Below are 69826 nucleotides of genomic sequence, written 5' to 3'. Positions count from 1 at the left end.
AACGAGGAATTTCATCCGATTACAACGTTTTGTGGAGGCCTTGGCACCGTTTTTGTTTGTTGGACTTGGCCACTTGGAGCCAACAGAACACTAAAGACATGACGCACTGAATACAACCAGACATGTTCACACACGCCCGTTCACTGATAGCAGTTCTGACTCTTACAATCAAACCGATACAAGGTTCCTGGAGGTATAATCCCGTTCTGTTAAATGTGGCTAAACGATTGCATTATGATTGCTAAAAAGGTCAAAGGTACCCCACATGTGAGAGAGAGACCCAGACAGTCTGCTGGTGATTCACTCGACTGGGCTGAGTTTCTCAGGTGGGCCCATCGCTGCATCATCATCATTACTACTATGATCATAATCATCTGCTTCTTCCGTCCGTTTTTGGACACGATGAGCCACCAGGTTGCATTTTGGAGGGAAACGTACAAAAGCACAAAACAGGAACATAGTGCTGCTCAGAGTATCTGGTGACGGCAGATGGTGGAAGGAAAGGAAGATGACTTCCAACATATTCATCCTTTCGTGGACGCCCCGAGGGGCCCTCTACGAGGCCGGCCCCTCAGGCTCCCATGTGATCCCCGCCCTCATTGCTTTTCATTACAATTCCTCGTTTCCGCTCTGTTATCTCTTCCTCCTCCTCTTCCTCCGCTCTGGTATTTTTGCTATACTTTGCTCTGCCACTGTCAGGAGCAGCCGAGCCTCCAGGGTAAGGGTAAGCTAAGCTGCTTTCTGACTTGCCTTTCTGGTCAGGTAGAGGTTGCACAATGCAACCGTCAGCTGGTATCACAGCCATTGAGTTTTCTTTCCTTTAATGAATAATATTGACCTTACACACGTTTTGTTATAGATAAACGTCTTCCCTTTCTCTTCGTGGATATCCAGCGCAGGAAACCGTTTCCATTTACCGCTTGGAACAATTTGTGCCGACAGAATATGCCGCCCTGTCCTCTGCTGTGATGAAATTAATTATGGGGGAATATGAGAATTAAGCGTCGACAGGAGACCCAGATGTGTTACACAGTGTGACACTTGAGCTAATGACGGGTACGGTTTGCCCACGGAGGGCGTTTGTGCTGGCGGCATGTGAGTCATTCTAACGTCAGAGAAACGTTTGGGAGCTCGGCAGTGAAACTACAAGCCGCCTGAGAGCGTTTCCCTGAGGGCAGCCCCAACACCTGCTGACACATATTTTTGTCTCGATTCACAGGAAAGAGGCTGTGCTTCTGCGTCATTGTGGGGCTTTTCCTATTAAGCGTGGTTCACAGCAACCTAGCCAACCTAGCCACCAAATATACTATACTATAGCTATATACTATAGTGTTTTAAAAACATCCCCTTTTTTTGGTCATTCGGTTATTCCATTACATTTTCTGTCAATTCTATGATACATGAGGGTCTAAACTCTGGTTCTTCACATTGCCAGGATACACTGGGGTCACTGAATCCCAGTTCCCAGAGACAATACAGGGGACAATACCTCACACTTGATTTATTACCTCAGTACACATTGTAAACATGAGTTTATGGCCTTAAACTCTAGTTTAAAGTCTTCTTGAGTAAAGGATGGTCCCATTTAGAGTAAAATAGATCATAAAGCAGAGGTTGCTTTAGGGCTGGCTAACTGTGATTGACAGGTCGCTGCTGAATATACCGTTTCTAAGTCCCTCCTACGCAGTCAGGATATATAGTCACTTTGGTTCACTGGTTGCAAAAAGCCAAAATGGCGACTGCCAAGTCGCCGAACTCAAGGCTTCAAAGCGGCGGTCCACAAACCAATGGGTGACGTCCACTTCCTACATACAGTCTGTGGTATTTCATTGCACCAATCAGGATTCATCATCATTTGAAGTAGACAGTTAAACTCTCAATTAATAAATACCAAGGGATGTTTTCCTCTGAACTTTAATTTAGCATCAACATTTTCAGTTAGAGTGAGAAACTAAGTTCAGTGCTGCTTTCAATTTGTCTTCTCTGTGACAGCAGAGCAGGCACTTACTCACCCAGTGGGTGCTGAGAACAGAGCAGTAACAAATGTACCACGAAATAACTTCCGGTGACTTTGACGGATGTTTTGAGAGGCCAAGACAATTAGCGACACCGCTCAGGTCGCCGCATGTCTACTGACCCCCAGCAGCACCCTGTCGCCCCTTGATCACCAAAGCATCGTCATGCCACCAACCGCCAACTTCACCATGACAAGCAACATTTGTCCCCCAGCAGGCCGTGGCCCTGCTTTCCCTCTCCAGCAGCAGATGTTGTTGTCGAGACCCTTGAACAGGCCTGAAACCAAATCCACACAAAAAACGAAACGAAGGAAAAGGTCTTTTGTGGGGGGGTTCGTTGTCTCGGCACAGCTTCTCCAGCTTCGCCTGCATTTTGGCGAGTGCGTCCTCATTTAATAAGTCACGAGGAGGCAGCGTTTCGCCGTGCTTTCAGAACTGACAAAAATGAAATCGCAGTGGGACACCAGGACGAGTTGCTCCGGACCAGAATAGTGTTTCTGATGTGTCATGCGACAAAAATCTGTCTCTTTTTATGTGCAACTAATGGAACAGCATGAGGTAAAACAAAAAAAAATATATATATATTTCTCCGCACCTCTCCACGAAGATGGGGGGCCGCGTTGAACATACGCGAGCGGCAGCACACCAGGGGGCCACACAGCTGTCGGGACAGAGCGGCGCAGAGACAACAGGCTTTCAGCTCGGGGACATTATGAGCCCAGAGGCTTAATATAGAGCACTGATCCGATAATGGACTAAAGTTTATGATCATTAATACTCAGAGGTCTGGATACACGTGTCAATCTGTGCAGAGAGGTGGACGCTCCCCTTCAACACACACACACACACACACACACTAAATCCATTTAGTGAAGAGGAAAGTCCTGACAGCTGGCGAAAGCAAGTGTTTCATTTGCAGCATGTATGAAGAGGAAAAGGTGACTTTGCCATTCTGCCGCTTTTAAATGCTCTGCTCTGCTCAGTGTGTGTGTGTGTGTGTGTGTGTGGTGTAGTGTGTGTGTGTGTGTGTGTGTAGGAGGTGTGTGACATGACTGTAGCTCAAATTTAGTAGCACTGAGATGCCAAACTGAGATCGGCATATTCTGTGTCGGCGTGTTGAAATCCTCCGCACATCAATGGTGGGTATCAATAATACCAAAAATACAAATAAAACAATAGTAAGTGAACCTTGAGTGAAGATTATTTTTGTTAAAAAGTTGTAATAAACCACAGCGGCCATTACAAAGTCAACGACAACATCCAATCATCATCAACATCCCAGGAACAAACGACGCAGATGATTTCAGCGACATCAGCGACCGCCTCACCGACATAATGACATCGCCATCAACGGCAAGCGCAAGTGCTACATTACACCGACAAGACCGTCACCGGCGGCAACGAGGAACAGCGACGACCAATCACAGCCTCAGGACTCAACAGAAGAAAAAGGAGAGGACAGAGGACAGATGCCGACATGCTGTGAGTATTCATCTAGGACTCCAGTGTGGTCGATTTTGTCTTTGTGCACAGGCAACAGCACACACACACACACACACACACACACACACACACACAGTGGCACGCACGCTGTTAGAAGCGTGGGATATCGGCCCACTGATGAAGTTGGTTTTGTCACATTGCAAACAATCATCTTTTGTCCTATTTATAAAGACACTATTTATAAACAGGGATGGATGAATGGAAACTTTCAAATCGGCATCCTGTCCTCACTACGCTTTCCAACAAAAAAATTAAAAAATATAAAAATAGGAAAAGTTCAACACAAGGACACACAGCAGGGAGGTGTATGAAAGAGCTTCAGACATAAAGAGGGAGATATAGAGACATAAAGAGAGAGAGGATGGGTCTGCAGTCCCAGAAAACAGTGGAGAGAACAGTGCCAGCAGCAGGGAAGTGGAGCAGCAATTAAGGGCAGCGTGCCCTAGATGGCACAGTGACGTCCCACAATGCACCACCATCACAGCCGCCACTTTACTTTATGTCTCTATCCCACTCACATGCACACGTACACACACACACACACACACACGTACACACACACACTTGGTAAAAAAACTTCCACTGTGTCCCCTAACTCCATGACCTAATCATGGGATGAATCCCTCCTTCTGAGCAAGCTGTGGCCTACCTGAGACTCTCACACACACACACACACACACACACACACACACACACACACACACACACACAGCTGTTTGTATTGAATTATTGAATAGGGAGCGACAGACACACACACACAAACACACACACACACACACACACACACACACACAGACCACGGGAGGGTAATAAGACACCGATTAGAGCCGCAAGTACATGTCTGCAACCAGACACACACACACACACACACATACACACACACACACACACACACACACACACACACACACACACACACACCTGTGTTTGCATGGGTGATTTAGTGCAAGGAGACAAAATATGAATGGCCGGTGTCAGCTCCGTGACATCACATCCTGTCAGTACAGCTGCAGCTCAGAAACGCTGACACAGAAAAAACATTCAACACCGCAGTAATACGCTGACTGGCTTCAGGGTTCCCACGTGTGCCGCTGCACCTGAACACACCACTGTGGCCGGGGAATTGCTAACACGCTAATTTGCATTTCTGTTAGTTTCAAAAGAATACAACTTTAAAACATTTTCACAGCATGTGTTAACCTTAACCATACTTTATTACAGGCATCTAACCAAAACCACATTGACTACGGGACGAGGGAAAGTACAAACTCATTTCCAGGTTCAAGGGCTCCTGCAGCACGACAGAGGTGACAATGTTTTTTTGGCCGGTCATCCAATCACTGGACACAAACAAGTCATTTTTGATTGGCTGTTGCTTTCATCCCGACTGTGTTCGCTTCGTCACGCTGTCACAAACTCTCATCTGTTTCCAACTGAGTCACAGCCACCATCTCTCCTCTTCATCCTCTTCTCCTTCATCCTGCTTTCTCGTTCTAATCGCAAATCACTTCCCCATCTCAAACAAACACACACACACACACACTCACTCACACTTCCTCTTTTCTGCTGATGCATCAAGTTCAAAGATCCGTCAGCAGCTATGGTTAATGTGTGGCCGCGGCATGGCTGATTTGGATCATTAAGTCTTGTACCGGCCTGTGTGTGTGTGTGTGTGTGTGTGTGTGTGTGTGTGTGTGTGTGTGTGTGTGTGTGTGTGTGTGTGTCATATCCGGTCCAAATTACAGGTGATCTGGAGTGACAAACTCCGGCATGGGAGCCATCAACCCCCATTCAGCCATTACATAACACAATTGAACCTCCTTCTATTCGGGGGAAGTTTTCCTAATCCCTGCGCAGTTAATCCCAATCTGCATCAATCCCGCGTGTCCCCCTCCAGGCCACCGTCCAAAACAGATGCAGCTCATTCCCCCACAGCGGGCAGACAGACGCTTACAGGGTCGAGCTGTCAGGGATTTGGGAGAGGATGAGATGGAGGGGGGGCGCCGGCGACCTGCATTCAGTTGCTGTTTAACGAGAGGGAAGATGGAGCAAGGAAGAAGAGAATAAAGACAACACATTCACTAACATGGAGGTGGAGAGTACACATCTCCTTCATAACCCTGGTGAAAGAAAAAGAAAGGCTGTGAGTGAAACGACGAGAGCATTGCTGCTGCTGAAGCCTTTCTGTCATCAACAAGAACATCTCCTCCAGGACAGCATGTGCCAAAAAGATGAACCGCTGCATTTCTATGAACTCACTTTCAAGCACCACAGTCATCCTTACTCATTGTCCCAAGCGCCTAAATAAACACTACATACAGTAGAAGAGACTCATTTAAAACCACAGGAACACTAGAGGAACCCTAGTCACGTTATTAGGCAGCAAAAGAACCGCTAACCTGTCATAAAGTTGCTATACTGCACATATAACACCAACGGTCATGGAGTTTGTGGGCAAACTTAAGTCTTTTTATAGACATGTAAGAGGAAATTGTGGTGTTAATTTGAAAATACATATTGAGTCTGTGGGTGTGTGAAAACAAGTTAGGATAAATGGTCCACATAGTTAGCTAAAAGATAATAAAAATAGTTAGCTGAAAGTGATGGATAAATGGTTGTCAGTTAGCTTAAAGCAGCTAATGGCTAGAAGAGCTGACAGTTAGCTTAAAGTAACAGATGAACTGTTGAAATACAAAGCTAAGACGCTAAATGGTGACATTACGACGGTTAAAGCAAATTAATGGCTACAGTGGTTGAAGTATAGTGAGTATTTAGCACACTAGCTAAAAGTACGAGTTGGTGAGTTGTGTAAATGTGGCGGATAAGTAGTTTAAAAAGCTCAATTAACAGAAGACATAGTTCATTATTGCTCTGGAGAACCGATGCGAGGCTGCGACGTCGCTCAGGAATCTCACAGAAACACAAATACACAATTAATTAGTGATGAAAAAGAAGAAAAAGAATAATAATTTAAAAAAAGAATAATTTAACCCCTCCGCCGCGGATATGCAACAAGCCTACAGCAATACCACAGAAGAAGAAACGAGTGTCACAGTCGGGAGTGTGTCAGGTGAGAGCTGAGGTAGGTTTCGGGGTCGGCATGGTGATCTCAACGGTCACTATTATGGTCTGTCCGCTCACACACACCCGGGGAGAAGTTAAGTCAACTCACGTGCCGAGGACTTCTTTGAAATCAAAAGTCTTCTTGATGTCGTCGACCTGTGTTTTCCACGTCTCTCCTCTGCCGGAGACTCCGTTCTCCCGAGCCATCGCTGCTTCTAGCCGGCGCGAGTCCCACCGACACCGGGAGGAGGGATGCGAGCGGAGGGGGGGGAGTAAAAAATAAAGGAAAAGAAAATAGAAACGGAGGGAGGGTCTGAAATAAAAGGAGAATGAAGCCGAGCTGAGTGGAAGAGGTTTTTGGAGAGTCCCGGCGGTCTGTGCTCCTCTGCTGCAGCAGGACCATGTGAGTCCTCCTGCAGGTTCCCGTGTCCCTGCTGCCTCCTCCTCCCCTTCCTCCTCCCCCCTCCCCCTCTCCGGCCGCCTGGACAGCGGCTGTCAAGCTCACGAGGAGATAACAACGCGTCTCGTCAGGCTTTTCAGAATAAAAGCCTGCTTATTTACATAACGGAGGAGCGAAGCCATTCAGGTATTTATTGTTTTCTGATACATAATAATGATTTTGCTACTGTTATTCTTTATCATTGTTGTGTGTTAATAGTACTCATCACCATAATTACTTTGCACTTGTCGCTTTCACATAATTACTTCATTCCATGCACTTTATTTTAATTTTAACTTTAATTGTTATATTCTTTAGATCCAATTGTAAATATTCATGCTCCCTTTTTAAGCATATAAGACCGTATAATAAACCACTCCTGGCCAGATCCTCCGTAAATGTAATCACCCTAGCACCGCTTTTACTGTATATACTATATTTATTTACACACTTAATATACTTTTCACTTTTATTATTTAATTTTCTTGAATGTCTTATATGTAACTTGTTTGTTGCTGCCACAACCAAATGTCCCCTTGGGGATGAATAAAGTACATATCCTATCGTATAATAAAAAGGAAGAAAGAAAATTACCACACAATACATCACATTTAAAGCGTAGTAGAACCAGAACATATATCAGTTTGTTTGTGTATTTTATTCACTCAATCATTACAATACAATACAATATTATTCTATATAATATACAAAACAGAAAGACTGAAAAGGTATAGGTAGAAGCAAAAATGCTTATATATTCCTATCCTAAATAATAATTATCATTTAAATCAGATTTTTTTTTTTCATTCACACTTTTAACCCTAAAAAAATGTTTTATCAATAATATATCAGTTTGAGGATGGAGCTTTTCTCATGTAATCCAACAATTTATCAATTTCATCAATATCTAAAACGATTTCTGCTGGGCTTTTGTTTTGAAGTCACAATGTTCCAGTTTCCTGTACGGCGCTGGTTACGCAGCTCCAGCTTGACCGCGGACCTGCTGCAATTGTCTAAATGTTGTTAATTGCTGCACCGTCGGCACTTTTTCAAGCCTCCACCTTGACATTAACATGTTTTATACATTAAAAACTCCTCACCGCCTCTTGTTTATTCCCTTACTGTGAAATTGATAACTGTATAATTGCACTAATTTCGAGCTTTATTGTGGCAGCGCGGGTTGGTGACGCCAACAGGGAGCTCACGCATCCCGTCCGACAGAGAGAGAGGTGTGTGTATGTGTGTGTGTGTGTGCGTGTGCGTGTGTGTGTGTGTCCGGTCCGGTCCGGGCGCTAAATTCGCAATGCACCAACTTGCCGACAACAACCAGCGTGCGCCCGTCACCGTTTGGGATTTCCCCTCGAGGCGTCGGCGTGACCGCGCGGAGGGATCAGCGGTGACAACCGGCTGCTGCTGCTGCACGTGCACGTGCACCTGGGTTTAACCGAGCCGCATAACACCTGGATTACTACAGGGTCCGTTTGCAGAGTCGCACTGATCGCCGTCCCTCCCGGACTGACAGCTGCAGGCGCTGAGGTCAGCTCGGGCCGGGTTACACACACACACACACACACACACATACACACACACACACACACACACACACACACACACACACGGAAAGAGAGAGGGAGACAGAGAGAGGGGGAGGGAGAGGACAATATGTTGCAGCCTCAGTTGCTCATGAGTATTCTGTCTGCAAACTACTGCAGCTCTTCCTCAGCAGCAGCCAAGGAAAACTCCTCTCTCTCTCTCTCTCCTCTCTCTCTCTCTCTCTCTCCACCTTCCTCCCCCTCACCATTTACTCCATGTCAGCAGATGTGACCTCCCTCCCCTTGATGGAAAGATGATTGCCTTCAAAGGAAGAAGGAATGAGGAAGGCATCAGAGAGATGTTTTTGAAAAAGAAAAAGAGGATGAAGGTGGAGGCAGACGAAGGCCTGGTGCTCCCTGATGGCGGCTTAATGAATCACCGGCTGGACCATAATCTCACCGGCTGGACCAAAAGCACTAAAATGTGTCACATCCAACGACTCGTCCTCCACCTCTTTTTTAAGTACATGATATATATTGTCGATTTGGACACATCAGACGGGCACCAATGTCATCACATCAGTTCATCCAGATGCCGCTGAGGTCACAGCCCTGAACCCACAGGTCTCCGTCCCCCATTAGACGTGTTGACATGTCACAGGTGAGTATAACACGGGTGATGGATGCATGGGTCACGCCGGCTCAGTGTCACTCTGCTGTGGCTTACTGGGACACTTGAATAGCACAGAAGCCATCGCTAATGTCATTAGCAACACCTGTGCTTCTATACCTGTGTGTGTGTGTGTGTGTGTGTGTGTGTGGTTCCCAGAGGAGTAAATAATCTAAACTTGTTGAATTACCAGAAGAGACTATTTTATCCTTTTGGAAACCAGCCTATTTTTAGGCCTCTGCTTGAAAATTGCATACCCAAACTAAAAAAAGTGTATCTCTGCAACCACTAGGGTTATTTGAATAATTTGGGCGTTATAATAAAAGAGTATAATGTGAGTTGTGTGTTCAGATGTGTAAATATCAGTATGTTACTGGTTATGAGTAAATGAAGTGAATTATACAGTTTTTATAGCAATATCTGCCATAGAGCCCATATGGGCTCCACAGTTTTCAAGGTTAATACACTTGTTTGACAAAGAACGGACTCGTCCATCAGCCCTGTTATGAATAATGGATTGTGTTCCTCTTATAAACTTATATTACAGCGTTATAACGTAGAATGTGTCGCTATACACATAGCGGCTACGAAACTACAGCATTGTGTGTCCACCAGGCGAGTAGTATTCCATCAGCACTGTGCTCATTGATAGTTATCAACCTGTTGTTTGGTTCTGGCTAAGTGGAGTACAGTCTTTTAATAAATAGCTTCTTTTTCCTTTTTTTTCTTCTGCTGAAAATAGCTCACGTGTCCAAAAATGGCGCCGATGAGAGCCGTGAGACTGAAGCGACGCGCGGGACGGTGGCAGGCCGAGAAAAATAACAAAAAACGGAGAACTCAAAAGAGCGTTGTCACTATATATAAGGCCCCGCCCCCTTTCTATGCACAGGTGTTCATTTGTTTGTTTGAAGACACATTCAGGTGCCAGTTTATTAGGCGCAGTCTAACTGTCATTAATCCAGCGAGGGGAAGTGCATAAACTTGCTTGTACATTTTTTCTGGAAAACCAAATATGCTTAGCATGAATCTCTGGAGTTCGTCATTGTGTTTGATGTCTACAGAGACAGCCAGGTAAGCTCACAGAGTGTGGATGTGGTCAAGAAAAGAAATGCCGCTTGCAGACTGAGTGACACCTATGCATTGTGTGTGTGTGTGTGTGTGTGTGTGTGTGTGTGTGTTGATAGACCTGAACCCGCTCGGGGACCTGCATCACCACAGGAGCGGCTGCTTTGTTTACAGCACAATTTTTACGAAAAAAATATAGATGACTACGTGCAACAACCCACACCTCATGGGCCCCGTGCAGCGTTTCCCCGCCCACGGCCCTGCACCCGCGGAGCTGTAACGCTCATCACATCAGCTCTTTCCATCTCCCTGTAATTGCTCAATCAATCCAGCGAAGGAAAGGAAAAATAAACCTTAAAATGAACGGCTCTGCTCCGTGCACGCAGAGCTCATTTGGCTCCCGGCGTAATGAGAGCCGTTGCTTAAAAAAAAAAAAGAAAAAAGGCACAATCAATTTCTAATGTGCTAGTTTACAGCACCCACCAGACCTGACAGCCGAGCAACTACACGACAAGAAGTTTAATGGTGTTTTTTTTAGGAGCAACAGTCTACAGTGATGCATGATGGGAGGTGAAAACAGGGCTTGAAAAGAGAGCCCGGAGCCGCGCGGAGCAATGAGCGTGTCGTAACTACTCAGAGGGAAATTGGTGTGTAGGGGGAGGATTGAGTGGTAAAGATGGCTGGAGGGGGAGAAGAAACAAAAATGAAAGGTGACTCAGTGATGAACGGCTTCAGTGTTTAATAAAGTCTGTCGCAGCCTGATAAACGTATACGTACACGGGGAAATGTGCACACAGACTCTTTATTTTTTTAATCCGGGGATGTTATCTGGGCTGCAGTAAAGATACATGAACTATTTTACTAAGCATATTTTAAAGTATAAAAGCAGGCATTCTTTAGAGTGTGTGTGTGTGTGTGAAGACATCTGCTTACATTGTTTTCCCTCTAAAGAAACAAACAAACTATTTACCCCCCAACACAGGAATAAACCACTATCAGACACAGCAGAGGCCTCTCTTCCCCGCCTCCACAGACGCCGTCGGAGGCAGAGAAATGAACCCTCAGAGAGCACGAGCTGCTAATTCAACGCGGGGGAAATGCTGGAGGAACGTGAGGAGAAACCGGGGCCAGAGGGTGAAAGAGTCACTGCGTGAAGGGAACATCGTGTGAGGGCCGGTGAGGCGAGCGGCAGCTCATCGGGTTCCAGGTACGCGGTGTCACTGTGGAGCAGTCTCCTCCTCTTCCGCCTCAGAATCTTCCTGTTGGCTTTTCTTCTGTTCAGAGAGGAGACAGAACAGGAGAGGAGATAAGACTTCCAGGATATACCCAGTTTCCCAATTTCATAACGAATCCAGAGTGTAGTAGATTCACACAGGGGAATAATAATAATAATTTTAAAAAAGGAGACAGAATTTAAATCCTACAAGTCAAAGTTTTTTTTTTTATCTCACGTACCCCAGCAGTAAACCAAATTACCCCTAAGGGGTACTAGCACCATTATTTGAGAAACACTGGTTTAACACTGCAGCCAGAGGAGTCGCCCCCTGCTGGCCGTTAGGAAGAATGCACGTTTTACGACTTCCGCATCGGCTGCACATCGTCAGAGCCGCCTGGTTCTGGAACAACGTCTCACCAGTTTGAGGAAGTCGATGAGTTTGTAGGCGTCTTCTCCGCTGGAGAGGTCGACAAAGTCCCGCGGGATTCTGTAGCTCAGACAGGGGCTGGGCTGCACCGTCACCTCGCTGGTGGTGCAGCGAAACGCCGGGCCTTCCTGCACGCAATGGAGAAACCACACAGTTGCCACAAAACAGCCTTTCAGTATTGAATGACATCTTTTCTATCTCTTTATAGACCCCGTGTGTCGTGGCGGCTGACCTGCTGCTGAGCGATTTCCCCACCAGACGTCAGCTCCTCCCAGCTGAACAGCAGCGAGTCCGTCACCTCCCCGAACGGGTTCACATCTATCAGCCACACCCTCCCCTGCAACACACACACACACACACACAAAATGCATAAGTGTCACTCAGTCTGGAAGCGGCATTTTTTATTTATTTTTATTGACCATATCCAAACTCAGTGAGCTTACCTGGCTGTCTCTGTAGACATCAAACACAACTGTAAATCAGACAAAAGCAACAGAGTAAACAACTAAATATGCATTCATTTAACATTCACATGATATATGTACAGTATATATATATATATATATATATATATATATATATATATATATATATATATATATATATATATATATATATATATATATATATATATATATATATATATATCACAAGTTAAAATGTAATTCCAGGATGAAAAGTTTATGTGATCAATGTTCCCCTGCATTTTCCTCCTGTCCCAATATCCCATTTACAACAGTAAATATTTAATGAAAAAAAGCAATCTGTCTGTTCCCGAGGAGAGCTGAGGGAGGCGTGACGCAAGTAAGAAATCAAAGAAAATGACGTCAATGCTCACAGTCTTCGTCCAGGAGCTTGTACTGGATGTGCTGGCTGAAGAACTCCTGTATGGCGTGCAGGATGTGCTCCTCCTGCTTCAGGAGGTGCTGGTAATACTGAGTGTAGTCTCTCTGGGAGATGGCTGGGAACAGACACACAAACGTCACTTCATCGCCATTATGATGAGGAGGCACGTCTCCCTCCTCAGCCAACTCAGTCTCATGGCACGAAACACAATGACGACGATCTCTTTAGTTAAAAAGGAAGAACTCAGACATTTTAAGTAGTAAAAGCACTGCATTTAAAATGGTCCTCAAGCTAAAGCACTCGTTACACATTTATATTCTAAATGGTGGTGAATTAACATGTAAGCATCACTAGAATGTAGCAGCTGGTGGTGCTGATTTCAATTGATTACTGGGTAGTTTAACGGCATCTATAATCATCAGATTCTATGGGTGGAGGCGGTTATTACCGATCAGTTTGTTTTCTTTGACGAAGCAGCGAAACTCTCCGCCAGGAATCAACTCGCTCCACTTTCTCAGGACCAGCTGGGCACAGAGGACAATTGGACTATTTTAAAATCGGGGGGAAAGAAAGTACGTACTACATTTTTTTCAGAGCAAAAATAACTCTGGTATTAAACACAAAGCTAGTGAAAGTAGTATTTAATTAAGAAATACCTCGTATTTTAGGACTGGATCTGGAGAGTCCTGGTCACTACATAGATGGAATCTGCACAAGGAAATGAATGACGGTTGCGACTGTTAAACAGACAAATGAAAATAAATAAAAAACAACCATGCATGTTCTGCAGCATCACAGGCCTTTACGAGAGAAGTTGAGAAAAATGACTCCCAACAAACAAGCATATATCACATTGCTTTTTCTAATCACACACACACACACACACACACACACACACACACACACACACACACACACACACACACACACACACACACACCCCTTCCCTCGAGGCTGTGTGCTGCAGTAAATCACTGGCTGCACTAAATGTTTGTCATGCAGAGCTGAGAGACGTGAGGTATAAATCTGCATCACAACAATTTCTGCAGCTGCCACTTGTGTTTTGCTGCAGACTGAAATCAGTCAAACAACCAAACCTGGATGTTTTTTTGGGGCGGGGGGTGACATCTAAATGTTAAATACGTGTGCGACGATGCTGCTGGATGGCGAGGCTTACGGCTGGGTGAGGTCGTGGGTGATGAAGTCTGAACTTTTGAAGAGCAGAAATATATCACTGAGGCTGTCACACTGCAGGGAACTGTTCAGAGCGATCCAGTTAGCATCCTGAAAGGGACACAATCATTATTCTTCAAAAATACCCAACAAATTATTTCATTATGCTAATGTAATAATAAAAACAGGTCATGTTGATACACTTTTCCAGTTAATTCACTTCTGCTCAATTAATAACAGTTTTTCATTTCAGGAATACTTCACCTACAAAATTACCATTTGTATTTGAATTACTCAACCATGAAGCCTCCAAGGTTTGAACCGGGAGCAAAAAAAACTAAAAACTGAAAGATCTTGATGAATGAAAGTAAATGAGGTAGCAAATCTTTATCAAATCTGTTTACCAACATAGTTTTGCGGATGTTAAATGTGTTAACGTCCTAATGAATTGACTTTAAACGGGAGGCACATTTACCAACAGCAGAGCAATGTGTGTGAGAGGTTGTAAACAGATGTGTTGATATAGTTTTGCTGCTCCATTTACTCTGTTCGCCATGGAGGTTTTCATCAAGAACTCAAGGCAACACAGGGGCGAGTCCCTGATATATGGTGAAGGTCACTTTGTGGGTGAAGTGTTCCTTTAAAGCAGTATTTTACCCGTGGAGCACTCCAGTTGAGTTTGGGAAAGACGCGCCCACCCAGGGCGTTTATGGCCTCCACCACCTTAGAAGTGAATTCTGGGAACTCAGGAGCCTATCACACAAAGCCACATCATCACATGGCAGTCATAATAATTGCATTATCAAATGGTATGCATGGGGGGAAAAGGGAGGGGAAACACTTCAAGCTCATATAGATGCAGATTTCAGACGCTAAATGTTTTATCAGGTGGGCAAGAAGCTCGATGGGTTTGTTGGGCCTTATGAAAACGGACATATTTGATGAGAAGCATTGACTGTACTCACTGTGACAGTGGATGTTGTCTCATCATCTGACCACTAGAAGGAAGCAGAGAACAAGAAACAGGGTAAGTCGCAGGGTAAATGTTGACATTAAACTACAGTTCGGTTTAACCGCATGTTGGAGCTACAAGTAATGTAATGAGACAGGTGATAATGGGTATATTACGATGACATTTCCCCCTGATGAAAGCCTCTAAAAACCGATTAAAAAACAGATTACAAAACTACACAACAATCATTACCTACACTTAACATATCATATTATATACAAATATACGATTTATATACATTATATACATTTATTGCATTTTTGCACTCTTCTATTGTTTGTTGTTGTTGTTATTTTTATTATATTTGCATTTACACCTTAATATGCACATCCATACTTGCACTCTTGCACCTCTACTGTTTAAGGTTAATTTAATTCAATTTAATTTAATTCCTAAATTAATACTCTGTTATTCTTTCTTTCATACAGCTATTTTATTGTTGTTGTTATTTTTATCTTTATTCTATCAGTATTATTATTGCATATATCTTTCATCCCTGTTGTTTTTGTATCTTATCTTATTTTCTGTGTAAATGGCTGCTACGACACTAAATTTCCCCTTGGGGATTAATAAAGTAAATATTCATTCATTCATGTGTGGATGCATTTATTCACCAATGTTTCAGTATTAATTAACTCTGGTTTCAGCGCCCTGTGATGGTTTCAGACTTTGGCATTTTAAGGAATTTACCGGTCACAAATAACTAGTTTACGCTAAAGACTCTGCATATTTATAAGTATGCAGATATCTCTCTATTTGTCTGTTGTTGTTTTTTGTATATTCTTAAGATTGTGAATAAGTGAAACAAAGACTAGTTTCCTTTCCAGGAAATGTGGCACAATAAGAGAGCTTACGAGCGGGCAAACAATCACAAAGTCTCAGTTTTTCGTACCTGAACGTCTTCCTCTGCGTCAGAGTCGCTGTTGTAAGTGTGTGTCTGCTGTGTGTTATGGTCACTGAAGGGAAGAGAAACAATAGACGGGTATTGGTCAATTTGGCCGCTGCATCGGGGACAAAACAGATCCGAGGATCAAAAAGCACATTTCAGATCTAGGACACATGTGTTGTGAAAGGAAGTGCTGTGACCATAAGAACAGGGTCAGTCTGTAGCAGCACTTGTCCACTGCAGAAACACTTGAACACTTGAACAGTGTGTGTGTGTGTGTGTGTGTGTGTGTGTGTGTGTGTGTGTGTGTGTGTGTGTGTGTGTGTGTCACAGCGGCCTCATACCTCCCAGAGACTACCAGTGTGCCATCGTCCAGTAAGTACTCTATTACATTCTGAGGCAGTGGAAGAATCAGACTGGAAGAAAGAAGAAACATAACATCACAGATGAGTACTTGGAAAAAATACAATAAATAACAGACAACAGACAAACGGAGGTGAGAGGAAGGAGGAGCAAGGAAGAAGGAAACATCATTCAAACACTATTCTGTAGCGATACATGTGAAGATAGTAAGAAATAAAGATGGAAGCTAGCTGTGTTCTGCTCCTGTTTGGAAGCTAACGCTAGCTGTTAGCTGTTCGTTTTACAGCATCAACGATGGAAATATTTCTTGTAATTTCTGTACAAACATCTGGTATCTACCTTTTAATCGTGTGTTGCTTGAATATCGGATACCAAACCGAAAACTGACAGTTGACAACTTGCTCCTTCTTCATGCTGCAATATCCTGTCATGGAAAAGAGTCCATCGGTAAATATCTTCCGACCTCGGGATGTTTTGGAAAATGTCGGGGCCGCGTCCTCATTTAACGCCTTTATATTTTGAGGCAATACTGAACTCTAAATGCACTGTTACGAACGAATGTTAAAAGTAACCAAATTTTTGTTGTATCTGTATCTTATATATATTAGAAATACAATTGACAAATAGTCAACGCTGTGTTGCTCGAATTATGCAATACATGTTTGTTTACAGACGGGGAAGACTTTTTCCGGTGCACACGTAAAAACCGCCGACTTGCAACATAGATCGTTTATTAAAGTAAGAAGGTCAATAATGGCTCTTTTCATTCTCACAGTTCATACAGCTATATTATTTATAAAATGTGACATAATTAATATCGACCACATAATAAATAAGCACATTTAATATTTGGATACTGGTGAATTTGTTGTCTACTTGCTGTCAGCTAACCGGATTTATAAATTAATTGTAAATCATTACACCATCTTGCATTACTCCCAACCCGTTGCGTTCATTCGCATACTATTGGATCTCTAATTTAAACATATATATATAGTGACTCAATGTTATCTGGTATTTAATGAAAACATGAACTATTACATATAACCTAGTCGTTCACCATAATGAAGGATACAACTGGACGTTTGCGGTACCCGGAAGTGGTGGCAGAGTGACTCCTCTTTACTTCTTTCCCATCTCTACTTCTACTACTGCTGCAGCGGTGGGATTTCACGTGAGTTTAGTTTAGCTTTGTTCACTTTAAATGATTGTCCAACGTTTAAATTGCACGAGCTCCGAGCCCCGGTAGCAACCGCCCAATGTAAAGCAGCTAGCAAGCGTTAAATAAAGAAACAAGCGAAGATAGAAAAACGCTAAAAAGAAAATAAATGAACACGTAGCTAATGCGGGGAGTTGAACCCGGGGTTGATTGGCTCGTATCAGATCACGTTAATTGAGCAACTCATGACCAGAGTCGTCGGACATTAGCTAGCTAGCTCGTCCTTTCAGCCGTGACATGGTGGTTAGAGATCTGTGTTGTGTTTTCCAGGTTGACTTAAAGCAAACTGCCTCCACTCTTCGACTGAAGCTTCCTGGCTCCACTTTCCTCCTCGTGTTTCAGTCGTCCAGATCGTGAAGATGAGCAACTCCGAGGAGCCCAAAGCGACCATTGCTCCTCACGTCGTGAAGGAAGAGGCAAGTCAACGTCCCGTCTGGAGCCTTTGAAATGCTCCCCGTGGTCATTTATTCACCTGATTGAACACATAGTATTTGCTAAAGTTAATGCCAATGAATAAAAAGGTTAAATCTCCATTTTTCTTCTTCAAATACAGACCAGACACTTCTATAAGTGGACCTACTTTTCCACCCCAAAGATAGTTCTGATTATTCATTGTGATCTGTGTATCCTCAATGATGAGTTCATCACAACACAAGACTAAAGTTGCTGTGTACATCTTCTCAAATTCACACACAAATTACACATTTACACGAAGAAAACCAAGCTGCCCTTTTAGATTAACACGTAAAGTGAATGTATGTGGTTTGTTTTCTTTGCTTACATATTTGCAGAAACTACCCATTCATTGTATAACACGCGTGCTTCTCTGTAAGATCAGCAGAGTAGCTGCTCCCACTGTACCTTGTTCCTTTTCGTTCAGATCCGCCTTGCCTCGGTGTGTTGACTGTGTGTGTGTGTGTGTGTGTGTGTGTGTGTGTGTGTGTGTGTGTGTGTTGCAGCTCTTGGCAGCAGGGAAATGGGTGAAGCTGGAGAAGACCACATACGTGGACCGTTCTGGAAGCACCAGGTACTGTTCTGTCATTTGACTTCCACGATACACACACACACACGCACACACACACACGCACGTACCCCCACTTACAGTCCACCCCCTTTGGTTTTCATCTGCCAGAGTCTGGGAGACGGTGAAAAGAACAACGAGGCATACCAACACTGAAGCAGATGGTGAGCGTCCCTGTGTGTGTTTGTGTTTATTGTAACGTGAACCAAGGTCCTGCTCCGGAGAGGAGAGCGAGTAAAATCTGAGTCTTCTGATAGCAGAAGTATCTAAGTGTTCTGGGGTTTTCTAAATAAGATGTCCCCTGGTCGATCCTCTGAAGAGAAAGGAGCTTGTTAAGTCCGGCCTGCTAAATTCTGGTAGGTTTCCATCGAGAGAGCTAGTATAATCTAAATCTTCTGATGGCAGAAGTGTCATCCAATCTCTAAAGCTGGGAGCCTTTTCCCAGCCCTTAGGAGCTGTGGAAAATCTGAATCTTCTCCTCCTGTGTTGCAGCTCATATACTTCACAAACAAAATTTACTCCTCTCAGCTTCACGTGTCATACCTACATAATTCATCCTGTCTCTAAAGTCGACTACAGGAGGTTTGTTGCCTTTATAAATTAATTTACACGGGATAGATTATACAATATCCATAATACAGGAAGGATTATACAACATATAGCAACATATAGCATCTATGCAGGTTATATTTAAGTCTACTTTTAGACTTTCATATTTTTCTCCGATCATTATATATATATTTCCTGTTTCACCTGTTCAATCGAGTTCGCATTGAGTCTCCCGGGCCGTAACGCTCTTCTCCTGCAGCTGTTGGGATTATCGCCCTGCTGAAGCGGACGCTCCACAAGGACTGCGTGGTGATGGTGAAGCAGTTTCGTCCTCCCATGGGATGCCACACTCTGGAGTTTCCTGCAGGTCGGAACTGATTTAGAAGAATCCCTCAAATGTAGACATCCAACGTTTCATATTCCTCAGTCTCCGAGACGTCTCGTTGTTTTGGGAGAGGCTGTTATATGTTTAGTTTTTTTTACTATTTTAAACTTTTTTTGTGGCTGTGCTCAGGTTTGATTGACGAGGGGGAAAGTGCGGAGGCGGCTGCATTGAGGGAGCTAAAGGAAGAAACCGGCTACAAAGGCGAAGTAGTGGGCGTCACTCCAGGTATCCTCACACTGAGCTTGTGGCTGCACAGGCTGCCTCTCTCGGCTGCATCTTATCTCCTGTGCTCTTTTTTTATTTTATTTATTTATGGCCCAAACAATGCAAGTAGTAACATTATTGTCTTGATCTCAGTGACCTGCCTGGACCCCGGTATGTCTAACTGCACCACCCAGATGGTCATGGTCAACATCAACGGAGACGAGGGGGAGAATATCAACCCAACGCAACAGCTGGGTGAGAAGCCCGTTCTCTTGTCTCATCACACGTTTACTCTTTACGTTTACTCGCCGTTATTACTTTCTCCTGGGTATGAAGGAAATAAGAGAACTGACCCAACACCTCACGTGCAAAAGTAGATTGCCTGTAAAATGAAAGGAAACCTGTTTTAATAATTTAGTTCTCTTTTGCTCTTCCTTACAGCGGATGGAGGTGAGTTATTTTCCTTTTTATTATATCAGAAATTATATTTTTTCTCTCACACAGCAAACCAAGCCTGTATCCTCTCCTTGCAGAATTTGTTGAAGTCATTCTCCTACCGCTCAATGAATTCCAGGTGAAAATAGATGGTGAGGCTTCAGGTTGTTTTTTCCCCCCAGAGTGGTGACGTCATTACGAGAGCGAGGCATTCTATTGGGACAAACACAAACACTCTGACTTATACTTTCTTTCTTTTTCTTCTTTTTTTTTAATTCGGCAGATCTGCTGAAGAAAGAAAAGACCATGGTGGACACCAAAGTGTACATGTTCGCTATGGGGATGGTGCAGGCCTTCTTTAAGCCGAGGGAGCTCCCCGTCCTGAAGCAGTGAAGGGAAGCGTTCAGGATGAGAGAAGAAACGCTCCTTTCGGTTACATAGGGCTCACTACACAGGACTGGAAAATATGTATTGGAAAAGGAAAAAGGCCTTCGGAATTGTAATAAGAAATTTTGGATGGTTTTAGATGCCATGTAACCTCGCGTTTTAACATCCGTTTCTATGATGTGTGATGGCCGTCCATAGAGCAAAATGAAAGATGGAAGATGCCATTACAGCTGTGTGTGTTAAACATACCGGCCACGAAAATGTAATTATGAAATGGAAGTCTGGAAGAAGCCTTGGATATGGGAAGTGAACCTATGAAGAGCTGTGTTTACGGGTTGCACGGAGGTACGACCAAACACACTGAAACATGCTGTGGGGCCAATTGTTTAATCGCTTGCACACTTAACACGGAATGCATTCCAGCCTTTAGTCTCGAACGACTAATAACTTCCAGTATTTTTTTTATACATGTAACTTGTCATGTATAAAAGCAAAAGTCCAAAAGCATCCTGGGAACTGAAGAAACACTCACTTTAGAGGAAGTAGTCGATCCGTTAGTTACAAAATAACCCAAGTGTTGTGCTAATAGTTACATGTAGTATTTTTTGATGCACTAACAAAATGAGAGGGGGGGTAAATGTACAACAGATGCTGTCGCAATAAGGGCAGTAACTGATTAATAGTAAATAATTCATACTGTGCCTCCAACCTGCAATTAACAGGACATTGATGCTGTACTCGCCTTCGCGCCTGGAGATTACTGACCAATGAATAAATGTGATACTACCTTTGCCTTTCCCAATGGTCGTTTGTGTCTCACACTGACTTCAGCACCAACTGAGGAAGTGATCGACGGGAAAGTACTTCCTATGTGTGCCTGAGCTTTGTAGTAAGGATGACTTGGCCTATAAATAGTTTTATAAGTGTTAATGCTCTATTGAGAATTGTGATTCCCCCACAAGAAGGAGGCCTGTATGTATGTTTTGATGACTGCACCTGTCTTTCATTTTTTAAATAATGAACACATTTATAGACACATTATTATTACATGTGGGGGAAATATCTGCTGATGACATCATTCCATTCATATATCTCTATACACAGAGTTCCTCAGGGAAGAGGGCGTCATTCAGCACAGAACTGGCAGAGCAGGTACAATAAAAAAGGCTTTAATTAGCAACGGACAGTCCTTTGTGGTTTAGCCTTCTCTTAGAAAAGTTATTATACAGTATTAAAAAGTATTTAATGTGCTGAATGGGTCATAAAGGTGTGTTTTATCTGCACAGGACCAATCCAGTCTCTGTATCAGGGCTATATTTTTCTCATACAATCAAACCAGGTGCTATTTGAAAATCACAATATATGTGTATATATCCTATTTTTTCAAATAGAACAATAGAGTAAAGGGCACATTCTTTTTTACAGTCGCCCCTATTTTAGAAGGATCAATGGCCAACATTAGTGATCTTGTTTCCAATGTTATTCACACAGACATCGTCAATCATTGTACACGATAGGTTTAAAAAAACAGACAACTAAGCGGAGAGACTGTACAGTACAAAGCTAATGTTGAGTCAGTTTTCAAAGTGTATTATGTCTCCGTCAAAGTGCACAGGAAAGGTGTTTTCACATTTTATTGCAATGTGCCGGGTGCGAGCTTGACCGCGGTACTGACAACGTGGACGCCTGGCCCCCTGGTTCTTCAGTGTACACACAATAATGTGGAAGGGGAGGAGGCTTTTGGTCATCTCACCGTATGGCTCTCCTGCGTCCTGACAGATGCCTCTGACATGGTTGGTGGTGGCTAGGATGAAGGTATTGGTCTCCTTACACTGATTACTGTTGGTTTGAGCGATATTTTTCTTATGTATCTCCGCGTCACATCTGTCTCTACTCATCCGCCCGATGATATGCTGCCTTATAAACGTTATGTAACGGCTGTTTGACTCCTGAGAGCACAGCAGCAAAAAGCAGCAGCAGACCAGCAAATGGGATCCTCATGATTCCCTGGTGTAGAAAATATGGGGGAAATGTCCCCCATATGTTAAGATACAGCAGCACAGGTGATTATAGTGCAATATCAAAGCTATCATTATTATTTATATGTTCCATATGCAAATACATTTCACAAGACAATTGGTGAAGTTGCATCACCACTTTTATCAAACTATTAAGAGCTGAAAACAATGAAAGCTATTGACCTCTTCAGTCCTATAATGCATTTATTTCAAATCAAAAAAATTAGAGCATTTAAACAAATATTTATTGTATTTCACAAGCTCTGTTTAAATCCATTGAGACATTGTGAAATATAAAAATGCTGAAATACTAGTAAAAATAAGCCATCATGAATTTAGTCTTTATGTACTGCTCAACATAGCAATCCATGAAGCTAGCATACAATACAGCCACTGGGTAAAAACCCTGACCAAAAAGCAAAAAGACCAAAAACAAACCTTTTAAGTTGGGTGAAATGTTTGAAAGTCCTTTGTTCTTCCTGACTTCAGCGGTTTTACCTTGCACCAGAAAAAAAACAAAGAAATTAATATTCCATATATGAAAAAAAAAAGTTTTTAGTCGACAAGTTTGTCTGTGCTCTGTGTCATACAAACTATATTTACCTGTATCAGGGACACAGTGAGCAGGGACTGTGAAACCTGTGTAAACTGCAGAATAATTTATAGAATTTGTTTTGAACTTTGATGTCTTGGCACAACGACACAGTGGGAGGGGAAATCACATTTAAGCTTAATTTGTAAATAGGCCAAAGAGGAATGATGTCAAGCGCTTTGAGTGGTCGGAAGACTAAAAAAGCGATATTCAAGTACAGGTCCATTTACCATATTTATAATGATATAATAGACAATAATCAAAGATGGCCACTATGTTGAACATAATACTCGTTCTGTCTGCAAACATTAATGCTGCATGCTTGCTGCTCTGCACTGCTTTAAGGAAACTTGACTCCCACCACCTCCCCAGTTTCATCTATTGACGCTTCAAGTGAATTTTGTATGTTTCTATTAAAATATCTTCTTCTCTATCAAATGCTGTGTATCTGGCAGTGAAATTACTTTTCGTTTTTATTTTGGGCTAAATACGCTAAGTAATACTATAGTGCAGATGTGCAGTTTAATTCCCATGGGCCATCAAAAATATACATTTTGAAAAGAAAATGTCAGTTAATTAAAGAATCAATTAAATTACTTGTGCTTTACTTAACTTTTGACTTTCTGCGTTTTATTTAGTATTTTGCTTCTCTATAGTTGCATGTGTATTGCATATATGTGCTAATTGTATCTCCATGTTGACATTGGTAGTTACTCTCTGGCCTTCCAAGGTGGGAATCCGTAATGTTAACACACTATTAACACACATAGTCTCCCCTCTCTCGCTTTACTCTGCTGCCATCTTCTGGTACAGGGTCATTCAAACTCGTCACAATGTTTGTTGAATTGTTCAATTTCTGATTTATGGACTGCAACCATTCATGTAATCTCAATATCATGAGACATCTATGCTCAAACAATGTTTTTTTTAGTTGAGGCATCTTTTCAGCCCCTTGTGCCCCACATCACATTTGTGCTGGTGAATTATTTAATGGAGGATACAGGCAATCTGAGTCAATTTGTGTATAGCATGTCATGTTTACAACATTGCCTGTTGAGATGATGCAATAGTTTGCTTGTATCAGTGATGTAAGGGTTTGTGTTTTAGAAGATTTAGATTTCCTTTCAGTGTCACTAAGTTGCATGCTGTTTACGCCGTGGAGGCGGACAAATTCAGACTTATGCAAGTTTCACTAATGTTTAATAGTTTGGATGGAACGCGACAAACAAGTCTCTTCCCCCCTGTTGACTCTGGCAGTTCCTTTCTGGACTTTGATGTATTTCATCATTTCATATTGCTGCCAAGATATCATCATAGTTCAGTTTCAGTTGTGGGGAAGACTTGAACCCAGTGGACCGTAAACATTCTTCTAATGATCAGGAAAGAAATAATACAGAACTTTAGCATATGTAACAGTTCAGGGTTTGGTCTAATACACTTTCTGATCAAACCACCAGCTGATATTTCTGGCTGTTTTGATGGTACCTGTACATTTCATACATTCTAACACTCACCTGGTCGGAAGAAGGAGCTTGCCATTCTCGACAGGTAATAAAATACACCTCTGCAGAGTAATGGCTCCACATTGTGACACTGTTTATAGAGATTTATGAATGAAATGAGGCTATCAGCAGATATTTCCACACTTTTAATAACTTATAGCCTAAAATTGCTCGGTTACCGGGTCTAATCAAACATTGATCACTCAAAAATAATCATAAACGATATACTTTATATTATTTATCATCACTGATGAGCCACACACATAAGTTAATATCGTTTTTTATCCATACTCAGTAGGAATCATTCAAATGTCTGGTATTTTCTGTAAATTTCGCTTTACGCTGTGCGTGCGCGCTCCCGCGAGGTGGACGCAGCTTTCGGCGTGCGTGCGCAACTCCGCATACGTCTACCAATAGCGTGGCTTCGTGAACAACATAAACAGTGGAGACCCACTGGCTAAATTATTGCTAGCTTAGGCTGCTAACTTCGAAGCTTTTTCACAAGTCAAGTGACGACAGAACGAGAGAGTTTCTGAACAGTAGCGTTAGCTTAGCATGCTAGCGCTACGCTCGTTGTTTACTTGGTTTATTACGCGTTAGCTCTGCGTCTTGTCTGCAAAGCGGCAGCTTGAAACAAGTTTTAATTTGGAAAGTCTGAATCCGTAATGGTCCCGTAGTTCTTTTTTTACTAAGAGACGGATGCTCTGGACACGAAGATGGAGATGGCTGTGAAGGGTAAGTTCTTAAGTTAGTGAGCTAGCTCACTAAACAAACCACTATGCATTTGACCACTTTCTGTCATATATATTAGTGTGTTTAGTGAAGTCAGTCCGACATTGGCACTTGGATCGAATACAAGTACCACTAGCTAGCTAGCTAAACTTAGACTGTAGACTAACTTTTTAGGGTGCAAAAGTATTTGGTACCACATATGAAAACATGACTCTAATATTCACACCTAACTGATAGGGTTGTAGTGGATTTTACAAAAAAAAGTTCAGAAGGGAGAGCCAATGCTAATGTGCAGTACATAACTGGTCTGTTTGGCTATCCTCAGCACTTAAAAGATTGAGCAGTGACCAATAACTGTCAGATAGGAAGACTGAAGAATGGCTTTCATTGCTCAAGGACAATCCTAACCCAGTGGGTTGTGTCGTGCTGACGTGACTGAGTGTTGTTTGCTGTTGTCGTCTCCTAGGAAAGGCCAAGAGGAGGCACCTGAACGCAGGGGAGTGTGACGACCTGGGGCAAAGTGCAGAGGGCACTAGTGCCCTCACCCAACCCAACACCGTCAACCACCGGCCGGTCACTCGCAGCGCCATCCGGGGGCTTAACCCCAGGACGCCCACCAAGCGACGGAAGTGTGGTAATAACGTCTGCTCCAAAAGTTGACAAAAGTGTAGTCAAAGTAACTTTGAAAATAGAAGGAGAATTAAAAAATGTTTTCCCCTTACGGTTGAAAGTCACAAAGTTGCCACACACTAAATCTGTGTTCTTTTTCTTTCACACCGTCAGCATCTGCCTCAGGAAGTCCCGCCGGGCAACAGAAGGGCGTCGACAAGTTCTTCTCTGTGACAGGAGTCCTCAGTTCCAGTCCGAACAAATCCTCCAAGCCCGGCTCGTCCACACGAACAAATGGACTCAGCGGAAAGCTTTTTTCTGATGAAGAGCCGGGGGTTATGAAAGAAGAAGAGGAGGAGGACGACGACGACGACGTCAGCCTGTTACCTGCCACATTGGCAGCAAACCCTGAAGACGAGGAGGAGGTTGACGATGGAAGCCTTTCAGCTGCAGAGTTGGCGGCGAAGGAGGGCGACAACGCTGTGGATCATCTGGAGGGAATCACAGCAGAGATGTTTGGAGATGATGATGCATTCGACCGATGTGACGGTGACCTTCACAACATGGAAGACGAAGTGGAGGCCCTGCCTGACTCCCACTATGGGCTCCTGGGTAGCAGGAAGGTCTTGCTTGACCCCCAGGGCTGCATGGATGATCTACCAGAGGAGATCCTGAGGCAAATACTGTGCCTCGTCCGTGCCCAGGACCTCTACCGCAGCGTCAGCCGCGTCTGCCATCAGTGGAGGAACATCGTCCAGGACACAAAGGTGAAACAAAGCACAGACTTATATTAAGTTACATATTAACAGCAAGTGAGGGTGGGGGTTATGCTGACGTTAAGTAACAAAAGCAGGGTAAGTGTGTCGTTGCTGGAGACTTGCCTTTATAAGCAAGTTCCTATGTTTAAATAGAATAGTGTATCAGTCTCTTGTGGTTGGACATTGCCGTAATCGTGTTTTTTAAAGCTAACAAAATGAACATTATTGTTTTGGATGTTGTGTGTTTGTGTTTCATCGTGCAGTTCGTTCCCTTTAAGAAAAAATACTTCCGCTACATGATGAGGGAGAAGGAAACGGTGCGGGAGATCTGCGGCACGCTGAGGGACAGCGGCATCACAGACCCAGCAGCATCACAGCACAGCATACGATACCTTGTTATGTAAGTCTGCGCTTCCTTTACGTTTATGTAGCCGCACATGCATCATTCTTTGTAGACTGAATGACTCATTCTAGAATTACATTGAACGCATGTCTGATTTGGCTCAACCCCTTTGTTGAGTTAGTTTGTTTTCAGCTTGTTAACTAGCACTAAAATCTACTTGAGTAAGATGTGACCTAAAGTCTGTCTGCTGCTGCAGCCGCACAACTTAATCAGCCAAAAATGTATTGGGCCACCGATATCTATCCAGCGGTGCATCACTGGCTTGGATTTTGACTGAGGAGACAAATGTTGTATATTTATATGCCCTCACTTGCATATAAATACCAAACGGACATTAAAACCACCAAAGTGAGATCTCTAACTGAGCCAACCATTTATAGCAATACAGTTTTGGGATCAAAAGTAACGTCCTGACAACTTCAGTCATTATTTTTTTGGCATTTTAACCTAATTTCTGATCTTGGCGTCATTGCGGCTCAGAGATTCATTGATACAACTAAATATGATTGTATGAAATGAGCAATAATGAAGTGCGGGAAGGTCGGTGATATGTTAAAAAATCTTTGTGTGGTAGACTCGAAGAAAAAGTTCTGGATTCAGTAAGTTATAATAAAACAGATTTAATAGAAAGTTGATGACACGGTGTACACAAGGGTGCACAAAAACACAGCGTCCACAGACCACCGGATATCTAACGGCAGTTAACTGTCTAGCCCAGGGGTCGGCAACCCGCGGCTCCGGAGCCGCATGCGGCTCTTTAGCCCGTCTGTTGCAGCTCCCTGAGGCTTTGACAAAAAAAAAAAAATAGAAAACTTTTTTTTTTTTGCCCAGTGGAAAAACTTTCAAAGGGAATTCCTCTTATCTTGGAGTTTTAGGTGATATTGGGTCAGTGAAAATAAAAATAAATGTTTAAATATTTCTTTCACTAAAATGTGCGTCACGTTGCTGTCAAGCCTTCGCTCCTGCAGCTGCTACTCGTGACTCAGAGCCCCGCCCTCACGCGCAGATGAGTGCAGAAGAGCGATTCCTCAACTGCTGCAGCAAACTGAGTAAAGTAGATCTACTTTCAGGAAGTGGATCACGTCTCCAAACTCCACTACTGCTGCGGGTTCTGTGTCAGCTCATGAGTAGGGTTGGGTACCGGTTACAACACGTCCGGTACCTACCGGACCGAAAAGCAACGCAGATTTCGGTGCTTCCTTCCGGTGCCTGAGCCGATTTAAATACTTTTTTTTTTTTTTTACACTACTCTGTAAAGTTGCATGGTATATAGATACTAAAAAGGTAGCGCGGTGCCCGCACGCTAATAACGATTATTAAAATAGCGCGGATCAGAGCGCACTCGCTGCTCTGCTCTCTGTCTGCCTGCACGCAGAGTGGGGCTCGAGGGGGCGGGGCTTCCAGCGCGCGCGCGCACACACACACACACACACACACACACCGCGCACACACACCGCGCACACACACCGCGCGCGCACACACACACACAGAGATCGCTGCAGACACGAGCACGAGCTTTTGAACGTCCGTCCTCGGCTTGATGGAACAAATCTCTCCAGTTGATATTAATGGTGACGTGTAGTCCAGGAAAGCAGCAGTTTTAGGATCCAACAGTGTCTGAGTTCTGTTGCACACGGTCCCATCAGGCCACCTGATGCTTGTGTCTGTTCTTTTTTTAAATATATATTTTTATAGTTTGAAGTTAAAAGGTTTGAAGCTGTAGTTTGAAGTGTGTTTTGTAAGTACTTATTTATTTATATCTATAGTATACTTTAAACAGTTAATAATATTGTTCAATTTGAAGAAAAAAAATTGCCTTGGCAATAAAAAAGTATCGGTTTAGGCACCGGTATCGTTTTAAAAGTATCGGTTTAGCACCGGTATCGGAAAAAACCCAAACGATACCCATCCCTATACATGAGACAGTGAGGCGTCCGTTAGTAAAAACGGATCCGTCCTCCGTTTGCGGTGCTCTAGTGAGGAGGACGCTCAGTGTAAACGTAGCAAAAGATATGCGTTTAAAATGTAAAACTCAGTGAAGAGGACAGGTATCGAACCTGCTACCTTGCAGTTACAGGGCAAACACTCTACCACATGAGCCACAAATATAGATAGACCTGAAGGTCTGCATAGTTGTGTTTTTAATTAACCTTAATGTAGCCGAAAGGTTGCTGACCCCTGGTCTAGCCTTCAAATTATGCACACCGATCGGTGTAAAACATTTTATATTATAGATCAATATAATGGGCGTTGTTGCCTCTCATTGGCTTAACATTACAGCGTGCAATTGGTTTTAAGTTTACCAGAGGTGGAGGCAGCATTGGGGTTGGTTCAGAGGTGGTATCTCAGCACGCTTTGCTTCCTGGTACTTGACGTCATCTCTCCACCCCTCTGTGTTACTGAGCACAAGTTCCCTCCCCTGGAGAAGTAGTTTTACTGTGTTGAGGGGTATCTGGCACGGCACCCATTTAGAGCAGATCTGTGAGCTCATCTTCATTTCACATTCCTGGCCTACCTACAACATCTCCTATGTGAACACACTAACTAAACTAACTGTGACTTTCCCCATAACACAAATACACAATTTCATAAGGTTCACTCCCCCTTATTGTTTATATTCTTTCTTAAGTATCATATTTTACACATAGACATTCCTTATTTACAGTGTAAGGCCTAGTAAATTATTATAAATCTACACCGGCGTGCATAGAGTTTTAAACTGTCTTTTGTTTTGGTCAGTTTAATGTCCCAGCATACGGTCGGAGAGCGGGTGAGGCCGGAGGACGTTCTGGAGCGTGTAAAGAAACATCACCTTTTTCCTCAAGCCGAAGCCTCCATCAGATTACGTATTCCTGACATTCAGAAGTTTTACAACCTTGGCATTGAGGTATGACTCACAAATACACAAAGGTCCTCTGGTTAATCGCTTGTAGAAAATGATGTTCACGTCATTTGTTGTCCGATCTCCAGGGACCAAACCCGTACGCGGCCATGGCGGTCATACTGATCCTGAGTGAGGGCGTCGGCGACGTGCAGGCCTTGGTGTCTGTGCTCACCGGCTGCCTGTCGGACTCCGCCATCACAGAGTACCTCAGCCACATGGCCACCATGTTGCTCGCCGTGAAGAGGAGCAACATCAAGATTAGTAGCCGGTGAGAGCTGCAGGTGTTGGCGGCTTTTTAATTCTCCACATGTTCCTCGTCCGCTTCCTCGTGACTCTTTTCTTTTTTTCTTGTCTCTGCAGGTTGCATTACAACATCTACTACATACTTCACTTGATGGAGAATGGACCCTTTTCTGTCAACTCCGCTCAGAACCAGTAAGGACCAAAATGCATTAGTGTCACTGATGTGCATTAGAAATATGCCAACAGGAAGTGGACTGAAGTGCTGGAGATCGGAGTTTTACCCTTTTTAACGGTCACCATTTGTGTGTGTGTGTTTTTCTTTTAGGCAGCCTCAGATTCAGCTCACAGGTGAACAGCAGCAGATCCTCAGCCACGACATCCAGGAGAACCATGTGGTCAAGATCGTGGCTTTTGCAGGTACAGGGACTGTCCACTTTCTATAAAATAGTTTTACTTGGTCAAGAATACACAAAAATTAAATCATTAAATAAGTAATGTGGCGTTAAAACAACCAATTGGATCAGATTCCGTTTTTTGCCGTGTGAGGTGTGAATCAGAGGCCAGTGCTGAACGGTCCGTGTTGTCCGCCGCAGGTACGGGGAAGACGACCACGTTGGTGAAGTACGCCGAGCAGCGGCCACACCTCCGCTTCCTGTATGTGGCCTTCAACAAGTCAGTGGCCAATGAGGCGCAGCGCCGCTTCCCCAGCAACGTGGCCTGCAAGACCGTCCACTCGTTGGCCTTCGCCGACGTTGGGAGGAGGTGAGGCGTCTCCCCTCGGATGCTCAGTCTGTTCATGAATGCAGACGGTTACGTTTGAGCCTTCCATGCATTTTGTATGCCAATTCTGTAATAATATTTCTGATAGTTTCGACTTTTTGTCATTTAGCATTTAGTTATAACTAGATGATTTAAACATGATGCTGACAAACTTCTCTCATTACACATTTGAGGAAAAAGTAAAGTGTTCAGAATGCTGATGAGTCATCAGTTAAGTGTTAAAAACAGAGCTTAAGTCAACTTGATTTGAACCTGCGGTGTCCAGACGAGGCCTTGGACTGCATTCTGTCCATGTTGACGTTTGTTTGAGTAGAATAACCGTGACTTTTTTGCCTTCTTTTTTTTTTTGTCTGTAGTAACTTTTGTTTTGTGCGTTTCCATTTTAAATCACAGGTACCAGTTTCGTCGGAAGCTGACGGATAACTTGAAGCCCTTCGCCATCAGCTCTGTTCTGCCGCAGGGCCGCGGCGGCTACTCCAAGGCCAAAGTGGTCGCCTCCACTCTCAACGCCTTCATGGCTTCAGCGGACCCGGCCATCACTATCGAACACGTTCCCCGCTTCCGCAAGCAAAAGAACAGAGAGATTGAGATTTTACTAGAGCCTGATAGGGAGGTATGAAGCAACAAAAGACCACTCTAGTGTGAACGAGTAATGAGCAAGAGCGGCAGCACTGCAAAGGTCACATTGAAACTCTTTTTCTTTTATTGTGTAATCCTAGCTTTCTGCACTCGAAGCGCAGACGATCTGGAGCAAAATGAAGGAACTCAATGAAACCAAAATCGACGCCTACCACATGACCCACGATGGTACGCCGACTGCAAATGAGTTAAATGGGTTTCAGCGCTTCTGTTCCAATATTTTCAGGGAGGGAAATCTGCACAGGTGGTTAACGGAACTCTTCATCCTCAGGTTACCTGAAGCTATGGCAGCTCCAAGTCCCCAAGCCCTGCTTGTCCTACAAATACGACGTCCTTTTCATTGACGAGGCCCAGGACTGCACTCCAGGTAACGACGCCGTATCCGTTTACACAGTCCAAGGGAAAGGACAAGTCGTATTTGTGACTATTGTGCTCCACTTTGTGATGGTGATGGCATCTTCCTTCTTTCTCTCTCTCGCTCTCGCTCTCCCTCAGTCATCATGGATGTGCTTCTATCGCAAAGGTGTGGGAAAATCCTGGTCGGAGATCCTCATCAGCAGATCTACACCTTCAGAGGAGCCGTCAACGCACTCGACATCATTGACCACACACACATCTTCTACCTGACGCAGGTGCACAAGCACGCACACACATGGAGGCAGGTGTCTCGCACTACGGCTCCACAGGGCGGAGCCACTCAGGGAATCATTTGAACAATACATGCCTTAACTGATACTGCTGCTGCGACATATGCCAGAAATAACAATAATGTAACAATGATGAGGGTTAGAACATTAGCTTCTCATCATCATGGTGGCTAATGGTAGCAACAATAAAAAAACATATACTCTCTTCAGTAATAGTTGCATAAAATGGCATAAAGCTTATATAAAAAGTGGTCCTGATAACCTAATAAGGTCTTGTAACATAAACAGGGAGGATTGTGACTTCATTCTCTACTCAGGACGCCAGTACTCCACTGTATCTTTACATAGCAAATAGTTGTTTATTAATATTCTGAATGTTGTTTATAAAAATGTTGTAACTCTCAGGAGTTCAGTGTGAATCAGAAAAATGAACCCGCTCCTCACGGATGTGTCCGTTCAGAGCTTCCGGTTCGGTGCGGAGATCGCCTACGTGGGTGCCACCATCCTCGAAGTGTGCAAGGGAGTGGAGAAGATTCTCGTGGGAGGGAAGCAAAGAGGTAACCGCTGCACACTTTAAAACAAGGCGTCGGCTTAGAAATGCGCCCGCTTCTTCAAAGGTTTATGTGACATGAAAGTGGTCTGTTTTCACAGTTTTTTTTTGTTTTGTTTTTTGTTGGTGTTTCTCGTGTGTGTGCTACATGTCCATTGCACAGGCGGCGTGTGTGACGAGACTGCAGACTACGTCAGAGCGGCTATGAAGCTGGGCCTCAGTCTTCTCCCGGGGAAGACGGCCATATTGTCGAGGTGCAATATCAGTGTGTTCAGCGAAGCCGTCCGGCTCACCGACTCCAACCCGCAGTGCCGGATCCACTTCGTAGGAGTGAGTACATACTGACCGACACAATGAAGTAATAGCGAGCACATTTTATATCAGGGAGACGCGTGGGATGTCCCATCAGGCACTCACGGGGCCGCCTTTTCCTTCAGGGTGTGAAGGGGATCGGCCTGAACCGGATCCTGGACATCTGGCAGCTGATGGAAGGGTCACAATGTGAGCTTCACACACGTTTACTAGAAGTGATCTCTGTTTCTGAATAGTAACACTTTTTTATTTTATATACTGACCCTTTTGAGATAAATGATGAATTTGCTCTTCCTTCAGTCATCCGGGATCCTTTGATTCGATGCTTCGCCAAGAAAAAGCCCAGTGGCTTCTGGGCCTTGAAGAAGTACGTCGATCAGACCGAGGACTTGGAGCTGGAAGCCAAACTCAACATCGTTGAGAAATACAGAAAGCGAATCCCAGAGCTGGCGAAGCGCCTGGAAAGGTGCTTTGTAGAGGACTTCCACAACGCAGGTACAAACCGGTTGTAATCGATTACTTCATCATAAACAACTTATTGGTCTCAAGAGCATGAACTCTTAAACGCCACACAAGCAACAAACGTCCAAAATGCAACGTGAAATCATGAAATAAATCAAATGAATACATTGTTGCTGTGCAAGTATACCATGAAGATATGTTTAATATACCTTTTTGTGTCTTCGCCCCAAGCCCATTGCTTCTTTATGAAGCTGTAGATTATTAAAAACGGATCTCACGCATATATCGCTCTATGGCACAGAGGATTAAGACGCATCCGGCTGTGGTTAAACACACAATACTAGTTAGTAAGATCAATTAATTTGTTGTTCTTGGTCTTTTCATTGGAATTAAGAAGTAAGAAAAATGTATAATCTGGCCAGCCTTTTCTCTTTCTGCTCCTAAATAGCAGTTTGGAGTTGTTTTATAGTTAATAATATTGTTTTGAGTAAACTCATTCACACATTTTCTTCCCCCTCTGGCATTTTTATCGCTTCACTGGCACATTAAAAGATGTATATTTTCTTGTAAAACGATATATTTCTCATGTATTTCTTTCTACCGTGACGATGCACTCTTTAACCTCGGTAACAACATGTGTTTTGTTCCAGACTTCATAGTGGGAACTGTGCACAAGGCCAAAGGTCTGGAGTTCGACACTGTGATGGTCACCGATGACTTTGCCAAGATTCCCTCCCCAAAGGCCAACGTACCCTTCATGTTCTCGTTCAGTACGTTCCTTTTGGCAACGCTTTTCTTTCTACATAGACTTTACGCTGTAGGTTCTTTGGTCGACACTCTTTCCCTAGAGGAAGTGTGTCTGATATCTCTTAGTTAGTTAGTTAATTCTGTTGGAGGGCCATTATATGAACCAATGTGAACTTATTGCAGATTTCAAATCACTCTAAAAGTGGTTAACATTTGAAAACTCTGAATATTCCTCTTCCCTGCTCAGGTGATATTCCAGACGATGAGTGGAACCTGCTGTATGTGGCGGTGACTCGTGCCAAGAGGTCTCTGATCATCACCGAGTCCATCCGCCGCATCCTCACAGTGGCTGGGGTAAGAGACCTAATCACACACACACACACACACACACACACACACACACACACACACACACACACACACACACACTGTTTGCACATGGCCACTGCATGTTCAAATCACAGCCACTGTTAATTCTTATTTTGTTAGAATGCTGTGACAAGTCAAACTAAATCACAAGATATTTATTCCGTTTTTATTTCCGTTTCTTGTCATCACCCCGTTTTTCCTCTTGTGAAATAAAGAGTGCCATCATTCTGCGTCAGCATCTTAATACTTGTTAAAGGGAAGGAGGGCGTTCCTGTGGTTTTGTCAACGCTCCTCCTCTCACACTGGACTGTGATTTTGATCAACTTCTTCCTAAGCATTTTCAGCTGCAGTTTCACTTCCTTAAGTTTTAATCTGGCTACAGACCGCACTACATTTAAAATATAAGTGGCTATTGCTGGCGCCTGAACAGTGTAGAGAGAGAGGGAGGAAACAAAAAAAACACTTTTCGGTATGGAAGTACTGCATAAAATGGTAAAAGGACTGTACTTGTAAGGCTCTTTTCTAGTCTTCCAACCACTCTTTCACACTACTTGTCGTCATTCACACACTGATGGGAGGGGCTACCATGGAAGGACTCTAACATTCACACACCGTAGGAACAGCCTGCGAGGTGCAAATCGGGGTCAAGCATCATGCAAAAGGGGACATCGTACATGGACTAGCGGAGCCGTAGATCAAACCACCGATCTTTCTTTTGATTGAAGGACAACCCTGCTCACCACTGAGCCACAATCGGCCATTAAAAGATACCAGATGCAATCCCCTCCTCAAGCTGCTTATCCTCAGACTGGTTGTTTTTTAACGGTTGAGAGAACTGGTCTCCCAAAGTTTTGCTCAAATGTGATGATGATGATGATGATGATAACTTCCTGTCGTCTCCAGGAATACTTCCTGAAGGCGGAGATGCCCAGCACCTTGGTGGGCGATCCGCTCCCGTGCTGCATCTCCGACTGCCCCAACTGCACCACGCCCGGCTCGGCGTTCATCATGTGCAAACGTCAGCTGAAATGTGTAAGACTCAACTCCTCGCTAAGTTATAACTAGTCAGCAGTCAAATGCGTACAGATGTATACATGGAGCCATTTTCCTGATCTGAGTCATTGCTTGCAATGTTTTTAATTTTTTAATTCTCCCTCTTGTCCTCGTCCAGTCCGACAGTGTGTCTCCCGGCGGGCCCTTGTGCGAGAGGTGCGTGTGGACGCGCATCGGGGGGGCCGCCTTCCTCATGACCGACGACGTGCTCTCGATGGCTGAAATGCCGCGAATACTCGCCCCGCAGGACCACCGCATGCTCCTGGCGCTTTTCTAGCACCGCTCGTCTTTGAGGACTTCAAAGAAAAGAAAAGAAAAGCCTTTTGTGCATTGATGGGGGAAAATGGACTTTCAACAGCTGTGTGTGTGTGTGTGTGTGTGTGTGTGTGTGTGTGTGTGTGTGTGCGTGCGTGCGTGTGCGTGTGTGCGCGCGTTTCAGTTGAAATGCCTTTTTTAATGACTCCCAGAGGCCATCAGTAGGACTGAGGTTTCATTGGAGAGCACTGTTGGATTGTGTGTTGAATGTTTTGAGTAAAAAAAAAAGATTGTTCTTGACATTATTTGTAAAAAAAAAAAGTGTATAATGATTTTTTTTATGTAAATAACAAGATACAACTTGGATAGGTACAACACATTACTGTTGATGGAGGGGGAGTACAAGTATGCTGTATTCTGTCCAAAGACCTTCCTTCTGAACAGCTGCTTCCCATTAGCCTGAGCTCCGTGGGAACAAACCGTGTGGCCAAATACTTTAAAGACTTTCAGCTCATGTAATGGAAACGAGTAATTTGTTCGTCCTGAAGTGTTTACCGCTGGCAACCACATTATTTAAAAAAAATTGTTTTTATCAGGACTAGAATATTTACACTGGAGTACGTGACCAGCTGTGACTTTCAGTCTGCAGGAGAATGTGGCCTGGCAAGTTTATTAAAAACAATGTGGATTAAGTAATGCTCCGCTTTATTTTTGGAACTGAAAGAGACAAATAACTTCTGAACACCATCTGAAGAGGAGGGAAGAAATTACGTTGCGCTTGTCCGTCTAAATAGTTCTGACTTGTAAGTGGATTTTATTATCGGCAGCTGTAGGAGTCCCTTCGTCCTTAATTTCATACACTTGACAAATGTTTTTTTTTTAAATCAAAATATAGAATAGATATTGCTGAGCAATGAAACAAATTCAGTGAAAGACCAGAGGGTTAGAAAACCCGGTAAGTTGATTCACGCTGCCTTTAAAAGCTATTGACCCCATGGGGCATTCAATCTGGGAGGTTTCAGCAGATGTTGTGTTCGTGGTGGTCTTTCAAGCAGCTGATCGTAATAAAACTATGAGAAAAAACATTTGCCTGCCTATTTGAAGTTCATAGGCAGGTACGCAGAATAACAACGATGTTAAAACCTGGTTGAATTTGACCACAAACATTCGGTGTCTCTCTCCGTAAATGATACATAGTTCAATAATGCAGTCATACATTGATAGATGGGCATCTGAGGGATATCTATTCTGTATGCAGGTAGATGTAAAAGCTGTGAGACGATATTCAAAACGAACACAAAGGGACTTATTTAGATTTGAAGTGGAGGAAGTGTGTGCAGGCGGTAACTTCCTTCTGCGTTATTCTTCATCATGGTACTAGTAGCCACCGTCTCAATTCTGTGGGCGCAAACAACTTGGTTCAGCAGGGTGGCTGCATTTAGGCTATTTCCCAACTATTCAGAGAAAACTTCTGTCTGTGGATAACCTGGTTATCCGAGACGATACAAGACACCATTGTACTGAAATGGTTGCAAAAGCTTTAGAACTGGATACCTTTTATATAAACAAATTAAGTAATAATAATAAATAATGTAGTATTCTGTCGAATGTATGTTGACATACATTTGACAGAATACTACATTTTCACATCCCAATTATATTGGCCAAAAGAATTAATGTTAACTCAATCTTTGTGTACATCTAGAAAAAAAAAATTAAGAATATACCATAAAGCTATCAGTCAAATGTAAATCTTAAACTTTGTTAATTGTGCAGTAATTTTAGAGATGCTGGATTATTTACACAATATTTTCCTGTGTGTTATTAACAAATTCATATTTAATACATAACAAAAATCACAGTTGTCATTAATACCTGTATATTTCTGACACTCCTGGAGTTTATGATGTGGGAGAAGTGACCCTTCTAATAGACAGGGCTGGACGCAGGTCAGTGTCCTCGGCTCAGTACCAACAGCTAACATGTACGCAGCTAAACAAACAACTAGACAAACAATTAGGCCTCTGGTTCAACAATGTCACAATGAGCTCAGTAAAAGAGATATAAGAGATGACATGATGAAGCCCTTGTGCTCTGCTACTACCTGAAGCTAAGCACACTAGCCACACTAAGCTATGTGTGCTAGTTAGCCTAGCTTAGCCTACAACTTGCCATGCTAGCCTTTAGCTCTTTAGGAGGCTACCTAGCTAGTCTGCTAACCTGAAGACTTACTAAAAAAAGTGCTTGCATACATTTATTTTATTTTTTAACATTTAGTTAGCTTTTTGTTACAATTATGTTAGTAATGGCGAAACACAGCCTGGTCAACTTGAATCATATTTAAAAAATGTCAGTCTTTTCATTTCCCGTTTGCTCGTGGAAACACGCATTAACTCTTGAAGACTCCATCTTATTGATTTCCAAAGATACAACTCAAGTAGACTATTGCCATATGAGGCAATAGTCTTCTGTGTTACTGTGTTACTGTGTTTCTGTGTGTTAATAGTTTTCTGTGTACTGTTAAAGGATAAGGTTGGAGTTACGCCATGTTCTTTAGTGTCAATCATCCCAATAAAAAGAACAAAACCAACAATTAGTCCTTCTCTCAAAGCCTGTGGCACTTCTTAGCACCAGAAGTGGCTCAGAAGAAGACTAAATAGTTCCTTATAACAGCTGGGCACAACTTTTTCTATTCGGTAGTAGTATATTTTAGTTACAGACTATTTTGAGTAGCAGATTAGGTCCGCTAACGGTTACATACAGCTGCAGGAATGTTCACTATGATGTAGGAACCCAGGGTATAGGTGCGGCCGAGTTTTTAAATCGCTTGTATTGCAAAACGCAATGTGAGCTTCATGAGGCTTTGCCTAAACAGACCATACCGGTGGAGGGATTCATTCATTGTTGGGTTCAGTATTTTCATTGGAGTTGCTGACAATAAGAACATACATTGTTTTTGTGCTATTATGCTCTCTGGCGATACTTAAAGAATATCAAATGGGTTCTTCGCCGCATGGGGACGATCCCACGAGCTCCGGTAAGGCTCCATCGCTGCACTCTGACGGCGGCGGGTCAAATCCCACGACGCCTGTTCAGTCCTTGGGTGGAAAATGATTCATGGGCAACCTTTCTTCTGGCATGTGCTGTGGGATGTTGCTTTTTGACCTCCTACAGCACAAAGAGAGCAGTGAGGAGATCACAATCAGTGAAACGATACGCAGGCACATTGGTCTGCTGTGTGATCTCTGATGGGCAAACATGCAAACTACAAATAAAATAAATGTTTGCCACAACAGAGAGGGAACGTAATGTTAACATGCTCTGCCCGCCGCTCACCTTTTATAACAAAAGAAGCTGATTCCGATCAAAGCACAGACGATCGCCACCGATGCACAGCCGATCACCGCTGCTGATAAGAGAGAAATACTCAACATGAAATGTTTCCCCTGTACAAGCGTACGCACGTTGCCAGCCTGCCTTTTGGCACAAACGGGTACAAAAACAGAGTGGAAGCTTACTGCTGGCGGCGGATAAGGTCGCTGTGGTCGGGTGCGGAGCTTCGGTCTCCGTCACATCTGCTTCCTTTCCTGCTGTGAAAGAAAAGACGAGTATGATATCAGTTAGATATGTAGTTATTCCTGAGGTGGTTTGCCGTGGCAGAGTAAGGCACATATTCCCCAATGTAATCCAGGTCGTCTTCTTTTAAAAAACAATATTCGGAAACAACTGTGTCCATTTATGTGCGGTTTTGATTTATTTTTTTACAGATTTGTGTAAGTTTGAAAAAAAAAGAATAAATAAACACCAGGCAGAGCGAGCGATAGTCGAACCAGCAGTATAAATACAAGTTCAAGAAACAGATGGATTAATCATGCATTGAACAAATATTCACACGAGTGCCAGTCTTCCTGATTTCCAGATGTGACATCTGGCCAGTAAATATTTTTAGGAAATGTCCCCTGTTTGTATTTAAATTTGATCAATTTAAATACAACTATATTATAGGTCCTCCACTGAAGGTCACTATTTATCTAATTATTCCTGCATTCATTTTAAACTCATTTCAGAGGTTTATTTAGAATATCCCACATAGCATGTATAGGCATTGTAATTATAGGGAGATAATCGTTAAAGTGTGTATGAATTTTCTCTTTCTTATAAGTTTTACTGACACAGGCCCTGGCCACTACAATAATCTAACACATTCTCAGTTACAAGCAGCATACACTGCTCTGAGCATTGCATTCATGACTGGAGTAATTTACCCTGTGAGCGGCCTGACGGGGCCTGCAGGCCAGGCGAGGTGGGCCCCGCCCCGTCTGGCTTTGCAGAAACTGAGGCCGAGGTGCTTAAACTCTTGGTCATCTGTGGGCTGAAGGGAGCTGCTGCTACCGATAAGAAAAGACATTTACTTCCTGTCATAAACCGAAGAGCATGGCTGCTAACACTACTCACTCTTCCTGCTTCCACTATCACTCCTATTTGTTAAGCTCCTGTTGAAGAAGACAGGCGATGATACTGTGAATTGGGGACTCTGGGTGTCTTGCATGCATGGACAGTTAACAAGTGAGTGTGTGTTACAGACGTACCCTGATGTAATACACCACTTAATTCATAACAAAAGATGAAAGAGGCATGCAAGGTTTTGTGTTAGTTTCTTACACTGTTTCATAACATTCATATTTCACTGCTATGACAACCACAACTCTGCTACCGCTGCATATCCACAATCATTAGGACTACTATAATGCTACTGTTGGTAGAAGTACTACTTCCACCTATTTTGCTGCTACTGGGATAGGAAGTGCCAAAAAAATGAAAATTCCCCTTGCGGAATTAATAGAGTAACTATCTATCTATCCATCTATCTATCTGTATGTAACAATAAACCATTTTCAGGATGGACATCTCGACTTGTGAAACATGGAAGTAATTAATGAATAAATATAATGACTAAGTTACATTTAGGTTTTCTGGGTTTCTGTGTGATACATGTATCCTTCTGCCCAGGTTCTACATAATTGTATGCAATGTTTGTCAGAATCAAATAACCAGTCAGGTCTATGATAGAGATGTCGATTGAGCGCTTTAACACAGAACTAAATAAATGTTATGACAGACTGACACTTTATTAACTTGCAAAATTACTTTAAAATTGACAAACACATATGTGGAAGTCATGCCACAATTCAAACAAGAGTTTTAAAAGTGTCTCTGGATGGTGACCTCCTTTCCTTCTGAAATAAAGTCCCATGGGGTTCACCAGGAAGGGAGGTGCTTCGTCTCTACAGCAACATATCCTCCTTCCATTTCTCGGACTGATTGTTAGTTTTCCCCGTGCGGCCACGTGAATACAGCATTACTCCTACTGGGAGTGGTACGATAACCAGTAAGGCTGCTGCTTGTAGTCATTACTACTAACACGGCCACGACAACCACAACCAACATATCATTAGTATATTAGTGTCATTGCACTTTTTTTTCATGCATATGCAGAACTCACTGACTGTGGTGGCAATGGTGAAGTCATGGGGAATATCAGTGTGACCCTCTGCAAGATCAGACCATTATTAATCATACATATGAAACAAATACTTCTCTCTGGATCATTTTAAAACGTTACTGTGTACATGTATTCAAGAGTTTTTGTGTGTTAGAGCTGACACTTACTTGTTACTGTGCTCTCTGGTGGTTGTGTTGTGGGTGTGTTTGGCTCAGCTGAAACACAACAAACAAGAAGTTGAGCAGTTAGTTCATCATGTGATATCTTGAGTGTAAATAACTTTAAAAAAAACACAACAGCCCTCATTTGAAACCCAGGTTTTTTGTAGTTTCCTGATGCTTTTCCTGATACCTCAGACTGTATAACGATGATGTATTGCTCTTTGTCTGGAATGCCCCGCCTTTGCTTCCCACCTTCCTAAACATATTTAATAATTGTAGTCAGATCTTGTGAAATAAAATGTATTCACTTGGCAGAACATTCAACAATCTTCCAGAACCATCAAGTACACTTCTCTCCGGCTCATATTCAAAGTATTTCAGAGTTCAGAGTTAGAGTTGACACTTACGTGTTACTGTGCTGCTTGGTGGTGGTTGTGTGGTTCTGTTTGGGTCCGCTGCAACACAACGAATAAGAAGTTGAGACGTTTGTTCGTCATCTGAAGTCATATCATCTTGAGTATGAATAAGCTACAAAAAAAGCTCCAACATAGTTTGAAACGCAGGCTTTTGGTAGTTTCCAAACTGATGTTATGAGTCACTCAGACTGCATGTACTTGGTTGAACATTCAACACTCTTCAAGTTATTTATTTATGATCCATAGAACAAACTTCAATCCCGACACGTTGCATAAAATGACATCTACACCGTCACCAAACTGAATCTTGTGCGCTCAGAATGCGGCGGGCATATTTTTTCATGTGGTCTGGGCCCAGGAGGTGATGATCTCTAGAAGTGAGTTTCACAACCGATTTTAACCTATCAGGAAGAAGATGGAGGGAAGGTTATATCAGAGGTGGTGGGGTGCAAAACTGCTGCCTGCTTTAGAATGATCATATTTTGGTTAATGTGTACTTAAAATAAAGGCTGCTATTTGTTTGATATTTAGTATTTCATTATTCTAGTGTTTGCTTATTTAGGTTAGATTTTTGTTATATATTTGGATAGCTTTTTCTTTTGATAGTTTTTAGTTCAGTCTAAGTATTTGTAGTTGTTGTCTAGGTTTACTTAGTCTTTTGGTTGTTAATTTGTTTGTTAATTGGGTAACGCTGTGGGCACCTGGGGTTTACATGTAGGAAGCAGGTACAGGACCAGCATGCACCTGGGTATGCCTATGTTTTTTTACCAGCACAGGAGAGGCAGCATGGGGAGATCCTTTGTTTGTTTGCTTGTTTTGTTTAGTTCCAAGGGCTGTATCGAATAACTTGGACATTTGAGTACAACATCCCCATTGGAATGCTGTGCAGGTTTTATGTTTTGCACTTTTTGCATTTCTTGTTTGTGTGCAGCCATTTATTTGTTTAGGCCTGCTGGATACTTTGCATACTTCATTTTCAGCTCCGCTTCAACAGTTGGCTGTTTGACATGTTGGAACACCACATGGAGAAAAACAGAGATTTTATCTGATTAATACGACGAGAAAAACAAACTAAAATGCAGCTTTGCGACGGCACGACCCACCCAACTGTTTCACCATAAACAACTGTGTACAGTATAGTTGAACAATAAAAAAAAATGTTCTCGGACATTTAAGGAGAAATCTAATAAGCAAAGACATTGCGAAGTAAACACTACTTTGCATATCCCTATGATCAAATCAGTGTCATTTCGAAATTGCTGTTATAGGGTAATGTTGCAATCCTCATGCAGTCATTACACACACACACACACACACACACACACACACACACACACACACACACACACACACACACACACACACACACACACACATTTCAATCCCTCAGGTGCAGACATGTACGGGTTTAGGTGAAAGGTGTTTGTGTGATGTTATTTTTCACACTCAGGTATTTGGAGCTGGTTCCCCGGGGGAAAGAGAAGGGGATGTCGTCCTGTGATGCTGAGGGTGCAGGTGATCTGGCATTCATCCCATCGCTCCTTTCTCATTTCTATTCTGGTGGATATTATTTACATTTTTAGGCTTGAATTACAACAGCTGCTTGTTATAACATCCAGATTGTTGAGAGACCGTGGTAGAGTATGAAAGTAAAACAGTATAACTATTACAACATGTGACCTTTTTTCTTTTTAGTATAACCATTGAACATATACACTGTTTTAATTCAATTGTAGTTTGTGATTAGACCATATAAAATGCATAGGACGCAAACAGTTGCTATGTTTTATAATCTTTTATATGTTATGGGTATTGTAAAAAGATCTCCTGTGTAATAGGATACAGCAGCCAGTGTTACCATATTAGGCAGGTTGACCTTAGAGACAGGATCTAGGATGGACCCGGGAAGAAAAAGAGGAGGGGTAAAAAGTGTGTCTGTGAGGTCCAAGACATGCACAGAGCAGATGGAAAACATATTTCTCTCCAGATCTCTATGTCTGAAGAGGGATTTCACAAGATCTGAGAAAAACTGGACTTAATAAGTATCTTTACCAAAAGAGGAGAACAATCAGATTAAGGTCTGGGACAGCTTTTGAGACTGGACTTAATTAAACAAGCTCCTTTTAGTTTTAGGATTAAAACCTGACATGGGGACAGTTAATTTAGAAAGCCCCGGAACACTTCGAACACTTCTGCTCACAGACGTGTGTTTCAACCAGCTCTGAATCTGGATAAGAATTAACCAATTTATTAGTTGCATGTGACACTGAAACAGTTTCATTTAGTTGAAATTGTTGTTCGTGAGATAAACTTTAATAACACTTGAATGGCCTTACCATCCGTAAGTGACTGAAACCAAATAAAGTATCCTGGTTCTTTAAAACAATGTAAACCCTCTTCCCCTGTCCATCCACCGTGGGATACAGGAGTGACGACTGAATCTACCAAATTCTTAAGGTAAGTATCTTTGGGTGAAGACTTTTGCAGTGTTTGTCATAAATGATGAGATGGTTAAAATAGGTAGAGAGAAGGTATAGACGATATACGTACTCGCTTGATAGAGGTTGAGAGGAGTTACAGCCTACTGTAGGGGAACTAGAGCGCAAGCTGTAAAACAGCCTCGGAAAAAAAAACTATAACTTGTTAAAAAAATCCTAACGATTTATCACGGGGCGAGATAAAAGACCGAAAACATATTACATGTTCAAATCAGATTACCATGGACTGATCACTAGAAAAGGCCAAGCTTCCTCCCACTGGATCGTGGATGATGTGAACAACAAATACAATCTTACGTATACACTTCAGGCTGATGCTGGGAGGGGACCACGCTGGAACGTTGTTAGTTTGCTTGCATTTGATGAAATTCGAAGTTCCCGCCTTCCTCAAGTTGGGTTCTTTACACGTGTAGCGAAAAGTCTCGCTAATCTGGAAGCAGTTCTTTGCTGGCGGTTGAGTGTCATTCCTTTTGGGAATTTCTGGACATACACAACTTTTGTCTGGAAGAAGAAGAAAAAACATCATATGGCAAAATTACAATATAGGACTAGCAACAAGAGAACAATAAAATAGTACATTATTATTATCAGTTAGTTTCAGATAACGTAAAAAAAGGCCTCTGCAGAACTACAAAAAAAGTGTCTGTGAAATATGTCAATTGTGAATACACAACATCCTTTGATTATGAAGTTATTTTGTAAGGCGATTCTGCGTCATTGCGGTTATTAACCTTTAACATCATAATCAGTTTTATAGTCCATGTATCACTACTTGGTAACACATTAACACAGGTCAAACTCTGTTTACCAGCATTCAAAAGGATCCACCCGTTTCCTACAGGTAAATGTTGTTTGTTTAATAAAAGGAAAAGAAAAACAACAACTTTTTTTTGTTGCATTTCTAAGTTTAGGTTCCATGATGCAGAACTGAATCTGAAAATGAAGCATCTGTTCATTCACTTTAGCTGAAAGAGACCTTGTCCTTAATCCCCTTGACCTCTGACCTGTCTCCCCAGGTACATCATTGGCCGTCATTCCTTCATATGTGTGACTTTCTTCACGCGCGTCGGTCCAATTGGTTTTCACATCTTGTGTTTGTTTTGTTCAGCGCTCGTATTGCGCATGGTTGCTTTATCTAATCACAGTTGCGCTCACTGATTACACAAACCCTCCTAGACCGTAGTCACTGAAAGTGGAAGTTAAAATAATAATAACAACGATGATGATGACAAAAGTGCAGTTCTGTACATAATTAAAAGTGTGATTACTCACCGCTGGAGCCGCGCGCAGCCCCGAGCAGACAGATCAGCATGGCGCAGACATGGAGTAGAGCAAAAGGGGAACCCAGATCCATCCGACAGCTCTGCGCACACTCAAAACATGTTCACCGAGTAAACCATGACCGGTACTGATCATCCTCGCTGTTCTGCCACTCACTTTCGCTTCAGCCGCCCCTCCTCTTCTCCAGAGACCGAAACACGAAGAGGTGAATCACGTGGTCTGTAGTAACGCAACACACGTTTTCTCCCTCCACTCGAACAAATAACCCAACGATAATGTTGTGTTATAACTACGGCGCAGAACTGCCATTAATAATAATAATAAAAGCACTTCGTGTTGTTATGGCGCAAAAGAGCCAAATTACAGCGTAATACGGTGGCGGCGATTAAGTCATCCAAGCCGCCAGGTGGCGCCAGAGTGCCGTCAACCGACTGAAATGTCGCGCTTCGTTGTGTTGTTGTGCCTTCAGCTTCCGGCTCGTACAGCGAGGAGAAGCTCCACAGCAAATGCTCCTCTAACCTTCTTTTAGGCAACAGGCACTTACGGTCAGTGAATCTCCAGGTATTTGTAACACCGGTAGGTTGAAACAAAGCTTAATAATACGGTTGTTTTAAACATTTGTTTCGACGTAACGTCAGACAGTAAAGTAGCTGTATTAGCACGAGCTAACGTTAGCTACATTGATGTTTAGCCACTTTCTCCTGGGCTGCTTGAGTTTAAGAGAGCGTGCTTAACGTTACCTAAATGTAGCAAGTGATGAGTGACACATATTTGAATATGTCGCGTTGAACTTTATAATTAATGAAACATCTGGATGCAACAAAAGGAACATGCTTTTCAGTTAGGCTGCTGCTAAGTTTCAGCCTCATTTGCTAATGCAAGTATTGCAGAACGAAGTGACGTCTCTTTGGATGAACATTGCCAAATGAAACGTGTCTGCAGGAAACAAGAGGCAGTGGCGGGCAGCGATGTCGCTGTATGATGACCTCGGTGTGGGCGCCAGTGACACCAAGACTGAAGGCTGGTCCAAGAACTTCAAGCTGCTGCAGTCCCAGCTGAAGGTGAAGAAGGCGGCTCTGACTCAGGCCAAGGTGGGTAACGTTACATGCAACGCGCGTGCAGTGCACACGAACAGCACATGCACATGACATAGAGAGAAAAACAAGCCATATACCGTAGAGATTATGAACGACATAGAATAACATGTACCCATGCAAATGTAGAATTCAAGTGTTCAGAATGAATGCTGTAAATCCAATGTGTACAACATGTTCATTGAGTTTGGTGTGTGTGTGTGTGTGTGTGTGTGTGTGTGTGTGTGTGTGTGTGTGTGTGTGTGTGTGTGTGTGTGTGTGTGTTTTTGTCTAGACCCAGCGGATGAAGCAGACCACGGTCTTGGCTCCAGTTATTGATCTAAAGAGAGGAGATCGCTCCACCGATGAGAGACAGATCATAGACACTCCTCCACATGCTGCTGCTGGACTTAAGGTCTGTCTTCTCCAGTGGTGATCAGTGTTTAATGAAATCTTCTGAGTTTATAAAATGTTTGGAATGTTCAAGCTGCTTTAATTTTTATTTATGTTGTACTTCTCTTGATTTGTTTCATCTGGATATAAGCCAAAGATGTAGAGTGAAAATGTTCAGTACTTAATGTTAATAAGATGTAACGGACCAGTGTGTGGTGTTGTGATCCACTTGCATGAACAGTCTTACCATATCTGCTGAACATTTAGGTAAATATCCTCATCAAATGCACCTGTAGATCTCTATCTCACTCTCATACTGTGCGCTTCAGGAAGCCGTGTCGAGTAGTTTCTCTTCTGGCGATGCGCTGATCCCGTTGGCGGACGAGTACGATCCAATATTCCCCAACGACTACGAGAAAGTGGTGAAGCGACACAGAGAAGAGCGACAGCGCCAGAGGGAGCAAGAGCGGCAGAAGGAGATTGAGGAGAGAGAAAAGTACGTAATGCCATGATCGTTTCCTCAAACCACTTGTTGTCTTTTCCCTCCTGATCTTGATGCGTCTGTAATTGCGTGCTTGTAGCAGCAACATGGGACCAAACCCAGAAAGGTTCTGTAGGGCTTTAGTTGTTCCTCATGTGATCGTAATACGGAATATTTATCGAAACACGGGAGTTCTGTCTAAATCTTGGACCTGGTGTCTTTCAGGAAGAGGAAAGACAGGCCAGATGGTGGAGCAGCTCCAAGTGGTTTCTCTCGTTTCCCTGCAGCAGAGGGCGAGTCGGATGAAGAGGAGGACTACGAGGCAGAGCGGAGGAAACGGAGTGAGTATTTTAACCCACTTGGCTCACATGTAGAAGTATCCACAATCTGTGGATGGTTTAAGGTTTTTGCCGAGATGATTTAGTCATTATTTGTCATTATCTGAGGTAAAACCGAAGTCTCTCCGGATGAGTTAGGAAAATACGTCTGTTTTAGAATTTCCCCCTCTTAGGGGCTTAAATCGTTACATGTGGAGAGTGGTTACGTAAATACATGAATATATCAAATATTTTTTGCCGAGATGAATAACAAAGCATAGAAGTGCAATGTCTGATGAGATGCATTGATTTCAGTAGCTCTGTATCACAGTCATCATGTTTCAAACAAGACGAAAACTAAACTTCACCTCTGACATGATGAATCTCTCTCTCTCAGTGATGGGTGGAGCAGCTATCGCTCCTCCTTCTTCACTCGTGGACAAGGATGGTAAGTCTTCAGATTCACCTCGTGATGGTTTTAAACCACTGACACAATAGAACAGGAACAGCAGTCTGCTTCATGGTAATCCTGTATGAAACAACAGCTAGATAAATGGTCCTACTTTTTTTGCTTAGTTGGTAAAAATTATGTAGCCATGTTTTCAGTGGAACTTTTTGGTCCCTGTAATGTCATGTAACACGTTCTTACGTTAACCACACACGGAGCTTGTGTGTGGAATACGAGAGCGCTGTATTGTTTTTAATTAGTAGCTGTTTGTCTCCAGCAGAGGGCAGCATTGTCTAAATTGTCACAACAATGTGAATGTCAGTGTAAAATCTAAAACAAAGAATACAAAATACATGCAAAGAATAACAACATTAAATATGTTATAGAACTATAAAAGGCGGTTGTGCTCCTCAGTGCTGCTCCACAGGTCAATGTTGTTGTTCTGTTTCAGGCCCATCATACTCCTACGAGGATGAAGGTCGTCCCGCCAGAGGCTCAAAGGCCGCCATCCCTCCACCTATGTACGAGGACTCGGAGCGCCCCCGTTCACCGCCCGTACCAACCAGCTCCTTCCTGGCCAACATGGGGTGGGTGGGACACACACATACACACATACACACATACACACATACATACATACATACATACATACATACATACATACATACATACATACATACATACATACATACATACACACACACACACACACACACACACACACACACACACACACACACACACACAGATGTAAATGTACTGTGTTTAGGATTTATCCAGGCCGATTTTCTGCACTGCAGCAACATTAACAATAATTAGGGAAAACATGTCAGCACATTTAAAGTGTAAGAGTATTGTGAAAAACAGCTTTAATATCACAACAAATCCCACTTTTGAACCCCCCACAGAGGTACGGTGGCCCATAAGATCATGCAGAAGTACGGCTTCAAAGAAGGCCAGGGCCTGGGGAAGCACGAGCAGGGCCTCAGCACGGCGCTGTCTGTGGAGAAGACCAGCAAGAGAGGAGGAAAGATCATCATAGGCGACGCCGCGGAAAAACGTATGTACCACCTCTGTGTGTTTGTTTTGTTTATTGCTGCACATTCCCCTCATGATCAATGCTATAAATGCCACGCTCCGCCATTACCCTTCAACCGCATGAAGCGTCCCTTTTGCGTGTGTCGTCTCCAGACCAAACGTCCGGTCTCACATTGAGTTGCAACAGAAGCGTTTTTTTTCCATCAGTCATTCCAGGATCAGTTTGACGTTTTACTGTAACTGTGTGGACGTCTTTTTCATTTTGTGTGTGTTTGTGTGTGTGTGACTGAGCAGCAGGGTCCTCCTCCAGCCAGGCAGCTGCTGCTGAGACTACAGTTGGAGGTTTTTCAGGTTAGCCTTCACTCCCATTTTCTCTCTTTCATTCATTACGCACAGTGTAAGACGCACAGTCTTTTATTCCAGAAGCCTGTGTGATTGCATGCGTTTTATCCATGTATATGTTTATTTACTGTCATGCACAGTTATAGCATTTAAACGGCAATGCCTGTATGTTATAAGTTAAGTATAGTGTTGTCAGGCTAAACTGATTTTGTAACTGACTCTTATCAATGCCTTTTTAATTTGCATTGTTCTCTGATTATTTTCCTAACCTCGAGACAATAATAACATAAGGCAAAATCGACGGCGCTTATTTACTCCTTCAAATAATCTAGCACCTACCCTTTTCGGTATTTGCACAGAGTAAACAAATAAGATGCAGCGTTGTTTAGTGAGTTTTAGAGGCGTTGGTTAGTCAGAGCCCGATTTTTCCAAGTTCATTCATCCGTCACGTGTCTTGAATCGAGCTCAATCCCATAAAACGTATCATTAGCCACCTTGTTGCTCGATCCAGTTCACCAGCAGCCTGTGAATATTCTTCTGACCTCCATGACCTTTGTATCGGATTCCCTCCAACAAGCAGACTCTTCCAAGAAGTCGGACGCCAACCCGCTTACAGAGATCCTTAAAAACCCGACCAAAGTGGTCCTGCTGAGGGTATGTGTGTGTTCTTAAATGCTGTTTTATAGATTGGAACAGATAATAAGGACATTACAAGACCTTCTAGTGCAGTTTGAGTCCTCATTATTGTCTCTGCTCTTTGTCTTTCTCGCAGAACATGGTGGGCCGCGGCGAGGTGGACGAGGACTTGGAGGGAGAGACGAAAGAGGAGTGCGAGAAATACGGCAAAGTGGTGAAATGTGTCATATTCGAGGTGAGGGAAGAGAAGCGCAAAGCGCGACGTGGATTAATTTGTACAAAACGGGACAATCGCAATCAAACTTTGCTTCTCAGATCGCAGTCGTGCCAGATGAGGATGCTGTCAGGATATTTCTGGAGTTTGAGAGGGTGGAGTCCGCCATCAAAGGTCAGTGTTTTTCTCGTTGACTCATGCGCACAATCCCTCCACTCGTTCTTCATCATCGCCACTGTTTTTTTTGGGATGGGCGGTCCACTTTTGCGTAACTGCATCATTCGTTCTTCCTACCGTTCTGTAACTGCTCCAGTAAAGCGGGTGAAAGAGTGCCCCGTTTTAAATGGGTCGGCCCAGATCAGAAACAAGGTGAGACTCCCTGCGGTGTTGCGTCACACGTGGCCCAGCAACCCCGGCAGAACCGCGCTTACATCACGGCGCTCAGAAAAGCGGGACAGGCGCTCAAAAGACGGAGACAAAGGGCCTCGGCCACAGCGCGTTGTCTCCGAGTGCCACACCCACACATTGCGGAAACATTGCTGTTCCTCGGTCAGAGGTCATGGTCCTGCAGCAGGTGGGAGATGATCATTGTGGTGTTCTGCTCAAGGAACCCCGTCCCGCCTGATTTCCTTCTGCAACTGTGTGAAATTTCAGTGAAGTCATTCTGAGGCCGAAGTTAGCTGTAATTTACAGTTTTTAATTTTACGAGGATCAATCCAAGGTGGCATCAGGGTTACGCAATCATATTGAACATTTTGGGAAATACTAGGACACTTAGGACTAACTGTTAGCATCATTTAGCTGCTTTCCACAACAGTTTGTTCCACACAAATCACATTTCCCCTTCGAACAAGAGAGGGTCGTCTTTTAGAGGTTCAGGGGGGGAATAATCCACAAACTATTGAACTGTTAAAAGCAACCCTGGCATCATTTAGTTTGGTTATATAATTTTTTTTGGCGCGGGGGGGGGGTAATTACTTCAGCACATTTCCAGCAACTATGGCTTTGTAATTACCCCTGGGATTCAACCGTGTTCAACAACTGAGAAACTTGATTGAAACGGAGTTGCGTGTTCAAGTCCCCTTCAGGATCTTGTCTAAAGCTTAAGTTGTCTAAAGCTTAATTTATGGTCACGTCAACGCCGTTGTTGAGCATTCGAAGTTCTGCGTCGAGGGACCGCGTTGCTCTGCAACTAACCGCCATGCCGCCAGGGGGGGTGTCTGTGTGGTTTCAGGGGTTATAGCCGAATCCTTGCCTTTTCTTCCGGTCACAGTAAACAATGGTGACCAAGTTGGAGCTCATCAATATTGAAGAGCAAATGCTTATATTGCAAATGTTGAAGCGCAGGCGACAGAGAAGACGTTTGCGCAGGTGATGTAGGAAGACAGACCGGAAAAAGCAACTGCCGGAAATTACGTTCTGAGTGGACCAATCACAGCGCTTGCAGTCCACGTCAACGCGACGCGTAGTTAGGATTTTTTGGAGGTGCGCGTCAACGCCGTCGACCTGACGGAGAACCATAAATTAGGCTTTATTCTGGAACACTGAAATGAATACAGATGAGCCGGTTGACACGTCTGCATAATATAGTACCATGTGTAACCCCGTCAAAGCATCTGGAGATGTTTTCTTTAACATGGCAGCACTAATCCAGCTGTTGAAAGGTTTGTGTGTGTACTTGCTTACAGTCCCACCTCAACTCTCGCTCTCTCTCTCTCTCCTCCAGCCGTGGTGGATCTGAACGGACGGTATTTCGGCGGTCGAATCGTCCGGGCCTGCTTCTACAATCCGGACAAGTTTTGGGTTTTGGACCTTGGGGAGCAGCTCTGAGGTCTCCTTGGGCGCGCATCGTTTCCTCACTTGTACATAAAACCTTTTTATTATTTCCTGAACAGCAGAGAAGTGTCTGTATGTAGTGGTGAGTCCATCTTGTAGATTATTGTTTTTTTTTGTCCTTAGATGAAAAATACCTCTACGTCAAGAAAAAATAAACGGTATAAACTATGTCTAGTTTACTGTTTTCTTTATTTATGTATCATTATTCTCCTTAAATGTAGATCAGCCTCATCATGGTGACTGAGTTTACAGTTGTTTTCCAGTGATAAAATGTGAACTACTTCCTCCTGGTGCAAACACTCCGTAGCAAACGCATACATGCAACTCAAAACGTACACATCCTGCCATGGAGCAGCTCCTAAGGAGCCTAGTTTCCTTCTCTGAATTCTGTCTGACATAACGCCGGTTGCACAGTAGTGTTGGGACATCCCAGAGGCCCGAAAGTCTTAATTTAGCCCTGATGGATTATGGGAAGGGGACTGGGACGGTGAGCGCAGCCCCAGCCTCATTCAGAATTATGTAAGCGCACCAGAAGGGCCCCAAAGGTGCCCCAAAGGTGCCGGTGAAATACGTCAGAAGTATCCCACCGGAGCAGGTTTAATTCAGATCAGGGAAACGGGCTGGATAGAAAACCAGGGAGGAGCAGAGAGGCCTATTTGAACGATCTTCTTCCCTCATTCATGCTGCAGGGGTCAAAGGTCAAGGGAGTATGGATGAAGCAAAAGCTGAGATGGAAGACAGACGTTTGACCGGCTGTTATCAAAAAGTTTTCAATAAAACTTTCTCAGAATGCATCTTATCTTTATCTGTCTGACAAGCTAAAACTACATTCCTTTACTTTGAAAAGCTGGGAATTACAAAATAAAATGCCTGCAGGTTCCAATACAGGGAGCTGAAACGTGATTTTGAATGAAGTACAAAACAACTTGACACACCGAGTGAGTGAGTGAGTGAGTGTGTGTGAAGGAACCAGGCGGGAAAGCGATGCTGGGAGCGTGTCCTGAACGTGCATGGCTGATGTGATTGGCTGTCAGCGGCATATTGAAGCCTTGGCCTACATACCAGCCGCTGTGACTTGAGACGAGGTCGAGAGGTCACGATGCTTTTGGCTTAAATTGGCCGACGGGTAACTATGCGGGCGAGGATAGGTTGACACTGGATATGTTGTGTGTGGGGCAATGAGTGAACATATTGAGTCAGGGATTTATATTGAATAGCCTCCTGATTGTGACTGTTTATCATATATTAGAGCGTTATTACTGGTGCACCAACGCTTCAGCAGCGTTTAGCTGTTGCAGCTGGTCAATGGGAAGCTACTGCACTTTTAACCACTTTGTATGCAGTTACCCTGCAAAGGGCCACATGGCAAATCTGAGGGGTTATGAGATGATTAATAAGGGAGGAGAGAATGAAAGGGGCTTTTATCTGATCATTGCTTTCATTGTGAAATGATACTTTAACCTCTTTGGTTCTTTAAGAGGTTTTTTAAATGAGAGAGCCAGGGAATAAACACATTTATTTCAATGAACAACTCATAAAAGTCTCCTGAATTTCCACAGCTATTTGCTTTTGGATTCACAGCTATTTTTAGAAAAAGTTAGACAAGATGGACAGCTAGTTTATCCTCCTGAGAATAAATACAATTGCAATCACTGTCTTAACTCTCCACATTTGCAAAATATGTGAAATGTTTGAAACAATAAGGCAGGAAGGAGGCTCACTGTAGGTGAAAGGAAGGTGATCCTCTCATTGTATTAAAACAGAGACACTGCTTCTGCGTTATAAACTTTATCCTTCCTGCACTCTTTTTCTTTTCTTATGCAAAGTTTCAAAATAATCTCACTATCAGAACAAACAATACAAACCAAATGAAGTTTCACAGCCCCAGTTTCTCCACCCAAACACTCTCTGTTGAGACTGTGACCCGACTGAATACACACATACAGTGCAAATAAAATAAAAAGTATAAAGGGAAGTATGTGACTCAAGGTGTGTGATTGATGACCCAATCAAACACTCTGAACTAAACACAGTTATGTCATGTAGCATATTTTTATTTGATTCATCAAGAGTGTCTGGTTCCGCTTCAACATTTCCCCTCAAAAGTCTTTTATTACGCTTGAATGTGAACATGTTAGGTAATAGTGGGATATTGGATAATTATATACTGGAAGATATAACTATCATGCCCATTATGACTCAATGGGACACCACAGTGTGAGGAAGGAGGCATGAGGAGGTGACTCTCTGCACGTTTCCTCTCAGACTGAAGAGCTCATATTGAAGCAGCAGCTACAAATAATACAATGAATTCATCATAGGACGACTGCTACAAATACACAATAAATGGCTTTAAAACATTTAAAAAATACATTTAAAATAACAACAATGGCAATTGATAATGAAATAATAATATAGACTAAATATAGGTCACTTCGGCGCTATTACACCTGTATTATGTTACATGAAATATCCTCCCATGAGAGTGACCCTCCCACAGAGAGGCGCTGTGGCAGCATGTGCATGAGTCTACATCCACATGTGTGCTCGCACGCGCGTGTGTGTTGGCTTTCGTCACCGCAGTCACGTTGTCGGCCGCCCGGGCGGGGTTAAATAGCGGATATGTGCCGCAGACCGGCAGATTAAACCGGCTCAACGCGCTCTGTAGACATTGAGATAGCTCGAGGGCTTCGCACCTGAACGGACGGACGAGGCTCCTGCTCAAACACGCGCCGTCTCCTTCGCGGTCCTTTTCCTTTTCTTTTCCCCCTCCACCGGGATCTAAGCGGCTCGGTTCTCGCGTACTGCTCGGCTCCTCAGTCCTGAAGGGATGCCCAGAGAGCTGACCCAGAACAGGATCCAAAAGATCTGGGTGCCCACCAAGGATGACAAGCCGGCACCCCGGAGAGGTAAAATCTCATAACATATCTGGCATTCTTACGGGTTTTCTCTGATAAAGTATTGCTAAATAATTATATTCCTAGCATTATAAATGTGTATGGCATTGTCTGTCCCGACAAAACTGAATAATAAATACTTGTATTTGGTCTTAAAGTACTTTGCAGTGGACAGCTCCGTTATTTAAAATCTCTAACGGCTAACTTAAAGCTCGGTTAGCTTAACTAGCTAATTGAAGCGTGTGTTAAAGCGGCGTGTAACTTATTTCCTCGTGGGACAAACACACAGCGACCAAGTGCTGTTTCTGTAGAAGTACATTGCAATTTATTCGACATTTTCACTCCCAATTTTCTACTAATATTCCCCGCCACGATTCCGCCGTGATACACCTGTTCCCACGCCGGTCTTTTGACGGTTCGTTTGATCAGCGGTCCCCATCAGCACGCGCTGCACGTCACAGCCCTCCGGTCGCCATGGTTACCCACGGTGCCTCGCGACCTCTCTCTTCTTTCTGACGCCTTTTTGAAGCGGTGCCGCGTTCCAATTGGTCGACCAGGCAGCGCGTGTGCATCGCGCGACCCTGTCGCCGTCTTGCTGCTGGCTGTTACACCAACCAGACCACAGAGAAGAGAGGCTACTGTTGACTGTGCTTGTGCTGTACTACAGTTGGACAGCTGTAGGATTTAAGTCTAATGAAATAAAAGGTGTTAAGCCAGAAGAGACTTATTTCATCATGAGTTGGATCAGTTAAAAAGAGCTCTGATGGCTATATTTGATACAGTAGGTGAGATGGAGATGGCCGAGAGGAGAGCAGAGAGTGTTGATGAATCAGTTGTCCAAGAGTGTGATCCGGTTTTCAGTTTAAGCAACGTGGCTCTTTTTGTTATGCAAACAAGATTAGTGAGTATTAATTAGCTCCGTAGGGCGTTATTGGGCGATTAGTGATCACTGACCCTTTGAAGCTGAGGAAATGTGACACGAAAGGAATTCGCTGCTTCAGTCAGACGCCCTACGCGATAACTGACACACAGCACATGTTTTTCATGTAGTTTCGACGCCCTGCATTCCTCCCGTTCAGCCGCTCGTTTTGAGAATCCAGGACAACATGAAGCAACCTGCACATGAACATGCAGTGCGTGGGGTGTTAGTGTACATTCGGTCAAGTGGAAAAATAAACTTCTGGGTCGTGCAAGCCCCGTCCAGAGAGCCCCACAAGTGGGTCGTATGTGCAGAGGAATAGAGATCATAGGTGGAGGGTTGTTTTACTGAATGGATTCTGGCAGGTTTGCGGCTCTTGGGGAGCAGCTGTTATTTGTGCCGGCTCCCTGGCAGCCGGGTGTGGGCTGTCTCGGGTTACACAGCACAAGATGTTGATCCGGTACTTGATGTCCTTCGCGCCTTCGCCGACTCGTTAAGGAAGATGTGTAAACTGCTGTCATAACGCATTCCCCTCCCCTTGCCGTCCTTCTCTGCAGCGGCCGCCGCCCCGCACTTCGCCAACCCCCCCTCCGTCATCGTGATGGTGGGTCTTCCGGCTCGAGGCAAGACTTACATGTCCAAGAAACTCACCCGCTACCTCAACTGGATCGGCATGCCCACCAAAGGTAGCGCAACACTCACACACACACGTCTGTTCAGTAGCTTACAGGACGGCACTCAAAGTGAATCGAGTCATGTTTCTGCCTCCAGGACACCGTGGTTATGCTATTTGTTGCTTCCTGTGTGTGTGTTGTAGTTTTTAACGTGGGCGAGTACCGCAGGGAGGCGGTCAAGAACTACAGCTCGTATGACTTCTTCAAGCCTGATAACGAGTGTGCCGTGAAAATCAGGCAGTGAGTTCAACACGCAAAACAAAAACACGTCCATAAGAAGAGTGATCCACTGTTTTATTCTTTATTGATAACACAAAATGAAAACATCTGTCGCTCTCTGTTTAGGCAATGTGCCTTAGCAGCCTTGAGGGATGTCAGGTCCTATTTGAAGGACGAGGGAGGCCAAGTGGCGGTGAGTTTCCCATCATGCATCTTGCGTCTTTTAAAGAGTTTGACCTGATTTAAAAACAAAGAAAACACCTTCTCTTACAACGCTGTGTCGTGTCCCTTTACAGGTCTTCGATGCCACGAACACAACGAGAGAAAGGCGAGACATGATCCTCCAGTTTGGCGTTGACAACGACTTCAAGGTATGCATTACTCTGGCGACCCGAGGAGTCGAGGCACAACATCTTCGTCACCGTGGCGACTTTCAAACACTTTTCCTTTCCATGCACAGATCTTTTTCATCGAGTCCGTGTGCAACGACCCCAGCGTCATCGCGTCCAACATCATGGTGAGTCTCACTTAGACGTCACAATGGATTCTGGCGCTGTTTGAAGTGGCATGACATGATTATAACTCTCTGGGATCAGGCGTGTGTTTTGCCGTCTGACAATCCTTCTCCCTGCGCAGGAAGTGAAGGTGTCGTGCCCAGACTACCGGGACTGCAACAAGAACGACGCCATGTTGGATTTTCAGAGGAGAATTGAATGCTACAAAACCAGCTACCAGCCTCTGGACCCCGATCAGCACGACAGGTAAATGATCGACGTTGGGTTTTTCGTCGGGACGTCCGATACGAACTCGCAACACAAATCGCTCACCACATCCTGTCCGTCCTCCAGGGATCTCTCCTTCATCCAGGTGATAGACGTGGGTCGGCGTTTCCTCGTCAACCAAATCCGGGATCACATCCAGAGTAAGATCGTCTACTACCTGATGAACATCCACGTCCAGCCCCGCACCATCTACCTGTGTCGGCACGGAGAGAGCACCGACAACCTGGTGGGGCGGCTGGGCGGCGACGCAGGTCTCTCGCCGCGGGGCAAGCAGGTACGAGCAGCCGCAGACGGACCAGTAACACCGATTTTGAACGTAATCGATACACTTCAGGTGCTGAATACTGTCCCTCACCCCCGCTGTAGTTTTCATCTGCTCTGGCTCGGTTTGTGGAGGAGCAGCAGCCGACGGACCTGAAGGTTTGGACCAGCCAGCTGTGTCGCAGCATCCAGACCGCGGAGCACCTGGGAGTCCCGTACGAACAGTGGAAGTCTCTCAACGAGATCGACGCTGTGAGTATCCCACTAACTTTTGCACCGCATCACGTGAGCCACATAAGTTGTTGCCAAACTGAAACTAACGATCTAATGCTCCTCCTTTGTTCTTTTTAGGGGATCTGTGAAGAGATGACGTACGACGAGATAAGGGCGAAATTCCCGGATGAGTTTGCTTTGAGAGATGAAGATAAATACTACTACCGCTACCCTGCTGGAGAGGTACACACACCGTCTACCACCACCGGACGCCCACACACTAACACACCTAAAATACAGAGCATTTATTTCGATTTTGGTCCCAATATCGAGCAAAAAAATCCAGATTTTAGATTTAAAAATCAAACTCTACTTCCAAGTGATATGATAAAACTACGATCAAATAAAGTTTAATAATTAACAACCCCACCCTCCCGATCTTGATTACAGTCCTACCAGGACCTGGTCCAGCGGGTGGAGCCGGTCATCATGGACCTGGAGAGGCAAGAGAACGTCCTGGTTATCTGCCACCAGGCCGTCATGCGCTGCCTGCTGGCCTACTTCCTGGATAAGAGTGCAGGTGGGTACTACAAGTCCCATAAACCCTCAGTTTTTTGTGTCATAATCCTAAAATTAGAGTTATGAAACTCCAATCTGATGCATTGTGTTCACGTCCATGTTTTTCCCCTCTTCTTCCTTTTTTTTATTCCAGAGGAGATGCCCTACCTGAAGTGTCCCCTCCACACGGTTCTGAAGCTCACCCCGGTCGCCTACGGGTGCAAGGTGGAGTCCATCTCTCTGAATGTGGAGGCGGTGAACACCCACAGAGACAGACCGGAGGTAACGCTTGATAAACTGGAAATATTATTCTCGCCCACACACAGAACTGAGGTCAACGACACATCCTGTGTGACTATTGTGGGTGACGGTTCATCACAACAGAAAAAAAGTTGCAAAGAATTGGATACAACTCGGGAAACTGCACATTCATGTTCTCTCTTTTATAAATATAATAACGTGTCTACAATACTTCCAAACGCCACTTTATTCTCGAGTCTGAGCGTCTTTATATTTCTGACCCTGCAGGAGGTGAGATGGGGTCCTGGCACTTTGATCAGGCGGAACAGTGTGACTCCTCTGACCAGCCCCGAGTCAAACATCAAGAAACCTCGCATCGACGACCTAGACGAGGCTTCGATCCCCGAGCTGCCGCCATCCGTCGCCTCGCTGGCACTCTGCAGCCCCTCACACCTTCCTCTCGCCCTGGCCGGACAGGTAGCTTCCTTTTTATAAACACACTTTCATAGCAATACATATGTAGAGTTACTAGGGTTTAGTTTCTTAAAGCCAGAATCCAATTTATTCAGACTCAAGTCACCAGAAGCAAAAGGTTCGCGTTTCTACCGAGAATTCTCTTTTTATCAGGAAGGAAAACATATTTAGGACATGACGAGACGCTAAAAACCCATTTCCTTCATCTGTTTCCTCTCTGTGTAAACGGCATGCATGTCCACTCACTTGTTTCCTGTCCTCTTTTGCTGCGCTGCCTTCTCCTTGGCACCTTACAGCACTGGCTGGGCAAAGTTTGCCTGTAAGTATTCGCTCAGTTCGAGTACTTCTGGCTTCTGCTGTTTATTTAGTTTTTGTTTTCTTATCTCATCCCTCTACTCTCTCTCTCTGTCGCTTTATTTTCCTTCAATGCTGTTCACTGCTGGCAGTTATTTTCTCAGAAGAAAAAAAAAATCGTCACACTTTTTAACACAATGTTAAATTACGTAAAGAAATATTGACTCACTTAGTCAAACAGTTACATTGTATTACCTCTATTAATCATATTTGTGAATATGTATTATGGTCAGTGCAACACATTTCAGTACACTGACCTTTTGCCTGAACATGCTCGTACAGTAAATCTGTAGTGTTCCAGATTTGAGTCACTGGAACATTGTTTTTAGGAGTAACAGTGATGTTTCCCCTCAGTGAGGGAAAGTAAAGAAAAGCATTCATGCTGTATCTGTTCATGAGGAATCTTCACCTCCCAGCTTGCATTCCTGCAGCCGTCGTCATTGTCGTCCCAACAATCGGCTCGTAGTAGTACGCTGACTCATGCTGACTCTCCTGTTCTTGTTTCTGTTTTGGGTTTATTTTTGGCACATCTTGTCCTGCTTAAAGACGAACCATCCTCCATTATCTGAAAGTGGTTTCACTCTTAGTCGTTCAAAGGTAAACTTAGCGTAGAGGCTTTGCAGTTGCTTCATACTGTAGTTCTGCCAGCAGCCTCATCTAACGCTAATGACCTCAGATGAATCACTCTTTAGTTTATGCTCCGTTGGAATCAAACCATTTATGTATTGAGCAAAGACTCAAATGTAACGCGCTAAAGCTAGCTGCCACTAGATGTGCTTGTTTTGTGCTCGTCAAATATGTAAACAGCAAAACAACCATTGTTAGCTTGTTAGCGTACTAACAAACGGACAATGTTCAGAAGCTAAATTGAAAATATTGTTGGCTACATCAAATGCAAACAAAAGCAAATGTTTATTAGGAGGGCCAAACTATGATAATATAGCCTAAAACAATAGACATGGCTCATTTAGTGAAGACACCAATGTATATGCTAAAGCTAGCCTGCAATATGCTCAACAAATGTATTCACTGATGGTTTGCTAACAAGCTGACAATATTCACAAGCTAAATGAAAAGGGTTTAGGTCTGGTTTAGAAAAGCAGCTGTTGATTACTACTACATATATTCCAAAATTCACTTTTGTATTTCTTCTTCTTATTATCAGCTTTAAAAAAATATAGTCTCTGCCATTGTCAACCAAACATGTCTGTGCTAGTTTTGCTGGCACGGTGGAAACGCTTGGTTAACGCTGTCGGGTGTGTGAGGATCTTGTCAGCTTCCCGCCTAATCACCTCGGGATTATCTCTGTGCAGACACACACACACACACACACACACGCACAGTCAGCCTCAGCAACCTGCTCACACTCATAAACCCCCAGCGGTAGTTTTCACGCCCTCTCAAAAGATCTGGGAATCGGCTTCAAAGACAACACAGGTGATGTAACTTGCGGTTCAGGGATTACACTACGTGAGGGAGTATAATTTGGCCAGAGAATGTTTGTGCACTATCTTTTGAATCTCTGGCGGCCAAAATGTTGTTGCATAGTCGTCTCAAAACCTTAACGGCGTTGGTGGCGCTTTCTTTCTTTTCTGCCTACAGAACCTGAGGAGAAACTCTTCTATCCTCCGTGACGTCCTGCAGCCCTGCCAATGAAACGGCACTGAAGTTATCGCGTGGCTCTGAAGGCCGGAAAAGTGGATCGCTGACAAAAGGCTCACTGCTCATGAAACGACAAGGAATAAGTTAAATCAAAGTTATTTTTCGAATCGTTTTGTCAGCCAAGGACACAAGTAACCGTACTTTTTATTATTCAAAAAGGATCATGATTATCTAATTGCTGTCCCATTAGATATTTCTGTGCAAAGACATGTCATTAGGAAGCAAGACCCTTAACGTCACGTGTGCGATGTGTTCCGAAGTGTGACTCGTTTAAAACGACAGTCCTGTTGCATCTCACAAAGACCACTTTCTCCTGGTTAATTATTTTGGAGAGACCAAAGACCAACCCTCACGGCGAGGTCAAGTCTCTCAGCCCATCCTTTTTTTTTTAAACTTCTGATTGCACTGTTAACAAAAAGAAAAGAAAAAGGATATCGATTTTAAGTTTACATTGTAAACTCTTTGGCACTTCTTCAGAAGCACTTTTTTTCTTTCTAAAACGTGTGCAAAGAAAGAGCGTTATGATTTAATCCTTTGTTATTTGACACTATAAAATAAGCGATTATTTTGCACAATGGGGATAAATTTGTATTTGTTTTTTGTGTCTCTATGTTGTTTTTTTCACGTCACGGTAATGGAGGTGATTTTTGCCGTAGAGTGCCTGTAGAGCTTGTTTCGCAAGCCTGACGCCGCTTCCCTTGCTCGAGAAGGGCCACCACGTTTCACCTAATAACTCTACATATCACATCGATATTTAACTTTTCACAGTTTGGCTATTTATTTTGTGTAGTTCCAACGCTACAGCGCATGCCGATCATCTGACAGTGTTTTTAATTCTCAAGTTAATTTCCCTCGATGTCCTTTTTTGCTGCCATGCTACGCACAAATGTAAGCACCTATATTTTTCTGATAACAATGCGTGCTGTTAATAATATCTTTGTGAATATGAATGTACATACAGGATAACTGCATAGTACGTGACTTCCTCAGGAGTCGTTTGATGAGTGTAGAAGTATTTTTGTACTAATGGAAGGCCGATCAGTTGAGAACGAAGCTGCTGCTCGCCTCAGTAAAACTTTTAACATTTCTGCTCGAGATACTTGAAAAATTGTTTTTTGTAAAAACTGTTTTATTATATTCTTTATTTATTTGTATGTAGTTTTGGATGCTTGGAGCGAGAGAAGGCACCTTGTTTTAATCGGCGGACTGTGCATGAGAGGACAGTATGTTTTACAGTTGATTTTGCATCTGCTGGACCAATAAATGAACTCCTGGAACATATACAGTGTTTGCTGTTTGCTTATTTTCATTGGCCCAAGTCCAACATTCGCGTCACGTCTACTCTTTTCGTGTTTCCTTTTATGGAGTTAATCTGCAGCGTGTCCTGCCTTCACTATCTCACCTATTCACACGATGCATGAGTCACACCGTGAGAAGCACGACCCTTATCGGGCCGATCTGGAGAGACTGCATTCAGGATGTGACTCGGAAATTACGCTCTCTCTCTCTCTCTCTCTCTCTCTCTCTCTCTCTCTCTCTCTCTCTCTCTCTCTCTCTCTCTCTCTCTCTGAAAAGATTGTGCCCAACATGAGATTATCGTACTTGCAAGTATAATGGTGATAAATTCAAATTCTGTGTCCGATTTTAATAAAAACTTTAGTGCGGTGTGAGTGCTTGGTGAAAATATTGACCGATAACTTAAAAATAATGAAGGAATAAAAAACAAAATCATCTACATTGTGTTTCTGAATTGATGCAAAGATGCAGAAAACTTGGGCTGCGAACACGCTACAAAATCCCTTTGCAAACGCACATTATTTGAAAGATTACAGAGCAGCAACACACAGTGTTATTTATTTTTTTAAGTCATCCTATTCTTATGTTTGTGTTCCACAGACTTTTCCTACAGCGCCACTGTAAAGTTGACACTGTTTTGAGGCTTTCAGTCTGTGTGTCTACGTGCTTAGGAGCTCGTGACTTTGTCACCACTTTACAGATGCAAACGAGCTGGTACCTTTACTACTTCCTGCTTTGCAAATGCCTTTTCCACAGTGGTACAGTGGTGAGCGTTTAGCTCAATGGAGTGGCAAAGTGAGGCTGCAGTGCAATGTCCATGGAAAGCTGCAGCTGGCAAAACAAAATAAGTTGGAGACGGTTTAACTTTTGGTGGCAAATTGTGGCGAGAGAATACCTGCAGAGAATCAGTATGCAGAGTCCTATGACTCCTATGTCATGCTCACGAATGTTACACATAATTTCTTCTCGCCTGAAATACGAATACGTCTCCCGGGCTGCGGAAAAATGTTGTCATCAACTAATCATTGACATAAATTGCTTCTGAATAAGCGGTACATTTCCACTCTCTCTCTCTCTCTCTCTCATTCACACAAACATACACACTTATTGGCATTTGCCAGATGAATGCAGTATTTCCTCAAGCCTGGCTAGACTGAGTGTCATCTGGTCATCCTGTGGCCCGAATGGGTCTGTGACTGCTGTGTCAGGTCCACTGCTTACTGCTCCGTGTGCACACACACACACACACACACACACACACACACACACACACACACACACACACACACACACACACACACACACACACACACACACACACACACACATATATGTGTGACCCCTGACCTCTGCATTCACAACGTTACTGAAACCTCAAGCCTACTTTGCATTCTAACTTTGCGTATTGTTTTTCATATTGGAGCCCTTTGCCTATGCGAGCGTCCGATTGTGAATATGCGATTGCGTCAGTGCTTTTTTAATAAAACGCATGTCAGCTCAGCGGAAACGTGCTCAGCCTGAAGTAGGCTGTGGTCTGGTGTTGCTACTGGTGGTTATGCTGGTGTGTGTGTAATCCCTGTGGGAGAGAGGAGTTGCTGTGTCAGGCGTATGAATAGTACGTGGGCTCGGTGTTTACAGGCAGCGCTAAGCCAAGCAGCTCCACAAATAGCTGCATAATGCTGCGCTGATGAAGGATCGTGTGTACGAACCCAATCACTCAGGGTTAAATGCACACAAAGAGTCATGGAGGTTGGTCCAGTTGGTCAGAGGAGTCCAGTGCACCAAGAACTCAGCACCTTTCATCATCGTGGGCAATTGAGAAAAACAAATAAATCATCTACAGACACGGTTTCTCAGTGATTCTCCGTCACCAGGTGACTCACACTCTATCTGTGTCGCTCCTCATCATGACTCAGCCGCTCGTCGTCCCCTATACCAGCTTAGCTCCCTCTTATGAGGCGGTCATGTGTCCCTGGCCCATTTGAGCTCAAAGTAATCTACTCGTGCTCTTGACATACAGAGGATACTGTATATACACACACACACATGTACAGCCATGTACGGATATTCACTCAGATATTAAGTATTTGACCCATGCAGACACAAACACACAAACATTCACAGGAGACGACATCACTGTGGATTTGTTCCCCAGGTGGCACTTCTGCAGTTTGGACAATTTGGGAGTAGCTCAACTGATTTGAAAACATATGTAATTAAAAAAATATGCTAATAACACCTGTGTAAGAGTCTGAGAAAACATTTAGCAACTGAAACGTGTCCCTACAAGTAACGGCTAAATGGTGTAAATGGTTGGCTAAACAAAGGCTTTGGATACATGGAGCCAGCTCGTTGGTTCAAATAACTAAAAGTGAGGTTGACATGGTTAACATCTATGAATGAACAGCTAGCTTGATGGCTGAAATCTTTTGCTAAACGTAAAGGCTAAGTGTCTGCTGGGATAAATGGTTTAATTATTAGCAAAACATTTGAAATAGATAACAAATAATGGGATAAATGATGGAAACCTCAAAACCTAATCTGCCACTCTGAGTGGTTGTTACATGAATGGGAATGATTAAATTCAAATGACCAGGCTTTGAACATGACGGGTCGTATTGATTTAATCTGACAGGGCTCTGGGATCCATCGGACTACAAAAGGCTGGGAACCACGGACTCACATACCTTTGTACCCTCTGCTCTTTAGTTTCAAACGGGAAAAACTGGTTTGAACCAGAATAAAGCTAGTCTTTATGAACGTGAATTTAATCTGTAAATTGACATGGCACCTGTTTGTTTTTTTTCATTTGCACAAGAGTGTAAGGGAAATTATTTCTGAAAATGAATGAAAATGAAAATCACTGGACTTTTTTTTTGTATGCCTGCTTGTCAATAGAACACAATGAAACAACAGAACTACTCCAGGGGGAAACCCCAAAACCTGAACCGCCCTGCCCGGGTCCTCCGAGCTGTGTAATAAATATATGAGTAGCAGCATACGCATGTGCTCCAGTTGACCTTGTGTTTGTTATTTCGGTTTTGTAAAGAATGCACTCCATTATTCGCATGGTGGACTGAAAACTCATCCCTCTTTCTTTGTGCAGAGGCCATTAATGGGGAGATTTTGTGCTGAATGGAGAGGATAAGTCACTCAGCTGGCCTTGAATGGAGCAGAGCCGATTAAATAGACCATGTGTTACTCCTGATTACACCGGCTGTAATAAAAGCCCTTTTACGGGTTCCTCTGCACAGTTCCATCACTGTCACACACTTTTTTTCTTCCCGTGGTGACTCATCCTCTGTGTCACATTGCATCGGTAGATGATGGATTTCACAGCATCTCTTCTTTCAAGGATTCATTAACTTTCACTATTTACTCACCATATTTAAGTTAGTTAAACGGCAGCAGAATTACAATGTGAAAATGGCAAATATGACAAATATATGCATTTGTTTAATTGGATTGTGTGACCAGCTTTTAGTCAAATGTTATGTCATAACAAGTCTTAGTGTCTCTTTTGTTGCATCCAGTTCTGTCTCCTAGCTGTTACAGCTTTAGAGCTATGATGTTTATCTCCCTGCTTATAAATATGACTAAAGGAACTGGGAAACAAAGGTTGATACTCCGACACTTTACCTTCAATATACAGTCTAATGAGTATTAAAATTCTCTCGCACAGAAATGAATTAACATCAAACGTTGCACTAAATAACTGCCCCATCATGCTGCGGGGCGAAGTCCAACACTTGTTGCCTCAAGGCCAAACAGTTGCAGAGCCTGCTGCTGCTGCTGCTGCTGCTGCTGCTGCTTGGCCTTCATCATCTAACTGTCATGCAGAGAAGAACTCAGTCACATTGCAACATATATCTTCACAGTGTGTGTTGCTATCCAAGCATCACACATGTTTGTTCTGAGGACTTCAGAGGACAGGCGTTTTGGTGCCAACCGCCTTGGCAGTGGACGCATTAACAACTCTCCCTTTGGGCCCAAACAGACTCTAGATCAGTCGCTGGATTGAAAAAGAGCTACATCTTGCCAAGGTGGCTACAGCACCTCAAAGGGCTTTTGATGTTGTTGGACAACAGCGGCTTACTTCCCCTTATATCGGTGTCCAGACTCTTCCTTATTCCTCGCCAAGTTAATGGATTCGAGATGGCCGACTAATAGGATTGTGCCAGGCTGCAGACACGCCAACTTTAGAGAGGAGAGGAGGAGGTGAGACAGGGGCTAAGACGAGGAAGGAAAGAAAGTGAACACAAGGACAGAAGAAATAAAGAGGAAGATTTGAGAAGTTTGATTTTTAGGAGGAGAGAAGGAGGAGAGTTGAAAAGAAGAAGTGACGAGCAGAAAAGACGGGACAGATTCAGATGAAGGGGTGTGAGCAAAATCACGTACAGCTTCTCCTTCTGCCCCTGGATTCCTCTCGACATGAATAATCAAGAGAGGGATGTGTGGAGGCTCACGTAGCCTCAGCATGACAGAGAGAAGTACAAAACCCCAAGGTGGATTCCACTAGTGGGGAAAAACACCTATTGATTCATCTATTTCCTCTATTCTGAAGTCAGAACATTGAGAAAAGAGGATGAGAACATGCAGGGTTTCAACATGCAGGGTTGTAATGTACTGGTGACATTAAGGCCAGAGAAACAGAGTGAATAATGTGAGGGTTAAAGCAGCTGTAAAGCCATAGCACAAATATGTTTAATTATTCTGTCCGTTTTGTAACCAAATAAATTAGTTTCCTTTTAAAACGGCCCACATTGATTATTTCCACTTGGGGGCAATGGAATAAGATGTAAACACACCAATGCACAATGTGCCACCATGGACGCCCTGCAGGTTTTGAGAAATCCATTTTCTTTTAGCTGTTTTTGATCTCCACCAACTCCTGGAGGACATACATGCATCTTTAGCTAAATGCTCCACGATGGGAGCCAGTTGGTGGTTAAGTTTGTCTGTGTGTAGAAGCGTACAGTGATAGTCATATAAGCCTAAGCTCCACAAAAAACTCATTCCCGTTTTGACTTGGTGTCCATTTGAGTCCTTAAAATCTGATACAAAGCAGAAAAACACAGGTTTGAACCCTTTCCCATAGACTTACATTGGAAAAGAGAGGTCTATCAAATCAGTGAAAAAACATTTAATTAACTAAAAGTTGTGAAATTCACTAATAGCCGATAACCTAATTATTCCCTGGCATTATGTGAGCAAACGGAGCGAGCAGCTGGGAGGCGGGGTTCAAGGAAGCTAGTGCGCTCGTGCTATATGGGATGCCGAATATCTGGGCGGCCTCCAGCTGCTGTGCTGTACCTGTGTTGTATCCCAGTAGCAGAGAGACGGACGCTCGCAATCAAAAAGTTCTCCATCCCTTTTTCCTTGACGTTTGATGCAAAACTACACAGTGGCGTTAGAGCGGAATTTAACATTTTGTGTCACCTTGAGCTGCCAAACCTTTCCTCTGACCCGACCTATAAATACAGAGGGTGAGTAGCACCCTGGGGTGAGGCAGATTGGCCTCATGTCACAGGTCCAAGGCACCCGTGGAGCCGATTGTACACTGCTCTGTGTACCAACAACATTTTACACTTGAGGCTTTTAGTTAATGATCTTATGCAAGTGCAGACTGGCAGGAGGTCAGCCGTCCTGACGTTAGTGAGACTTAGTTTTCACTCCTGGACATAAACGCATAAAGCACCAAACAAGGTGCTGCATACAATTTCCTTCAGTTCAGTTTGATCCAATCAACCCATCCATCGCTTCTAGCTAACTATTTCAACTCTTTATAACTTGCTTGAAACTTTGTTTTTACGGTTTATTCATCACTTGAAGCAAACTACTTCAACTGGTTATAACTTACTATTAAACAGTTTATTAATCACATTTTGCTTACTATTTCAACTGGTTATAAACTAGCTAACTACATGTATATCAACCATATATCCATTATACCTTTATATCATTATCTAGACATCTCGGCTTGCTTGCTAACTAGATTTCAGACTCTCCCAATCACATGTTTTTTCTTCTATAATTGAGCAACATGTCCACGCCCCCTCAGCTGCAGAAGTACCCTCTGCAGAACCTCTAAAATATTGTTTATGAAATAAAATCACATCAGCAGGGACACAAGAAACCGCACAAATATGATGAGCTGAGGGCTCTGCTGACCTATTGAAAATGTCCCTCGCATTAAGCACACAGCATGAGTATCAATTATAACGTCTACTACCCTGGAATGCTAATGAGATTAAGATGAATGCACTGCACTGTACTTCGAATGTGACCTTTGCCCTGAAGGACTATCGAGGAGTCGGTGGAGAGCGAGCAGCATGGGCGGGGTCAGAAATACTTCTAGATTTGAGAAATTGAAGATCTCACGTCCGACGCCACGACACCTGGCGCCCAACTTGACCTCCAGGGTGCTGTCGCTGCCTGCGTCAGAGGCGCTGCACACACGATCGGATTCCTCTGGAGTGATGCTTTTGACTAAACAGTTTCTTTTGCAACAGACGGACAGAATTGAATTTCTCCAGTTTGCGTAGCCAAGTTGCAAGAGTTGCAGCAAGTAACTTCTGCAAATGTAAACTCTCAGCTTAAACTCAGCGTGACCTCGCTCAGCCCATCACCCCCGCATACCTGTGAAAATATCACGAGTTCAACCTTTGAATAAAA

General features: G+C 43.5%; 7 protein-coding genes across 15 annotated transcripts in view; 4 read left to right on the top strand and 3 right to left on the bottom strand.

Annotated features, from left to right (window-relative positions):
- Positions 1 to 6788, bottom strand: part of camk1da (calcium/calmodulin-dependent protein kinase 1Da) — a gene marked incomplete at both ends in the record, with an annotated part of 41014 nt that extends 34226 nt beyond the window's left edge. Inside the window, one exon of the mRNA XM_079236440.1 lies at positions 6691 to 6788. Within this exon, the coding sequence (XP_079092566.1) occupies positions 6691 to 6788 (98 nt within the window). The remainder of the gene's footprint in view (positions 1 to 6690) is intronic.
- Positions 6789 to 11011: 4223 nt separating this feature from the next.
- cdc123 (cell division cycle 123 homolog) lies at positions 11012 to 16631 on the bottom strand. Of its 2 annotated transcripts, none has more exons than XM_079236423.1 (13): positions 16550 to 16631; positions 16192 to 16263; positions 15854 to 15917; positions 14915 to 14947; positions 14607 to 14702; positions 13954 to 14060; positions 13433 to 13484; positions 13225 to 13300; positions 12769 to 12891; positions 12374 to 12402; positions 12163 to 12267; positions 11921 to 12058; positions 11012 to 11561 (listed from the first exon to the last, which is right to left on the bottom strand). In XM_079236423.1, exons 1-13 carry the CDS (start codon positions 16621 to 16623, stop codon positions 11505 to 11507), a joined length of 1026 nt encoding a protein of 341 aa, XP_079092549.1. In that variant the 5' UTR covers positions 16624 to 16631; the 3' UTR covers positions 11012 to 11504. The 2 variants fall into 2 exon arrangements, with proteins under 2 accessions (XP_079092549.1, XP_079092550.1); XM_079236424.1 differs by having other exon boundaries at positions 11012 to 11558.
- Positions 16632 to 17788: 1157 nt separating this feature from the next.
- On the top strand, positions 17789 to 21194 carry nudt5 (nudix (nucleoside diphosphate linked moiety X)-type motif 5; the record flags this gene model as incomplete). Its single annotated transcript, XM_079236055.1, has 8 exons — positions 17789 to 17845; positions 18389 to 18456; positions 18562 to 18614; positions 19259 to 19366; positions 19514 to 19609; positions 19742 to 19843; positions 20122 to 20175; positions 20307 to 21194. The coding sequence occupies 8 exons, from the start codon at positions 17789 to 17791 to the stop codon at positions 20414 to 20416; spliced, it is 648 nt and encodes a 215-aa protein (XP_079092181.1). The 3' UTR covers positions 20417 to 21194.
- Positions 21195 to 25238: 4044 nt separating this feature from the next.
- On the top strand, positions 25239 to 37520 carry fbxo18 (F-box DNA helicase 1; the record flags this gene model as incomplete). The annotated part of the gene is made up of 21 exons (XM_079236309.1): positions 25239 to 25257; positions 25721 to 25888; positions 26032 to 26630; positions 26885 to 27021; positions 29764 to 29911; positions 29995 to 30176; positions 30269 to 30343; positions 30477 to 30568; positions 30745 to 30913; positions 31325 to 31544; positions 31651 to 31738; positions 31842 to 31937; positions 32066 to 32202; positions 32678 to 32774; positions 32931 to 33097; positions 33205 to 33268; positions 33380 to 33574; positions 34192 to 34311; positions 34536 to 34642; positions 35561 to 35689; positions 35829 to 37520. The coding sequence occupies 21 exons, from the start codon at positions 25239 to 25241 to the stop codon at positions 35985 to 35987; spliced, it is 3168 nt and encodes a 1055-aa protein (XP_079092435.1). The 3' UTR covers positions 35988 to 37520.
- A 270-nt stretch (positions 37521 to 37790) lies between these two features.
- il15ra (interleukin 15 receptor subunit alpha) lies at positions 37791 to 45915 on the bottom strand. 5 transcript variants are annotated; one of them, XM_079236207.1, is made up of 9 exons: positions 45816 to 45915; positions 44841 to 45044; positions 42037 to 42084; positions 41636 to 41683; positions 41469 to 41516; positions 40231 to 40353; positions 39484 to 39552; positions 39302 to 39374; positions 37791 to 39133 (listed from the first exon to the last, which is right to left on the bottom strand). In XM_079236207.1, exons 1-9 carry the CDS (start codon positions 45895 to 45897, stop codon positions 39058 to 39060), a joined length of 771 nt encoding a protein of 256 aa, XP_079092333.1. In that variant the 5' UTR covers positions 45898 to 45915; the 3' UTR covers positions 37791 to 39057. The 5 variants fall into 5 exon arrangements, with proteins under 5 accessions (XP_079092333.1, XP_079092335.1, XP_079092334.1 ...); XM_079236209.1 differs by having other exon boundaries at positions 39302 to 39371; XM_079236208.1 differs by having other exon boundaries at positions 40231 to 40350.
- A 377-nt stretch (positions 45916 to 46292) lies between these two features.
- On the top strand, positions 46293 to 52770 carry rbm17 (RNA binding motif protein 17). Of its 3 annotated transcripts, none has more exons than XM_079235846.1 (13): positions 46293 to 46369; positions 46767 to 46915; positions 47193 to 47312; positions 47620 to 47786; positions 47997 to 48112; positions 48486 to 48536; positions 48988 to 49123; positions 49445 to 49596; positions 49869 to 49925; positions 50497 to 50570; positions 50689 to 50787; positions 50868 to 50940; positions 52493 to 52770. In XM_079235846.1, the coding sequence occupies exons 2-13, from the start codon at positions 46793 to 46795 to the stop codon at positions 52594 to 52596; spliced, it is 1272 nt and encodes a 423-aa protein (XP_079091972.1). In that variant the 5' UTR covers positions 46293 to 46369; positions 46767 to 46792; the 3' UTR covers positions 52597 to 52770. The 3 variants fall into 3 exon arrangements, with proteins under 3 accessions (XP_079091972.1, XP_079091973.1, XP_079091971.1); XM_079235847.1 differs by having other exon boundaries at positions 46310 to 46400; positions 47199 to 47312; XM_079235845.1 differs by having other exon boundaries at positions 46310 to 46400.
- A 2623-nt stretch (positions 52771 to 55393) lies between these two features.
- pfkfb3 (6-phosphofructo-2-kinase/fructose-2,6-biphosphatase 3) lies at positions 55394 to 63134 on the top strand (the record flags this gene model as incomplete). 2 transcript variants are annotated; one of them, XM_079236173.1, is made up of 15 exons in its annotated part: positions 55433 to 55511; positions 56976 to 57104; positions 57236 to 57332; positions 57438 to 57504; positions 57608 to 57682; positions 57772 to 57828; positions 57948 to 58072; positions 58160 to 58367; positions 58460 to 58606; positions 58706 to 58810; positions 59018 to 59147; positions 59280 to 59407; positions 59654 to 59842; positions 60136 to 60158; positions 60740 to 60794. In XM_079236173.1, 15 exons carry the CDS (start codon positions 55433 to 55435, stop codon positions 60792 to 60794), a joined length of 1614 nt encoding a protein of 537 aa, XP_079092299.1. The 2 variants fall into 2 exon arrangements, with proteins under 2 accessions (XP_079092300.1, XP_079092299.1); XM_079236174.1 differs by lacking the exons at positions 60136 to 60158; positions 60740 to 60794 and adding an exon at positions 61796 to 63134 and having other exon boundaries at positions 55394 to 55511.
- Positions 63135 to 69826: the final 6692 nt, after the last annotated feature.

This window comes from Taurulus bubalis (assembly GCF_910589615.1).
Source record: "Taurulus bubalis genome assembly, chromosome: 20".
In the NCBI taxonomy this organism is placed as follows: domain Eukaryota; kingdom Metazoa; phylum Chordata; class Actinopteri; order Perciformes; family Cottidae; genus Taurulus; species Taurulus bubalis.
Note: the sequence above shows the minus strand (reverse complement) of the source record. Positions and strands in the feature narration are given on the sequence as shown.

Coding starts and splice junctions, on each gene's coding strand:
- cdc123 (XM_079236423.1), bottom strand. CDS start 16,623: ATGAAGAAGGAGCAAGTTGTCAACTGTCAGTTTTCGGTTTGGTATCCG. Junction 14,061..14,606: donor TCAACTGGAGTGCTCCACGG/GTAAAATACTGC, acceptor TGTCCCTTTCAG/GATGCTAACTGGATCGCTCT. Junction 12,268..12,373: donor ATGTCTACAGAGACAGCCAG/GTAAGCTCACTG, acceptor TGTGTGTTGCAG/GGGAGGGTGTGGCTGATAGA.
- il15ra (XM_079236207.1), bottom strand. CDS start 45,897: ATGGATCTGGGTTCCCCTTTTGCTCTACTCCATGTCTGCGCCATGCTG. Junction 42,085..44,840: donor CATCAGCCTGAAGTGTATAC/GTAAGATTGTAT, acceptor GTTGTGTTGCAG/CGGACCCAAACAGAACCACA. Junction 39,375..39,483: donor GACCTTATCCGCCGCCAGCA/GTAAGCTTCCAC, acceptor CTCTCTTATCAG/CAGCGGTGATCGGCTGTGCA.
- rbm17 (XM_079235846.1), top strand. CDS start 46,793: ATGTCGCTGTATGATGACCTCGGTGTGGGCGCCAGTGACACCAAGACT. Junction 47,313..47,619: donor ATGCTGCTGCTGGACTTAAG/GTCTGTCTTCTC, acceptor TGTGCGCTTCAG/GAAGCCGTGTCGAGTAGTTT. Junction 49,597..49,868: donor AGGCGACGCCGCGGAAAAAC/GTATGTACCACC, acceptor GTGACTGAGCAG/CAGGGTCCTCCTCCAGCCAG.